The sequence below is a fragment of the Cajanus cajan genome, chromosome 6 (assembly GCF_000230855.2).
Source record: "Cajanus cajan strain Asha chromosome 6, NIPB_CcT2T_4, whole genome shotgun sequence".
Classification (NCBI taxonomy): Eukaryota; Viridiplantae; Streptophyta; class Magnoliopsida; order Fabales; family Fabaceae; genus Cajanus; species Cajanus cajan.
Window position 1 is genome coordinate 10,109,697 of NC_138522.1, and position 72,089 is coordinate 10,181,785.

The window sequence follows — 72,089 nt, forward strand, 5'->3', positions numbered from 1 at the left end:
TTCATTTTAAACATCTAGCCCTTAACAAAACACGAAAGTTTTATGAGTTTATCCTGGTTGATACAGATTCTGTAGCAATCAAGCATTATAAGGATCCCAAAGATCCTTCTAATGTAACTCATACAACCTTCCAAATTTTAAAGGTTTTAACCCCAAGCCAGTTTGGCCAAAACCCGAGTACTACTTGGAAATTTTCAATGCTTTTTGACCCTATTGGGTATAATTACTGGGATTATATTGATGCCTGGAATAAAATATTCTGGTATGAAAATAAGACCAACCGTCATTCGTGTATATTTCAAACGAAATGTCCAATATAAGTTCCCCAGTTGGTTTCTCCAATGGTGGGACTTCTTTGGTCCAATTGAAGAAATCCTCCCAACCCCAGCAGACGAAGGATTTAAGATCTTTAAATCCATGTATGACAATCAAAATACATGGATCCTAGCAGATCTTCAATTATTTTCAAGCTTTTCACTATCATGGATACATTCATGGCAATACAAGTTTGGAAAAGCACAACATCCATTGCAACCTCCTCCATTGTAAAAAAACTCTTATGTCAAATGGTGGACTAAATTTGATGCAAGTAGGGAAAACCCACAAGAAGTAAAAAATTGGTTTGCCTCCAACACAAAGTTGCTAAAACCAGCTGACCCAGAAACATCATTGTTCCTCAATCTGAAAGTAAAAATTACAGCGTCACTGGTTGCTGCAGAAACAAAAGAAAGTTTTTCCAAAAATCTTGAAGAAATTTTAGCTCTACTCAAGAATGAAGGCGAAACTTCAAAATCCTCTTTACCTAGTTCATCAGAGTCTACAACTTCTCTAGATGAATTCTATCAAAATGAAGATGACTGCTTTGGTATAAACCTAGTAGAAATCTGACAATCTTCAATTTGTTTAAAGTATTAATCATGATATATTTATTTAATGGTGGACATATTCACATTACATATTGTGAAAACCCTGCACCGCATATCATCGTGGCTATTTACCGATATCATTTCAACCCGGCATTGTATGTAGATATCTACCTGGTCTAAAGTGATCAACAGTTCCAGTCAAGATACCGGCACTGTAGCAAATCATGGCCTGAATGAACAGTTCCAGTCAAGATACCGGCACTGTAGTTAATAGTTCAAGTCAAGTTACTTGTACTGTTGAAACAGTAAATTTTTAGTCTTTAAAAGGAGGCCTCGTCCATGTTGTGAGGTACCCTTTCATTTTGATAACATCTTAGAGAGAGAGTTCAGATAGAGAAGCTCTGAGATATTTCATTGTAAGCTTTTCTGTTTATAAAATCTTTCTTTCTTCATTTGATTTCTTTACTTTCTTGCATCATTTAAGGAGTTTGTGAAAACCTGGGATTTGTAAGTCTGATTTGTCAGGTGTGCCCTCGATACCCAGTATTGTGCAGGAATAGAATTGATTACTTCAAACAAAAGATCTTGTTCTTTTGTTAAAACATTTATGGTTGGGGCATCACTACTATCAGATGATGAAACTTCATCATCCTGCTGAATATTATGAATATCTTCATCAGAATAGTCATCCGTGGATTCTTCTTCAGAAGTTGCAACTAGAAGACTGCTAATTTGTTCTTCTAATTCTGGTTCTAAATTGAGATTGCTAATTCTTCTTTTGAGTCTACAGTATTTACTGATATGACCAGGTTTTTTGCAATTGTAACAGACTATGGATTTCTTCTTCCCTGGTGGGGGTTTTGATTATGTTTTAGGTTCCCTAGTGGATGCTTGATTTCTTCTTTTAGGATTCCTAAACCGTCGTTGTTGTTTGTAGTGGGTAGGTTGCACATGCCTAACAAATTTTTTGGGTTTTTGTTTAAAGCACCCTGGTAAACCAAACTGTTCACAAAAAGTGCCTAATTCTTTCCTATTTTGGGTTCTTTCTTTTGCTAGTTGCCTCTGAAGCTTATCATTTTGACAAATTTCCAAGGCTATTTTTTGTACAAAAGAAATTAATTGGCCATAACTCAGATGGTCATAGGGAATAATGTTATCAGGTGTTAAAGACCTAATCTTATCCCTAACCTTGTCTCTTAAAGATCTTGGAAGACCGGCTAAAAATTTATCTTTCTAGAATGGTTGTTGACTATCTTCTCTGGTAAAAACCCTAGTGACGAATGTATCCTTATACCACTTGAAATCTCCTAGGGTTTTACACTTGAGATTGGACAATAGTTCAGCAGATCTATCTTTCCATAAAGATGGATCTCCTATAAAATGTTGGGCTATGGTAAAAATTAAGATATTGACAGCATCTGGAATGATCTCACCATTATTGAAGATTGGTTCACCATTGTCATCAATTTTAATAGCTGAAAAGATCCCTAATTTTTGTGCTTCAGTGAGATAATGATCCCACCAACCTTTAAGTTGCCTTATAAATCCTGATACTATAATGTTTGCTATAGCTTCCTCAGAATTCTCATGGGTTGTTTGATAGGCAGTACAAACCATGGTCATATGTTGTAACACATGCATGATATTGTATTCAGATTTACCATCAATATTCCATTCATAAACATTGTTGGCATTAAAACTACTATTATTGAGGTCCTTATCTTCTATGGCCAAATCTAAGGTTGTAGAGGGATAAGGTTTTGTTAGACCTTTCCATTGGTTTCTAGAGGTGGTCATAATAGGATTAATCTGAATGGATTGAGGGTTACTAGAATCAGAATCATGATCTGATCCTTGGTTTAAAACACCTATAGTTCTTGCTGGCATCCTTATTTTAGGTCTAGAAGAGGCTTCTTCAGTACCTTGGGGAGACTCAGGAATGGTAGTTGCTTTAAGTAAATTATTAATTTTACTTAATAATTCACTAGCATCAGAATCCATATTAGCTTTTGCCTTGGCTTTGTGCAAATTTTGTTTAGCCTTTTGACTAAGCTTAAAAGGCTGAAATAGAGGTTTTTCTAAATGTTGTGAACTTGGGGCTTGGTTAGCCAGTGATTGGCTTGATTCAGATTTATGGGCAGCTAATTTGTCACCTAAAACCTGAAGATACTTGTTTGTATAGTTAACTTGCTCCATAAGACTTTTAATGTCTTTAGGAGTCAAATTTTCATCCACATCCTTGGTTTTGAATGGTGCAGCAAGCACAGGGTTATTTTTGTCATCCCTAATTTGAGGAAGTTGATATTGGGTTTCGGGAGGAAGTTCAGATTGGACCTTTTCTCCGTCTTTGAGATGCCAAACAACATTTGTGGAATACTATCCAATAAGGTCATCTCTAAAAGGATAATCTATATTTTTCTTAATGGTATAAGCATGAAACCAATCAAGAAATGGTATATTAAGTTTGACATGGTTCAAGAAATTATAATAAATTTCCTGAATCTGTATTCTTTTTGAACCTTGGTAATTTTTCAAAAACCAAGATCTTTGGGGTTGATTTTCCTCCGAGGAAAAATCTTTACGGAGGGCCTCCTTATCAATTTGGAATTCAGATTGTATCATAATGATCATTGAGGGAAGAATAGGTTGGAGATTGGATAGACTTTTGGTCATCCTCCTCATTGGTTTGGTAAACAGCTCTTGGAATGGTTGAATTTGTTTCTATTCCTCGAAGATTTGTATTAGGAATAATTATTCAAGGAATAGTCTTTGTACTAGATTGTGATGATACAGAAAAGGATCTTCTAGCAGAAGTGTATTCTGATCTAGTAGCTTCTTTTCTTGAGGAGAAAGAATTTCTCCTATCGAAAATAATCTCTACCTTGCCAGCCTCAGACTGCCTAATTTCTTGGAATTCAGGGGCTTGTCTAGGTAGGGTTGGTGTGGCTCTTTCAAGTTGCCAAGCTGTAGGAAGTTCTACTTCATCCCATTTTATGAGTTTGGGAACAGCAACATTGGCTTTTGTCATGTCTGTGACAAACAAGGTGGTTTCCCTATCGTTTTTTTTAAGAAGAACCCTTGAATTACAAGTGTTCATGACTTTGTATTGGATCTTATAAAGGAGGGCTGCAGGGATAGAACCTTCTTTCATGTTTAACCCATGCAGTCTAATGTTTAAAAACAATGAGTCTAAGACATTTCTATCTAAAAGACTCACAGTTTTATTTGGAAAATAATTGAAATAAACAGGACCATGTCCTAAACTTGTTTCGATGATTCCTATAAGGGAGTCATGGAAATCATTGTGCCTTGTATCTATAAGACACATAAGAATTGAAGCATTAAGACCTTCCATGGTTAAGGGCTTAACAGCAACTTGGACACACCCTATATGGAGGTACTTGTACTTCCTAGAATGTTCTGTAATAGATTGTTTGGTAAGAAGATGGAACTCCTCACTAGCTTGGCGGTCTAATGGTATATTATTTTCAGCAGTCTTGATAATGTAATTAGAACTGCGAACATGTTTTTCGTCAGGAATATATAACTCATCCTGGGGTATTTTGGGAATTTCCTCCATGGTTTGATTTTGCTCAGTGAGCATATTTTTTGAAGGAGAAGAGGAGGAAGAGGATGCCTTGACAGTAAGACAACGAGAAAGGGAGCGGAGGAAATTACTCATGGTGTACTAGTATCTAGTATCATTACCCTCATTTGGTTCCATAAGATCCCATAAATTAATATTAAATTAATACCTGTCCAATGAATCTGGGTTTAAAAAACTCTTCTTTTTTTTATAAATTAATTACAAAAAGGAATCCTTATGAACTAGCTTTAGAACTTGAAGACAACATCGTCAAATTAGTCTTACGGTCACTCACGGGTCTTATTGCTACAGTTGTTTCAAAATATTAAAGCATAGATTCATAGTTTTCTAGAAAAATTACTGTACAACTAAAAAGATCATTCTAAAAATGTAAATGAACGAGGTATACTAGATGCATAGTAACAGATATTAACTTAATATTAATAAATATTATCCTATTTCCCCATCAGGCTCTGATACCAGATGTCCCGAAGATGGATCAATGAGGGTTAAGGGGAAAGAAGAAATATGCAACAATGAACCAGATTTCCACGGCGGTAGTCCGCACAATACTGGGTATCAAGGGCACACCTGACGAATCAGGCTTACAAATCCCAGGTTTTCACAAACTCCTTAAATGATGCAAGAAAGTAAAGAAATCAAATGAAGAAAGAGATTTTATAAACAGAAAAGCTTACAAAGAAATATCTCAGAGCTTCTCTAACTGAACTCTCTCTCTAAGATGTGCTCCAAATGAAAGGGTACCTCACAACATGGACGAGGCCTCCTTTTAAAGACTAAAAATTTACTGTTTCAACAGTACAAGTAACTTGACTTGAACTATTAACTACAGTGCCGGTATCTTGACTGGAACTGTTCATTCAGGCCATGATTTGCTACAGTGTGGTATCTTGACTGGAACTGTTGATCACTTCAGACCGGGTAGATATCTACATACAATGCCGGGTTGAAATGATATCGGTAAATAGCCACAATGATATGCGGTGCAGGGTTTTCACAATATGTAATGTGAATATGTCCACCATTAAATAAATATATCATGATTAATACTTTAAACAAATTGAAGATTGTCAGATTTATGCTAGGTTTATACCAAAGCAGTCATCTTCATTTTGATAGAATTCATCTAGAGAAGTTGTAGACTCTGATGAACTGGGTAAAGAGGATTTTGAAGTTTCGCCTTCATTCTTGAGTAGAGCTAAAATTTCTTCAAGATTTTTGGCAAAACTTTCTTTTGTTTTTGCAGTAACCAGTGACGTTGTAATTTTTGCTTTCTGATTGAGGAACAATGATGTTTCTGGGTCAGCTGGTTTTAGCAACTTTGTGTTGGAGGCAAACCAATTTTTTACTTCTTGTGGGTTTGCCCTACTTGCATCAAATTGAGTCCACCATTTGACATAAGAGTTTCTTTGCAATGGAGGAAGTTGCAATGGATGTTGTGCTTTTCCAAACTTGTACTACCATGAATGTATCCATGATAGTGAAAAGCTTGAAAAGAATTGAAGATCTACTAGGATCCATGTATTTTGATTGTCATACATGGATTTGAAGATCTTAAATCCTTCGTCTGCTGGGGTTGGGAAGATTTCTTAATTGGACCAAAGAAGTCCCACCATTGGAGAAACCAACTGGGGAACTTATATTGGACATTTCATTTGAAATATATTAGCCACGAATGGCGGTTAGTCTTATTTTGATACCAGAATGTTTTATTTCAGGCATCAATATAATCCCAGTAATTATACCCAATAGGGTCAAAAAGCATTGAAAATTTCTGAGTAGTACTCGAGTTTTGGCCAAACTGGCTTGGGGTTAAAACCTTTAAAATTTGGAAGGTTGTATGAGTTACATTAGAAGGATCTTTGGGATCCTTATAATGCTTGATTGCTACAGAATCTGTATCAACCAGGATAAACTCATAAAACTTTCGTGTTTTGTTAAGGGCTAGAGGTTTAAAATGAAAGCCCTCAGGAAAAATCTTTTGTGGAATTTTATTTGGGTTTTTATCCCAAAATTCAGATTCTATTTGAGTAATCACCCAAAATTTATTCTTGGGAATGTAATGTGATTGGGTTTTTTGAGATCTGGATTGGGTTGCAATTTGATTTTGAGAGGTGGATTGGATCTATTTTTCTAGTGTTTTTCCAATAAGGAGATCCAAAGCCTTTGATTCTTTTTCATCTTCTTCTTTTGACATGATGAAGGTTATAATAACACCAGTATAACTTTTACTAAGTATTACACCACTTAATAACTTTATATTAAATGAGAATTTTGTAAATCCAACCGTTAAATTGAAAATTCTTTACTCTTAAATGATATGTACAAAATTTTATATTAATCCAAGATGATTTGATACTTTATTCTTATAAAACAAAATTAACGTAATATATACATTTCAAAATGAGTTAATCATCCCTACATTGCTAGTGTAAAATTTTTTACACTGACAACTAATCATATCTTTTAATAGTGACATGTCAGTTGCTTATTTAATGAAATAATAATAACATAAGCAACTTTAAAAGATATGATTGGTTGCCAGTGTAAAAAACTTTACACTGGCAGTGTAAGGATGATTAACTCTTTCAAAATATACTAAAATATGAACATTTTGATTACCTTCACGTTGTTATTCAAATTTAACAAAATTTGATATAAACATATAAAGTGATATGAACTTTTAATCTAATGGTTGAATTTACAAAATTCACATTTAATATAAAGTTAATATGCGATGTGCAATACTTAGTAAAAGTTACACCGGTATTAGTATAACCCTCCTCTCTCTCTCTCTCTCTATATATATATATAGAGAGAGAGAGAGCGAGAGAGAAAAAAATAGAGAGAGAGAGAGAGTGGAGAAATCAAATAACTTAGAAAATAACTCTTGGTAAAGTTATTCTGCTTAATAACTCATGGTGTGTGTCAAATTATATCGATCTATATGTTAAATTAAAAATTATTAAATTTTACTAATAATTAATACAGAAAAAGTTAATTAGCTTTGGAATAAATTATTTGCTAATTAACAATATAATTGAAACATAAATTATTTTAAATTATTAAACTAAAATCTTATTGACAAATTACTATATAATCATAATATTTTTGTATAACTAATATCTGGTTTTAAATTTGATGTGAAAATATTATGATATAATTAAATAAGATTTTAAGTTAGTATTATATTAATGGTTGATAATTAGAAAATAAAACAAGGATAAATATATTTTTTGAATTTTATATCTTTGATTTAAGATAAATAAATATATTAAATAAAATGTTAAAATTTAATTTAAAAGTATGTAATAAATAAATATTTATAATTTTATAAATTATATTATCATTATAAATTATAAAAATAAACAATTTAAATTATAATTTTAAATAAAAAGAAGTAGATTGTTAATTATAAAAGTAAGTATATATAAATAAAGATTAATTAAATATATTATTATTATTATTTGTAATACAATTATTATATTATTATATTTTTATAGTAATCTAACGGTTGAATTTATAAAATTCACATTTAATATAAAGTTATTAAGCGATGTGTAATATTTAATGAAAAAATGATTTTAGGCCTTGATTTTATAATCGCAAAAAATAGGTCTATAACAATAACAAAAGATTACTTGATTATTTCTAATCAAGCACAAATGTCACCGATCTTAGATGAACTTTCATCAGAGTTGCGAACTGAGCGTGGTGATACCCCTCAAAAAACTACTGAATGTCTTTGTGAAATTTCAGGAAGTTGTAAAATAAAAGAAGCCGAACAAATGATAGCTGATAACTACAAAAACTCTGAATTTTCTGAAGAAATTGATAATTCTTATGAGTTGGCTTTAATAAATCTAGATATTGATTGTTATAACTGCATTAGAATTAATAAGGTTATAACATTTGATAACATACAACAAATCATTGACAGGTTAAACAAATCCAGTATAATAGGAGAAGATCCTACAAAGTATTGGGAAAAAGACCCTGTTATTTGCAATCTTGATATAATAAACCCTGATCTTATCATCAAAACAAAAGATATTCCTTACGGGAATTTCGAACAAGATGAATGTAGGTCTCATATAAAAGCCTTATTAGATCTGAAAGTTATTGTACCCAGTACAAGCCCTCATAGGAGTCCAGCTTTTATAGTAAACAAACACTCCGAACAAAAAAGAGGTAAGACTAGAATGGTATACAACTATAAACGTCTAAATGATAATACTCATATAGATGGTTATACTATACCCTCAAAAGAAGTCTTGATAAATAGAATTCAGAAAGAAAAATGGTTTTCTAAGTTCGACTTGAAATCAGGATTTCATCAAGTTAAGATGCATCCTGACTCTATAAAATGGACTGCATTTTCTTGTTCTGAGGGACTTTTCGAATGGAAAGTCATGCCTTTCGGACTAAAAAATGCACCACAAATTTTCCAAAGAAAAATGGATAATATTTTTGGAGAATATAAAAATTTTACTTGTACATATATAGATGATGTACTAGTATTTTCCAAAACAAAAGAAGAACATTTTCTTCACTTGAAACAAGTATTACACCTTTTTGAAAAATTTGGTTTAATTATTTCAAAATCTAAAATGGAAATATGTAAGACTCATATCTCCTTTTTAGGAACGGAAATTGGGAATGGTAAAATAAAACTCCAACCCCACATCTCACAAAAAATTCTTGCTTTTCCCGATAAAATGGAAGATGCGAAAACTCTCCGAGCATTTTTGGGATTACTTAACTATGCAAGAAATTTTATAAAAGATCTAGGAAAATTTACTGCCCCTTTATATAATAAAACAAGTTTAACCGGACAAAGGAATTTTAATTATGAAGATATAAAGTTGGTTAAGCGGATAAAAGAAATGGTAAAAACCCTCCCTTCTTTATCCTTACCTCTCGATTCAGACTACCTAGTAGTTGAATGTGATGGTTGCGAAATGGGATGGGGTGGTATTCTCAAAAAAGAAAAAGAACAAATTTGAAAATATTTCTGAAGAACAAATATGTAGATATGCTTCTGGGAAATATCATACAAAACCACAAATATATTCTACCTCAACAGATTACGAGGTGAATGCTGTCATCAATAGTTTAAAATCTTTTGAACTATTTTTGATAAATAAAAAAGAAATTACCATTAGAACTGACTGTGAAGCAATTGTGGCTTATGGTAATTCACAAATAAATTTTGATAAAAAACCTCATAAAAGATGGCTTTTATTCCAAGAGTTTATCTATCATAATGGGGTAAAAATAAATTTTGAACACATCAAAGGAATAAAAAACATTGTTGCTGACATTCTTTCCCGTTTTGCAGGAATGGTAGACAATGAAACCATCTAAGGTTTCATACCCTGGCGTGCGACAAAAAATGAAGTTTGGTAACCAAGAGTTGCCAATACTAACAAATGAATTTCTCTACCCTGGTAGGGAAAATACAAATGAAAAATTCAATTGTATAATTGATAACATTTGGAATATCCCCAGATGTACTGAAACAAATGAACAACTAATTTGTTCAATTAAAAAAGGCATCATTTGTGCCCTGTATAAATTTTGTATAACAGACAACCAAGGAGTTCCACTCCTAAACAAAGCCTCTCCGTCAGGAAAAGGATATACATTTTTTGTCTTGTTATCTGGCCCCTACAAGGGTGACTATACAAATTTTACCGACTTGTGCACTGCCAAGGAAGGTTTACAAAATCCTCATTACAAAGGCTTTTACTCTCGCGAAGAGGCAGAAAAGGCTTTGGAACTAGACACCACTGATTTGACAAAAATAAAAAAGGCTCTGAATCCAGAACCTGAAATAAATGTCATTCATACAAGTTTGCGAAAACCTCAGCTAAATTCGTTTAAGGAGGCTGTGAGACAAAACCCGAATTCTCCTCAGGAATTGAACCTGAAGAAGTTTTTGGTTTTACAAAAAAAATTTAAAAGCACACAGAGATCCTCACTCTGTTACAAGTTTATATGTAGCCGTTAAGAGTTACTTCAACCAAAGGTTCGCCTGTATAGAAGAATCTCCCATATGCAAGGAAATCAAAAATGGAAGATGTCCTTGTAAAATCAAGTTTTTGTTCAGAAAGGCAAAACTTGATCTAGAAAACTTCAGGCCCGTCATCTTCGAAGACTTGCCTATAAACATTAAAACATTACTGGACTATGGATGTTTGGATTCTGTTCTCATCCATCCCACCGAAAAGTTCGATGGTTTCGACCCTTCAATCAACGAAGCCATTAACTCAATACAAGAAATCTTCATGTGCCACTTTACTGTGAAGATTGTTACTTGTCCAAGTAATTTTTCAACAAATCAGTATCCAACTCATGTAATGAAGCTGCTTACTGAAGGACACAAAGAATATCCAGGAGTTTTATACCATGATGGGTATGAATCGTTGGATGTTCAAGGCAATTCTCATTATCAGTATTGCTTATACAGAGCTCAAATAATGGGATACAATTGGTTCTTCTCAACCACTAATGAAGAAGAATTCAACCTGATTAAAGAGTCTCACAACACAAAGTTGTTCCTCCCTGGAGAAAACGGAAAGTTCTTTATCCCTTTCCCAATAGAAAACAACAACAAACTTGTGCAATTTTTCCAAAGGGAAAAAAGACACAAAGAAATCTATGAAGATGGTGGATGTTTTGGGCAACAAACAGCCACGGACACACAGTCTATGGCCGGATCTTCTGAAATGCAAGATGTCGGAGAAGACGAAGAAATTCTAGTCTCTAAATGAGAACTACGATAAAGTTGGACAGAAAAACATTGGAATACAGCTGTCCCAGCAAAGAACAAAACCTTATCTTCAGAGAATCTACTTTAGATAAGGTCTATCTGTAATTTATGCTTTCTGTCTATTCAAATACCCTGTGACACAGTAAATGTATGGAAAACCAGACCATACTTGACTGAAGGGATACTTGAGTCTTTTTTCTTCTTTTGTCTTTTAGTAAAATGTTTTGTCTATATAAGGACTCTCTCCATCAGAGAAAAACAGAGACGACTAAGAAAACCCAAGAGAAAACCTCTGATAAGTGTGTAGAGAGAATGTGCAAGTTTTCATCAATAAAGCTTTGTAAGTATTTGTCTTTAAGATGGTAGGCTAAAACCATCATTGGTAGTTCTTAGAATGCCTTAGTTATTTTTTTTAACATATGCGAATATGATTTAGAACTCTGAACTCTTTTGTGAAAACCTAGGATTTGTAAGCCTGAGAAATAAGGTGTGCCCTTGATATCTGTTTGAAAGAATAAGAACATTTTTCTTTAAGGAATTTGTCTGGAGGGTAAGCTGAGGCCATTGTAAGACCCTTGGTGTGGGCTGTTGGTAAGTCCTCAAATTCTAGGATAGATTCTCTAAATCCTAGACAACTATACAATCTAAATTGGCTCAGTTCAGACAGAACTAGTCTTTATAGATACCGTCGTTTAGATGACTTTCATTTACCCGACGACCAACATGAGATTATTAGATTAATCTTTGAACCAGTTGGTAGACAGCTTCTAAGTACCCAGAGGAGATATGTTCACTTAGGACTTATCACTATAGGGATTAGAACCCTAACCAGATCCTTTGTAGGAGCCAAAGCTTTCCTTGTCCTTTTTGACTGAAGGTTTAGGGATAACAATTCCCAGGCCATAATAGGGATAGTTGAAGTTGACCTCAACCAACCTTTTTCCCTTATATACATAGCTCCTAACTTTACAATGAATCTTGCAGATTTTATTCAAAATATAAATCTGGAAGTACAAACAAGAGGTTTTGGAGAAAATTTTGAAGGAAATAATCTCCACTTAGATATAACCTTTATAGGAAGAATAAGCGATCATATATCTCCCAGATATAAGATCAATACAAATCCATTAATTACCTCTCTAGGATCAAATGGAATACAATTTCTTCCACCACAAATATTTGAATCTAGAAGAAACCAAGGAATTGAATGGAAAACCCATCTTAATTCCGGATCCACTAGAACTATTATTACAGCACCACAAACAGCCATCATGACAAACCGAAGAAACAGCCTTTCTATTAGGTTTGTAGATTATGATGACATAGTTGAACATAATCCCGAAGAAGAAGAAGAACCCCCTAGAAATTCTTTCATGAATTTATGGACAGGATATTCTTATATTCCGGATTACACCCAAAACAAAGAAGAGAGTTCCTTAGGGAAAAGCCGACTCTCAGAAAAACTGCTCCTTGTAGTAGAAAAATGGGAAAAACAAAAGGAAGTTGTTTCCCAAAGGTATAAAAATGAAATCTCTGATTCTGAAGATGAGGAAGATGATTTTATTTTTAGACAAAGACTTTTCTCACAACTTAGTGAAGAATGTGAAGAAGAACAAATTATCCTCAAAGAAATCGAGGAAGATTCTGATATAGAGAACTGGTTGGAAAATGATAAAAATTTCAAAAATAAATTAGTTTTTGAAAAAGAAGAAACTAATTCTGTAGTTTCTGAACCAGTTTCCGAAATCCAATCTTACAAAGGTTTAATGGGAGATAGTTACAATGGTAGTAGTGTTACAAACCAAATCCACCATTTTGACTACAGTACCAAAGACTACAATCTAGGATTTATCCCTAGAGAACAAATAGTTACTCCTACAGATTTCTCCATAGGAGATAACATAAAATCAAAAGGGAAAAGATTGCCTATAGAACCCAATTTTATTATGCCATCTCTTCTCTTAAACATAGGAAGTGTTGACCCCCGACTCTTACCTAATTACATAGAACAGTGGACTTCAGCTGTTATAAGAGATTATAGGATTCATCATGAAAATCATGTTTCCAATAGTCAAGATATGATTGCCCGAGTAGAAACTTATCTTGGAGATATAGCTAAAGCTTGTTGGGAATCATTCAAACAAACTTTTCCTGACCAGTTCAAACCAATTTGATCGACCCAGGACCAAACATTTACAATTTTTGTAGTGTTATACAAAGAATCTTTACAGCCCAGTCTGTAAACGATGGTAACACAATTAGACAAAGAATTTATCTAGGAAGTCTCGAAAGACTTTCCATAAGTTACTTTGGAAAAATAAAAGAATTTACCCAAGATTATCTAATGTATGCTTCCATAGCTGGAGGTTTTACAAATAAAAATTTAGGAGAAAAACTATTCCTAAAACTTCCTGGTAAATTAGGTCAAAAAATTAGAGATAGCTGGAAAGATGATCAGGTAGATCCTGTCATGAATAACCTAGCTGTCAGGATACAACACATCATGAAAGTGATGGAAGATACCTGCACAAATATTGCCATTAACAAACAGATAAAAATGGCAGACACTGATATCTGCAAACAGATATACACCCCCCAACAATACCACAAAGAGGCCAGAAGAAAGAAACCTCAACAAAGGTATTCCCCTACCCCTAGAACAACCAACTCTAGGAAGAAACAACAAACTCGTAGGTACTCTATTAGAGCATCTAGTGCTAGAAAACCTACCTTGAATAAAGACAGACATGTTAGAAAGATAAAAAACAACAAAACATATACTAAGCAACTAGAGTGTTTTGCTTGTCACCAGGCTGGTCATTATTCCCGTGACTGCCCTAACAAAGCTAATCTCTTCACTAGAGATGCTGAACTAATAAAAAGTTGCAGGATGAACCTCATCCCCATAGACGAAACAGTTTCTACAGATTCTGAAATATACTCAGTAGTTAGCTGGTCTGACTATACTTCAAAAGAAGATGAGAACAATAAAGATTACAAAATTATAAATGATTTTACAAAAAATGAGTATAATCATTTATATCCTTCCATAAATGAAAAATACAACAAATATGGCGAAATTCTTGATGATCTAGGATATAGTTTGATGAATATCAATGAAGAACAAAATATTTGTAACCATGAAATACAATTTTTTGCAGGTCCAAAAGACATTGAGTGTTACCATTGCAAAAGATTTTTTCATAAAACTTTAAGGGCACACTGCCCTCTGTGTTACAAAAATCTTTGTAAAACTTGTTTAGAAGTTTTTCATAAAATAAAATTTCCTGAGAATGATAATAAGGAAACAAACAATTTAGACAACAAATTGATCAATAATCGCTTATCTGTTTTAGAAACTAGACTAAACCAGATCGAAAAAATAGTTGATTTTCTTTATGAAAATTATGAAAACCAAAAAAAAATTTCTCATTATGAAGAAGGCCAATCTAGTGGCTTGATGGCTTTACAAAACAAAGATTGTATACCAATCATTTGTAATAAAAACCCTAACACTAGTCTTCATATTTTACTAAAAATCAATTTTCCAAAAATTGATAAACAAGACAAAACTGAAATGGTTATCCAAGCCCTTGTTGATACAGGAGCATCTTTTACATGTTTATGCGAAAGTATTGTTCCAAAACAAAATGTTTTTCAAAGTGAAAAAACTACAAAGACAAGAACAATGTCTGGAGATATCATCATCAATAATAAAGAAACAAAGAATTTCACAATTCAGCTTTCTACAAATTGTGATATTTTTGGTTCAAAAATATTTATGGCAAAAGCAGACGTTATTAATCTTCACCCTGCTAATGAAAAAATAATTTTAGGGTTTAGGGTTTAGGGTTTAGCAAAAACAGGTACCAGTAAAAGTTTAGTTGAAAAGAAGCCCAAGGGCTCTTTTTTTTTTATAAAGGATAAAAGCTAGAAATAACTGGTACGGAAATAAAAACTGAATGTATATAAAATTTTATATGAATATGGGGAAAAGGATGTTCACATAAATAAATCCAAACATGCCCATTCCTATAATACAATATCATAAAATTGCAATACCCCAGTAAAGGTGGCAGAGCCTCCTAGTTAGGGATTTTTAAACAAGCCAAACAAGCTTTAAATAAAACTCAGAGCAGATAGAGCGGAAGACAATAAGAGATATATGATAGTTCTCAGAAATGCATAATAAGTTATAATTTTTAACATAATATAAAATATGATGAACAACCAGAACTCATTTATGTGTGAATTTGAGATTATGAAAGTTTTGAGAGAAAAAGAATTATTTTAATAATAATTTTCTGGATCTTCTGGGAACTTTGAGGACTTACCAACAGCCCACACCAAGGGTCTTACAATGGCCTCAGCTTACCCTCCAGACAAATTCCTTAAAGAAAATTTTTCTTATTCTTTCAAACAGATATCAAGGGCACACCTGATTTCTCAGGCTTACAAATCCCAGGTTTTCACAAAAGAGTTCAGAGTTCTAAATCATATTCGCATATGTTAAAAAAAATAACTAAGGCATTCTAAGAACTACCAATGATGGTTTTAGGGTTTAGGGTTCTTCTTCTTCTTCGGGATTATGTTCAACTATGTCATCATAATCTACAAACCTAATAGAAAGACTGTTTCTTCGGTTTGTCATGATGGCTGTTTGTGGTGCTGTAATAATAGTTCTAGTGGATCCGGAATTAAGATGGGTTTGACATTCAATTCCTTGGTTTCTTCTAGATTCAAAGATTTGTGGTGGAAGAAATTGTATTCCATTTGATCCTAGAGAGGTAATTAATGGATTTGTATTGATCCTATAACTGGGAGATATATGATCGCTTATTCTTCCTATAAAGGTTATATCTAAGTGGAGATTATTTCCTTCAAAATTTTCTCCAAAACCTCTTGTTTGTACTTCCAGATTTATATTTTGAATAAAATCTGCAAGATTCATTGTAAAGTTAGGAGCTATGTATATAAGGGAAACAGGTTGGTTGAGGTCAACTTCAACTATCCCTATTATGGCCTGGGAATTGTTATCCCTAAACCTTCGGTCAAAAAGGACAAGGAAAGCTTTGGCTCCTACAAAGGATCTGGTTAGGGTTCTAATCCCTATAGTGATAAGTCCTAAGTGAACATATCTCCTCTAGGTACTTAGAAGCTGTCTACCAACTGGTTCAAAGATTAATCTAATAATCTCATGTTGGTCGTCGGGTAAATGAAAGTCATCTAAACGACGGTATCTATAAAGACTAGTTCTGTCTGAACTGAGCCAATTTAGATTGTATAGTTGTCTAGGATTTAGAGAATCTATCCTAGAATTTGTCCCAATATCTATATTGGATTGTATGTCAACTATCTCTTCTAGCTGGCGTGTGTTTGAATTTGTTCTTCTAAGAAATCTATCTAAGATTCCAGGTTGTCTATTTATTGATTCTCCTATGGGAGTATGTCCTGTAAGGGTTTGTGAGGTTCCTGTAAAAGGAAGGGTTTGTGTTTAAGTTCTGTTTGTCATTTTCTAGGCTTGGCTAGAATATATTTGTTAGAACTGGTAATGGTAGAAGTATTAGTTCCAAGACTGAGCTTAGAAAGTTGTTTAGAGATTTTTTCTAAATCTCCGTTTATTGGATGAGTTTTTGTTTTTAGGATTTCAAAAACCTGATCTATCTTGTCCTCCAAAAGTCTTATCCTAGAAAGGATAATATTTTGGGTTTTGTTAACGCTATCTAGATTCTCTATAAGAGTCTCTAGATCTCTCTTAGTGGCTAGAACGTAACCGCTCTGATACCAGCAAAAACTGGTACCAGTAAAAGTTTAGTTGAAAAGAAGCCCAAGGGCTTTTTTTTTATTTTTTATAAAGGATAAAAGCTATAAATAACTGGTACGGAAATAGAAACTGAATGTATATAAAATTTTATATGAATATGGGAAAAAGGATGTTCACATAAATAAATCCAAACATGCCCATTCCTATAATACAATATCATAAAATTGCAATACCCCGGTAAAGGTGGCAGAGCCTCCTAGTTAGGGATTTTTAAACAAGCCAAACAAGCCTTAAATAAAACTCAGAGCAGATAGAGCGGAAGACAATAAGAGATATATGATAGTTCTCAGAAATGCATAATAAGTTATAATGTTTAACATAATATAAAATATGATGAACAACCAGAACTCATTTATGTGTGAATTTGAGATTATGAAAGTTTTGAGAGAAAAAGAATTATCTTAATAATAATTTTCTGGATCTTCTGGGAACTTTGAGGACTTACCAACAGCCCACACCAAGGGTCTTATAATGGCCTCAGCTTACCCTCTAGACAAATTCCTTAAAAAAAAATTTCTTATTCTTTCAAACAGATATCAAGGGCACACCTGATTTCTCAGGCTTACAAATCCCAGGTTTTCACAAAAGAGTTCAGAGTTCTAAATCACATTCGCATATGTTAAAAAAAATAACTAAGGCATTCTAAGAACTACCAATGATGGTTTTAGCCTACCATCTTAAAGACAAATACTTACAAAGCTTTATTGATGAAAGAGGAAATTACAAACTGGAAAGGAAACTTGCAAATTCTCTCTACACACTTATCAGAGGTTTTCTCTTGGGTTTTCTTAGTCGTCTCTGTTTTTCTCTGATGGAGAGAGTCCTTATATAGATAAAACATATTACTAAAAGACAAAAGAAGAAAAAAGACTCAAGTACCCCTTTAGTCAAGTATGGTCAGGTTTTCCATACATTTACTGTGTCACAGGGTATTTGAATAGACAAAAAGCATAAATTACAGATAGACCTTATCTAAAGTAGATTCTCTGAAGATAAGGTTTTGTTCTTTGCTGAGACAACTGTATTCCAATGTTTTTCTGTCCAACTTTATCGTAGTTCTCATTTAGAGACTAGAATTTCTTCGTCTTCTCCGACATCTTGCATTTCAGAAGATCCGGCCATAGATTGTGTGTCCGTAGGTGTTTGTTGCCCAAAAAATCCACCATCTTCATAGATTTCTTTGTGTATTTTTCCCTTTGGAAAAATTTCACAAGTTTGTTGTTGTTTTCTGTTGGGAAAGGGATAAAGAACTTTCTGTTTTCTCCAGGGAGGAACAACTTTGTGTTGTGAGACTCTTTAATCAGGTTGAATTCTTCTTCATTAGTGGTTGAGAAGAACCAATTGTATCCCATTATTTGAGCTCTGTATAAGCAATACTGATAATGAGAATTGCCTTGAACGTCCCACGATTCATAGCCATCATGGTATAAAACTCCTGGATATTCTTTGTGTCCTTCAGTAAGCAGCTTCATTACATGAGTTGGATACTGATTTGTTGAAAAATTACTTGGACAAGTAACAATCTTCACAGTAAAGTGGCACATGAAGATTTCTTGTATTGAGTTAATGGCTTCATTGATTGAAGGGTCGAAACCATCGAACTTTTCGGTGGGATGGATGAGAACAGAATCCAAACATCCATAGTCCAGTAATGTTTTAATGTTTATAGGCAAGTCTTCGAAGAAGACGGGCCTGAAGTTTTCTAGATCAAGTTTTGCCTTTCTGAACAAAAACTTGATTTTACAAGGACATCTTCCATTTTTGATTTCCTTGCATATGGGAGATTCTTCTATACAGGCGAACCTTTGGTTGAAGCAACTCTTAACGGCTACATATAAACCTGTAACAGAGTGAGGATCTCTGTGTGCTTTTAATAAAAAATTTTGTAAAACCAAAAACTTCTTCAGGTTCAATTCCTGAGGAGAATTGGGGTTTTGTCTCACAGCCTCCTTAAACGAATTTGGCTGAGGTTTTCGCAAACTTGCATGAATGACATTTATTTCAAGTTCTGGATTTAGAGCCTTTTTTATTTTTGTCAAATCAGTGATGTCTAGTTCCAAAGCCTTTTCTGCCTCTTCTCGAGAGTAAAAGCCTTTGTAACGAGGATTTTGTAAACCTTCCTTGGCAGTGCACAAGTCGGTAAAATTTGTATAGACACCCTTGTAGGGGCCAGATAACAAGACAAAAAATGTATATCCTTTTCCTGACGAGGAGGCTTTGTTTAGGAGTGGAACTCCTTGGTTGTCTGTTATACAAAATTTATACAGGGCACAAATGATGCCTTTTTTAATTGAACAAATTAGTTGTTCATTTGTTTCAGTACATCTGGGGATATTCCAAATGTTATCAATTATACAATTGAATTTTTCATTTGTATTTTCCCTACCAGAGTAGAGAAATTCATTTGTTAGTATTGGCAACTCTTACCAAACTTCATTTTTTGTCGCACGCCAGGGTATGTGTAGACCCCTAAAATTGTCCGGGTCGGAAATAAAACTCGAAGACCCTCAAAGATCGAAGGAAAGTCAGCCAGAAGGACTCCTAGAAGACCATAGGATGGCTATCTGTAGGTTTAGAGGTCTTAGAGTAGCTTAAAATAAGGAAGTGGAGGGAATGAAGCCCAATACGGCCGTACTAAACTTAATACGGCCGTATTGAAGCTTCAACACGGCCGCAGTGAACTCAATACGGCGTATTAAAGTTTCTGAAACTTCAATACGGCCGTACTGAAATCAATACGGCCGTATTGAAGCTTCAATACAGCCGCAGTGAACTCAATACGGGCGCATTGAAATTTCTGAATTTCAATACGGCCGTATTGAACTCAATACGGCCGTATTGAAGTTCAAAAATTTCAATACGGCCGTATTGATTCCATAGCCCGTATTGCGCCTATTCCCTATAAATATGGCGTCATTTTGACGTTATTCCACACTTTTACACACAGTTTTAACCCTCTTCTTGAGTATTCTGGGTTTTTTTGAGCAGTGCTCTGCCTAGAAATCACTCGGAGAGTTGATCCGACGAAGTTTTTGAGTTCTGAGCATTTTGCTTGAGTCTCGAACTAAGTCGAAGGGAAATCCATCGGATTTCCAAGTCAAAAATTATTTTTTAGGAAGGAGTGAGCGGGCTTGTAGAGCGAGGGAACGCCAAAAAGCTTCCCAGTTTTACTCGAAATATATAAAAGCACGCTTCAAGAGGTTTCTTTTCTAAAAATCCCTTCTTTTACTGCTTTCTGTGTGCATATTAAACTGTCATCATGTAGATAGTTAATTTATAATTGCTTAGAATAAATAGGGGTAATTTAGTAATTTTGTACTATTATTTTTAGAAATAATCTGTCATAGGGAACCTGAAAGGGGCGTTGTGGGGTGCTAACACCTTCCCCACACGTAACCGACTCCCTTACCCAACTCTGGTTGTAATGGCCGAAGTTGATTTATAAAATCAATTGCCTTATCCCTTTTTCCAATGTTTTGAGTAAAACATTGGTGGCGACTCCACGAACCCTTTTACTACGAAAACCACTAATCCATGGAGGGTCCCGCTTGGGATTAACATGGATTGGTGAGACATTTAATAAATAAATTGGATAAGATCGACAAGGTCTCAGTTTGAGAACAAGTCGTTCTAATAATCCAATACATTTTCAAAACTAAAATAATAGCGAGCTCGACCGTCTTCGCGACCGCGAAAGCCCGTTTCGGGCCGGTGGCGACAGATGGCGACTCCACTGGGGAAGCTTCGAGAGTCAGTCCCATTTAGTGACAGTTTATTTTTAACAAATAATAGTTAAAATTACTTTATTACCCCTCACTTGTATGATAACATGTTTATCTATTTGGCTTTAATAACTGTTGTATTTTTAAATTTACGCAATTGTTTGAAATACAAACTGTACACAAACCTTTGCACACAACAGTTCCCTCTATACCCGGGGGCATGAGTGATTAACCATAGGGAGTGGATGTTAGTACGGCCGGTTGTCGAATGGGTCTTTAGGTGCCCGTAGACCGTTGTCGGAAAACATCACTCAAGGTGATAACCATGAACTTGAGTCCGACGGTGCGTTGGAGCTTTCCATCGACCTACGATGAGAGGAATTGGGTCCCTATAATGGGGGCACCTTGGGGGCCTTGGACTGGTGAGAACAGTTAGAACCACCTTGAATATGCACTTTTCTGCAGGATACCCCTACCTCGTGATTCGCTCGTGACTGTTCGTGGATGAGTGAATTGTTTGTGCATTGATTATGTGAAATTGTTTGAGCATACATTGCATTTCTTTAAACATACAACATTCCTATTCCTTTTTAAAATAAGAATAAATAGGAATAAGAATCTTCCATTGCATGGTGTTAACATCTACCTTCATCACATTCATATAGGTAGTTTCCCTTTTCACCCAAAAAATACAAAATATATAAAATAAAAAATACCCAAAAAAAAGAAAAAAGGGTCATTTATCCAAACCAAGCAATATCATGCATCATCTTAGGGACATCCTAAAAACATGATAAATGCTTAGTTGAATAAACACAATGCATGCATATTCAACGTCATCATCTCATATCATGCATTCTTATCAAAGATTATGGAGGGATCTAGGTTTGCATTTCATACATCCCTCCTAGTAATTCATTAATAAACGTAAATAAAAAGAAAGGATTAAATCGATGCGTATGTTCAAGATGGATCGCACGCCATTTGTTATTAAGTGTAAGCCAACAACCGCGCCAAGCGAACACACGTCAACTCCGTTGTTGGTAATCAAGACAAACAAAGGGGAAGGTCCAATGCCGTTAAGGATCATCGCTCCAAGGCCTTTTCCCTACGAATTAAATAAGGCTGTGCCATGGATATACGACATCCATTCTTCTGCCGACAGCGATATTTCCAACATCGCTGGACTTGGGGGCATGACTAGGAGTGGCAGGATCTACACTCCCGAAGATCTTCATGATAAAGCCCCCAAGAATAAAGAAAAAGAAGAAAAGAAAACCGAGGAAAAAGAATCCGAGGAGGAGACAGACGAGCTGTTAAAGTTTATCCGACAGAGCGAGTACTCCATCATGGATCAACTTCATAGGACGCCAGCAAAGATTACGCTGTTGTCGTTGATCCTAAGCTCCGAACCGCATCGGCAAGCTCTGTCGAAAGTCTTGAACGAGGCATATGTGTCGCACACTATCTCCCAAGACAAGTTTGAGGGGATTGTTAGTCACATCACGGCTAGTGATCACCTCACCTTCACCGATGAAGAAATCCCCGCTGGGGGACCGAATCATAACAAGCCCTTGCACATCTCTGTAAAGTGCAAGGAGTATCACATCGCTAAAGTCTTGGTAGATAATGGATCTTCCTTGAATGTGATGCCAAAAAGAACGCTCAAGCAATTGGCAATCAAGGGAGTCCAAATGCGCCCGAGCAACATGATCGTTCGAGCCTTCGATGGTTCTAAAAGAGAAGTGGTGGGAGAGATCAATCTTCCAATCCAAATTGGACCCACTATCTTTAATGTCGAATTCCAAGTGATGGACATTACTCCCGCATACAGCTGTCTCCTCGGCCGACCTTGGATTCATGATGCGAAAGCTGTACCCTCTACGCTCCACCAGAAAGTCAAGTTCATAGTGGGTGACAAACTGGTGACTGTACAAGCTGAAGATGACATACTCATCAGCAAGCCATCCAACATACCTTATGTGGATGCAGCAGAGGAAGCTTTGGAAACCGCCTTCCAAGCATTGGAAATTGCCAATGTTGAGACGTTTCCCCGAGAAATGAAGAAGGTAGCCCATATGCTCACTAAGAACGGATACTTGCCAGGACAAGGATTAGGCAAGGACTCCCAAGGAATCCCGGAGCTACCCATTATCAAGGATAATCCGGGGAAACAAGGGTTAGGATACAACCCCGTTAAAGATCAAAGAACGAAGAGGAATCAAGATCCTTCTCGACGTTCTTTAAGCCAGATCTTTAGGAAGGCCGGTTCACAAATATCAAGGCCGGCTGTCGTCATCAAGTGTTCTCCTCCTTCCGATAAGGATGTGTAAACCTGATGACTATTAGAGATTACTCCTCGGGGACAGCCCGACCCCCGAGCCTCGATAGGGCACATGTTTCCATTATGATTATAATAAAATCATTCTTCATTATTTCTTTATTGCTTCTTTTCTTGCTCGCAATAAAAATCTAAACCACGTTATTTAACCCTGTTTGAATAAACATGAATGAGGTTAAAATCATCTTGATAATAATAAACCCGCATCATTTTTATGTGGAAATGTGCATAACGACTTGGAGCACCTTTTCTTGGCCTCAATAAGTGCCGTCATGGATAAAAGAAATCCATTCAGGACAAAAATCCTAAAAAACAAAAAGCTCGGCAGGAAACCCAAAAAGGGGGCTGCACAAAAATAAGAGCAAAAGACCCGCTAGGAATCCCACAAAAGGGTGACCTAGGCAAAAATTAGGGTTACAAAATAATGAACAAAAACAAAAGCCCGCTAAGACATCACAAATGGGTGTTTTAGGCAAAAGTTAGGGCCGTCAAAAAAGAAAAACAAAATAAATCCATGATGGTACCATCAATTGAATTCAATAAGGGGCTCAAGAAAAGCTATCCAAGTTGTCAAAACACAATCATTAATAACAAAGATGTGCTTAACCTCATAAGTGTTTAATCGAACAAGCCTAAACACATAAGCCTACCATGGCCAGCCATTCTTACAAAAACCATTTTTCAAAAATAAAATAATCCCTTCTAAAACACAAACCTTTGAAAATATATCCTTTCCTTCTTTTCTCTCTTGTCCCAAACGATTTTTGAATAATCTTGTGGAAACATGGAGATATAGTGGTCAATAGGAGGGTTGACACATCTTCTAAAGAAAGGGAAGAATCATTTGGTTGATGACACCAAAATCAAATATGCATCATTCCTCGGTAACAGAAATCGGCAGAGCACAGTCCGTCTGGAGGAATGGCAAAATCCAAACACAAAAACGCATCGGTTAATTCTTTTGAAAAAAGAATCAAATAGAATTAGGTGCATCATACTGCATACATGCATACAGATGATAGGTGTACTGGAAGATCACTTATTCTCTGTTTATTGAAAAAACAAAAAAAATAAAAATATATAAACTTCAGAAAAAACAATGCGCCCGTACCATGTTCAGTACACCCGTACTAAAATTGGGGTTATGAACAAATTTTTAACTCAAACATGGGCGTACTGAAATGGATGCGGCCGTATTGGCCATAAAGAAATTTTCAAAGACCTCGTCATGAGGCAACTACATAAATTAGAAAAAATAGGAAAAATTGCTTGTGTATGACAGCAGCAAACAAAATGCAAAGATTCAGAAAATCAACAGCGTCATACAGAATAACTAAGCCTGGAGAGGCTTGCCGAAAGAATACTCTCAGAATAACTGAGCCTGGAGAGGCTTGCCGAAATAATACTCTCAGAATAACTGAGCCTGGAGAGGCTCGCCGAAATAATACTCTTTCAGAATAATTGAGCCTGGAGAGGCTCGCCGAAATAATACTCTCTCAGAATAACTGAGACATTTCTGTACAGCAAAAGCCAAAAACATAAAAAAGGCAAAATACAGAAAAAGCCAAATCAGAAGAAAAGGCAAAATACAGAAAAAGCCGAAAATGAAAAAAGGCAAGGATATAGAAAATCCAACAAACAGATTGCACAGAATAACTGAGCCTGGAGAGGCTTGCCGAAATAATACTCCCGCAGAATAACCGAGCCTGGAGAGGCTTGCCGAAACAATACTCATCAGTTTGTACAAAATAACTGAGCCTGGAGAGGCTTGCCGAAACAATACTCCTCAGTAAACAGAATAATTGAGCCTGGAGAGGCTCGCAGAAATAATACTCCCCAGAGAAACCTCAACTCACGCTCTTGGACTCAAAATCCCCAGCAAGAGCTATCAAGCAAGATCGTCAAAATCCCTAATGGAAACACGATCGCCCAAGAAGAATATCCAAGTCAAAGGACTTTAAAACTTCCTCAGTGAAGATAGCTCTTCAACTCAGGCGTTGAGTGAGGCTAAGCCTGCAGAGGCTTCCTAAAAAATACTCTGGGATACATAAGATCCCCAAATCCCCAGTCGCCTACTCAAGAGGCATCCCTGCAAAAGGAGAAAAATCAAAAAATATCAATAAATATTCCCCAAGAGGAATCCGGCACTCAGCCGAACACTGAACATCAAGATAATTCGCCTACTTAGAGGCACTTCTTCAAAAAGAGAAAATCCAAAAAAGATCAATAATCATTCCCCAAGCGGAATTCGGCATTCAGCCAATCATCAAACATCAAGATAATTCGCCTACTCAGAGGCACTCTTTCAAAAAAAGAGAAAAAATCGAAAAGATCAATAATCATTCCCCAAGCGGAATCTGGCTCTTCAGCCTATCATTGAACATCAAGATGATCTGCCTAACAGAAGAGGCCAATCACAACCAATGACAAAATCCCCTAACGGATAACAGCCTACACAGAGGCAACAAAATCCAAAAATCAAAAAGAGTTACCCGAATAAAGATAACCGGGATACTCCACCAACGTCGAAAGGACGTCAGCCAAACATAAGGCATCGCTCAATTCAAGAAGAGCATCTGTGTCTACACCCCAAGGAGTTAGAAATTCCCCATGGGTACCAACTACGCAATGGAAAGTTGGGGCACAAGAACCTATGAATGACTGCACATCCCCTAGACGGATCCCTGCGTTATCCAGCCCTCAGCGGCACAAAATCAGAAAAACCGTCGAAGCAGCATCGTGGACTGTGGAGACAAAAATCATCTCAAATCCCTGGAGAGGGCAAACTCACATTGCCAATGTCGTCAAGAACACGGAGGCAGACCCTGGAGAGGGCAAACTCACCCTGGAGAGGGCAAGACTCACGCACAAGTCTGGAGAGGCGACGACTAATACTCACCCCGGAGAGGGCAAACTCACCCTGGAGAGGGCAAGACTCACGCACAAGTCTGGAGAGGCGACGACTAATACTCACCCCGGAGAGGGCAAACTCACCCTGGAGAGGGCAAGACTCACGCACAAGTCTGGAGAGGCGACGACTAATACTCACCCCGGAGAGGGCAAACTCACCCTGGAGAGGGCAAGACTCACGCACGAGCCTGGAGAGGCGACGACTAATACTCACCCTGGAGAGGGCAAACTCACCCTGGAGAGGGCAAGGCTCACGCTACCAAAGTGACTAGAAGCGCGGAGGTATGCACCAACCTGGAGAGGCTACTCAACAATTTTCCCACCTGAAGACACTACAAGTCGGAAGGATGGCTTATTCCCCGGACAATTGGGTCAACTCCTTTACTTGTCAATCGGTACACCAAAAGGCCGTTTGACTAAGTAAAGGGGGGGCAGCTGTAGACCCCTAAAATTGTCCGGGTCGGAAATAAAACTCGAAGACCCTCAAAGATCGAAGGAAAGTCAGCCAGAAGGACTCCTAGAAGACCATAGGATGGCTATCTGTAGGTTTAGAGGTCTTAGAGTAGCTTAAAATAAGGAAGTGGAGGGAATGAAGCCCAATACGGCCGTACTAAACTTAATACGGCCGTATTGAAGCTTCAACACGGCCGCAGTGAACTCAATACGGCGTATTAAAGTTTCTGAAACTTCAATACGGCCGTACTGAAATCAATACGGCCGTATTGAAGCTTCAATACAGCCGCAGTGAACTCAATACGGGCGCATTGAAATTTCTGAATTTCAATACGGCCGTATTGAAGTTCAAAAATTTCAATACGGCCGTATTGATTCCATAGCCCGTATTGCGCCTATTCCCTATAAATATGGCGTCATTTTGACGTCATTCCACACTTTTACACACAGTTTTAACCCTCTTCTTGAGTATTCTGGGTTTTTTTGAGCAGTGCTCTGCCTAGAAATCACTCGGAGAGTTGATCCGACGAAGTTTTTGAGTTCTGAGCATTTTGCTTGAGTCTCGAACTAAGTCGAAGGGAAATCCATCGGATTTCCAAGTCAAAAATTATTTTTTAGGAAGGAGTGAGCGGGCTTGTAGAGCGAGGGAACGCCAAAAAGCTTCCCAGTTTTACTCGAAATATATAAAAACACGCTTCAAGAGGTTTCTTTTCTAAAAATCCCTTCTTTTACTGCTTTCTGTGTGCATATTAAACTGTCATCATGTAGATAGTTAATTTATAATTGCTTAGAATAAATAGGGGTAATTTAGTAATTTTGTACTATTATTTTTAGAAATAATCTGTCATAGGGAACCTGAAAGGGGCGTTGTGGGGTGCTAACACCTTCCCCACACGTAACCGACTCCCTTACCCAACTCTGGTTGTAATGGCCGAAGTTGATTTATAAAATCAATTGCCTTATCCCTTTTTCCAATGTTTTGAGTAAAACATTGGTGGCGACTCCACGAACCCTTTTACTACGAAAACCACTAATCCATGGAGGGTCCCGCTTGGGATTAACATGGATTGGTGAGACATTTAATAAATAAATTGGATAAGATCGACAAGGTCTCAGTTTGAGAACAAGTCGTTCTAATAATCCAATACATTTTCAAAACTAAAATAATAGCGAGCTCGACCGTCTTCGCGACCGCCGAGGCCCGTTTCGGGCCGGTGGCGACAGTATGAAACCTTAGATGGTTTCATTGTCTACCATTCCTGCAAAATGAGAAAGAATGTCAGCAGCAATGTTTTTTATTCCTTTGATGTGTTCAAAATTTATTTTTACCCCATTATGATAGATAAACTCTTGGAATAAAAGCCATCTTTTATGAGGTTTTTTATCAGAATTTATTTGTGAATTACCATAAGCCACAATTGCTTCACGGTCAGTTCTAATGGTAATTTCTTTTTTATTTATCAAAAATAGTTCAAAATATTTTAGACTATTGATGACAGCATTCACCTCGTAATCTGTTGAGGTAGAATATATTTGTGGTTTTGTATGATATTTCCCAGAAGCATATCTACATATTTGTTCTTCAGAAATATTTTCAAATTTGTTCTTTTTCTTTTTTGAGAATACCACCCCATCCCATTTCGCAACCATCACATTCAACTACTAGGTAGTCTGAATCGAGAGGTAAGGATAAAGAAGGGAGGGTTTTTACCATTTCTTTTATCCGCTTAACCAACTTTATATCTTCATAATTAAAATTCCTTTGTCCGGTTAAACTTGTTTTATTATATATAGGGGCAGTAAATTTTCCTAGATCTTTTATAAAATTTCTTGCATAGTTAAGTAATCCCAAAAATGCTCGGAGAGTTTTCACATCTTCCATTTTATCGGGAAAAGCAAGAATTTTTTGTGAGATGTGGGGTTGGAGTTTTATTTTACCATTCCCAATTTCTGTTCCTAAAAAGGAGATATGAGTCTTACATATTTCCATTTTAGATTTTGAAATAATTAAACCAAATTTTTCAAAAAGGTGTAATACTTGTTTCAAGTGAAGAAAATGTTCTTCTTTTGTTTTGGAAAATACTAGTACATCATCTATATATGTACAAGTAAAATTTTTATATTCTCCAAAAATATTATCCATTTTTCTTTGGAAAATTTGTGGTGCATTTTTTAGTCCGAAAGGCATGACTTTCCATTTGAAAAGTCCCTCAGAACAAGAATGCAGTCCATTTTATAGAGTCAGGATGCATCTTAACTTGATGAAATCCTGATTTCAAGTCGAACTTAGAAAACCATTTTTCTTTCTGAATTCTATTTATCAAGACTTCTTTTGAGGGTATAGTATAACCATCTATATGAGTATTATCATTTAGACGTTTATAGTTGTATACCATTCTAGTCTTACCTCTTTTTTGTTCGGAGTGTTTGTTTACTATAAAAGCTGGACTCCTATGAGGGCTTGTACTGGGTACAATAACTTTCAGATCTAATAAGGCTTTTATATGAGACCTACATTCATCTTGTTCGAAATTCCCGTAAGGAATATCTTTTGTTTTGATGATAAGATCAGGGTTTATTATATCAAGATTGCAAATAACAGGGTCTTTTTCCCAATACTTTGTAGGATCTTCTCCTATTATACTGGATTTGTTTAACCTGTCAATGATTTGTTGTATGTTATCAAATGTTATAACCTTATTAATTCTAATGCAGTTATAACAATCAATATCTAGATTTATTAAAGCCAACTCATAAGAATTATTAATTTCTTCAGAAAATTCAGAGTTTTTGTAGTTATCAGCTATCATTTGTTTGGCTTCTTTTATTTTACAACTTCCTGAAATTTCACAAAGACATTCAGTAGTTTTTTGAGGGGTATCACCACGCTCAGTTCGCAACTCTGATGAAAGTTCATCTAAGATCGGTGACATTTGTGCTTGATTAGAAATAATCAAGTAATCTTTTGTTATTGTTATAGACCTATTTTTTGCGATTATAAAATCAAGGCCTAAAATCATTTTTTCATTAGCAGGGCGAAGATTAATAACGTCTGCTTTTGTCATAAATATTTTTGAACCAAAAATATCACAATTTGTAGAAAGCTGAAATGTGAAATTCTTTGTTTCTTTATTATTGATGATGATATCTCCAGACATTGTTCTTGTCTTTGTAGTTTTTTTCACTTTGAAAAATATTTTGTTTTGGAACAATACTTTCGCATAAACATGTAAAAGATGCTCCTGTATCAACAAGGGCTTGGATAACCATTTCAGTTTTGTCTTGTTTATCAATTTTTGGAAAATTGATTTTTAGTAAAATATGAAGACTAGTGTTAGGGTTTTTATTACAAATGATTGGTATACAATCTTTGTTTTGTAAAGCCATCAAGCCACAAGTTTGGCCTTCTTCATAATGAGAAATTTTGTTTTGGTTTTCATAATTTTCATAAAGAAAATCAACTATTTTTTCGATCTGGTTTAGTCTAGTTTCTAAAACAGATAAGCGATTATTGATCAATTTGTTGTCTAAATTGTTTGTTTCCTTATTATCATTCTCAGGAAATTTTATTTTATGAAAAACTTCTAAACAAGTTTTACAAAGATTTTTGTAACACAGAGGGCAGTGTGCCCTTAAAGTTTTATGAAAAAATCTTTTGCAATGGTAACACTCAATGTGTTCTGGACCTGCAAAAAATTGTATTTCATGGTTACAAATATTTTGTTCTTCATTGATATTCATCAGACTATATCCTAGATCATCAAGAATTTCGCCATATTTGTTGTATTTTTCATTTATGGAAGGATATAAATGATTATACTCATTTTTTGTAAAATCATTTATAATTGTGTAATCTTTATTGTTCTCATCTTCTTCTGAAGTATAGTCAGACCAGCTAACTACTGAGTATATTTCAGAATCTGTAGAAATTGTTTCATCTACGGGTATGAGGTTCATCCTGCAACTTTTTATTAGTTCAACATCTCTAGTGAAGAGATTAGCTTTGTTAGGACAGTCACGGGAATAATGACCAGCCTGGTGACAAGCAAAACACTCTAGTTGCTTAGTATATGTTTTGTTGTTTTTTATCTTTCTAACATGTCTGTCTTTATTCAAGGTAGGTTTTCTAGCACTAGATGCTCTAATAGAGTACCTACGAGTTTGTTGTTTCTTCCTAGAGTTGGTTGTTCTAGGGGTAGGGGAATACCTTTGTTGAGGTTTCCTTCTTCTGGCCTCTTTGTGGTATTGTTGGGGTGTGTATATCTGTTTGCAGATATCAGTGTCTGCCATTTTTATCTGTTTGTTAATGGCAATATTTGTGCAGGTATCTTCCATCACTTTCATGATGTGTTGTATCCTGACAGCTAGGTTATTCATGACAGGATCTACCTGATCATCTTTCCAGCTATCTCTAATTTTTTGACCTAATTTACCAGGAAGTTTTAGGAATAGTTTTTCTCCTAAATTTTTATCTGTAAAACCTCCAGCTATGGAAGCATACATTAGATAATCTTGGGTAAATTCTTTTATTTTTCCAAAGTAACTTATGGAAAGTCTTTCGAGATTTCCTAGATAAATTCTTTGTCTAATTGTGTTACCATCGTTTACAGACTGGGCTGTAAAGATTCTTTGTATAACACTACAAAAATTGTAAATGTTTGGTCCTGGGTCGATCAAATTGGTTTTGACCTGGTCAGGAAAAGTTTGTTTGAATGATTCCCAACAAGCTCTAGCTATATCTCCAAGATAAGTTTCTGCTCGGGCAATCATATCTTGACTATTGGAAACATGATTTTCATGATGAATCCTATAATCTCTTATAACAGCTGAAGTCCACTATTCCATGTAATTAGGTAAGAGTTGGGGGTCAACACTTCCTATGTTTAAGAGAAGAGATGGCATAATAAAATTGGGTTCTATAGGCAATCTTTTCCCTTTTGATTTTATGTTATCTCCTATGGAGAAATCTGTAGGAGTAACTATTTGTTCTCTAGGGATAAATCCTAGATTGTAGTCTTCGGTGCTGTAGTCAAAATGGTGGATTTGGTTTGTAACACTACTACCATTGTAACTATCTCCCATTAAACCTTTGTAAGATTGGATTTCGGAAACTGGTTCAGAAACTACAGAATTAGTTTCTTCTTTTTCAAAAACTAATTTATTTTTGAAATTTTTATCATTTTCCAACCAGTTCTCTAGACCAGAATCTTCCTCGATTTCTTTGAGGATAATTTGTTCTTCTTCACATTCTTCACTAAGTTGTGAGAAAAGTCTTTGTCTAAAAATAAAATCATCTTCCTCATCTTCAGAATCAGAGATTTCATTTTTATAACTTTGGGAAACAACTTACTTTTGTTTTTCCCATTTTTCTACTGCAAGGAGCAGTTTTTTTGAGAGTCGACTTTTCCCTAAGGAACTCTCTTCTTTGTTTTGGGTGTAATCCGGAATATAAGAATATCCTGTCCATAAATTCATGAAAGAATTTCTAGGGGGTTCTTCTTCTTCTTCGGGATTATGTTCAACTATGTCATCATAATCTGCAAACCTAATAGAAAGGCTGTTTCTTCGGTTTGTCATGATGGCTGTTTGTGGTGCTGTAATAGCAGTTCTAGTGGATCCGGAATTAAGATGGGTTTGACATTCAATTCCTTGGTTTCTTCTAGATTCAAAGATTTGTGGTGGAAGAAATTGTATTCCATTTGATCCTAGAGAGGTAATTAATGGATTTGTATTGATCCTATATCTGGGAGATATATGATCGCTTATTCTTCCTATAAAGGTTATATCTAAGTGGAGATTATTTCCTTCAAAATTTTCTCCAAAACCTCTTGTTTGTACTTCCAGATTTATATTTTGAATAAAATCTGCAAGATTCATTGTAAAGTTAGGAGCTATGTATATAAGGGAAACAGGTTGGTTGAGGTCAACTTCAACTATCCCTATTATGGCCTGGGAATTGTTATCCCTAAACCTTCGGTCAAAAAGGACAAGGAAAGCTTTGGCTCCTACAAAGGATCTGGTTAGGGTTCTAATCCCTATAGTGATAAGTCCTAAGTGAACATATCTCCTCTGGGTACTTAGAAGCTGTCTACCAACTGGTTCAAAGATTAATCTAATAATCTCATGTTGGTCGTCGGGTAAATGAAAGTCATCTAAACGACGGTATCTATAAAGACTAGTTCTGTCTGAACTGAGCCAATTTAGATTGTATAGTTGTCTAGGATTTAGAGAATCTATCCTAGAATTTGTCCCAATATCTATATTGGATTGTATGTCAACTATCTCTTCTAGCTGGCGTGTGTTTGAATTTGTTCTTCTAAGAAATCTATCTAAGATTCTAGGTTGTCTATTTATTGATTCTCCTATGGGAGTATGTCCTGTAAGGGTTTGTGAGGTTCCTGTAAAAGGAAGGGTTTGTGTTTGAGTTCTGTTTGTCATTTTCTAGGCTTGGCTAGAATATATTTGTTAGAACTGGTAATGGTAGAAGTATTAGTTCCAAGACTGAGCTTAGAAAGTTGTTTAGAGATTTTTTCTAAATCTCCGTTTATTGGATGAGTTTTTGTTTTCAGGATTTCAAAAACCTGATCTATCTTGTCCTCCAAAAGTCTTATCCTCGAAAGGATAATATTTTGGGTTTTGTTAACGCTATCTAGATTCTCTATAAGAGTCTCTAGATCTCTTTTAGTGGCCAGAACGTAACCGCTCTGATACCATTATTATATATTATTATACTTTTATAGTAATCTAACAGTTGAATTTACAAAATTCACATTTAATAAAAAGTTATTAAGCGATGTGTAATACTTAATAAAAGTTACACCGGTGTTAGCATAACCCTCCTCTCTCTCTCTCTGAGAGAGAGGGAGATAGAGAGAGAAAGAGAGAGTGGAGGAATCAAATAATTTAAAAAATAACTCTTGGTAAAGTTATCCCGCTCAATAACTCATGACGTGTGTGAATTTCATCGATCCAATTGTTAAATTAAAAGTTATTAAATTTTACTAATAATTAATATAGAAAAAAAATAATTAGCTTTGAAATAAATTATTTGCTAATTAACAATATAATTGAAACATTAATTATTTTAAATTATTTAACTAAAATCTTATTGACAATTTACTATATGATCTTAAATTTTTTGTATAACTAATATCTGATTTTAAATTTGATGCGAAAATATTATGATATAATTAGATAAGATTTTAAGTTAGTATTTTATTAATGGTTGATAATTAGAAAATAAAACAAGGATAAATACATTTTTTAAATTTTATATCTTTGATTTAAGATAAATAAATATATTAAATTATTTAATAATTTATTTAAAATGTTAAAATTTAATTTATAAGTATGTAATAAATAAATATTTATAATTTTATAAATTATATTATCATTATAAATTATTAAAAATATAATTTAAATTATAATTTTAAATAGAAATAAGTATATTGTTAATTATAAAAGTAAGTACATATAAATAAAGATTAATTAAATATATTATTATTATTATTCGTAATATAATTGTTTCATATTATTATATTTTTATCGTAATCTAATGGTTGAATTTACAAAATTCACATTTAATATAAAGTTATTGAGTAATGTGTAATACTTAGTAAAAGTTACACCAGTATTGGTATAATCCTCCTCTCTCTTTGTGAGAGAGAGATAGAGAGAGAGAGAGAAAGAGAGTGAAGGAATCAAATAATTTACGAAATAACTCTTGGTAAAGTAATTCCACTCAATAACTCATGGTGTGTGTTGAATTTCATTGATCCAATTATTAAATTAAAAGTTCTTAAATTTTACTAATAATTAATATAGAAAAAAATAATTAGCTTTAACATTAATTATTTCCTAATTAACAATATAATTGAACCATTAATTATTTTAAATTATTTAACTAAAATCTTACTGGGAATTTACTATATCATCATAATATTCTTGTATAACTAATATCTGGTTTTAAATTTGATGTGAAAATATTATGATATAATTAGATAAGATTTTAAGTTAGTATTTTATTAATGGTTGATAATTAGAAAATAAAACAAGGATAAATACATTTTTTAAATTTTATATCATTGATTTAAGATAAATAAATATATTAAATTATTTAATAATTTATTTAAAATGTTAAAATTTAATTTATAAGTATGTGATAAATAAATACTTATAATTTTATAAATTATATTATCATTATGAATTATAAAAATAAATCATCTAAATTATAATTTTAAATAGAAATAAGTATATTGTTAATTATAAAAGTAAGTATATATAAATAAAGATTAATTAAATATATTATTATTATTATTATTATTATTTGTAATATAAAATTATTATATATTATTATTATAGTACAAGTATGAGATTGTATAGTTGAGGATTAATTAAATGAATTAATTTATACAAGTTATACTAACAACATGCATATACATTTTGATAACTTATCTCATCAGAACTTCACAGTTAAGCGTGCTTGACTTGGAGTAATATAGGGATGGGTGACCTTCTGGGAAGTTTTCTAGAAATTGTGAAATTAAAGATAAAACACGATAAAAAAGTGAAATATTGTGAAATACACCCCTCTTGAGAGGCCAACATCCCTCTCAACTTGTGGTGTTAATAAGAGGCACAAATTTCATCACAAATTTGTTATAGATTTAATCCCTCACAAATTTGTGACGGATTTAATACGTCACAAATTTGTAAAAAATTTAATACAAAAGAGTCTCTTACTAAGTTCGTCACAATTTGTGACGAAATTTTATTAATTTATGAACATTTAATATTAGAAATTAGTGACGGAATTTGTGATGCCTTAATTCCGTCACTGATTGTGATAGACTGAAATTATCCGTCACTAAATATTTTGTGACACCAATTTTTGTGACGGAATCAGTTTAGTCACAAATTCCGTCACTAATTTGTTTTGTGACGAATTTTATAATATTTAGTGACGGATTTTGTTCCCTCTCTAATTTTAATTTTTCTAGTAGTGTTGTATTCTTAATTCAAGTAGCAGCAAAACCTAATTATAGGTTAGGATTTAATAGTCGTATCTTATTGTTACTTAAACCTTAGGATGAAACAATTTTTCGATTCAATAATAGCAATATTAGAAAGAAATTTTCATGATGACCCTGCATTTTTTAATTGTTATCCAAATTTTTCAGTGAACATAAGAAATGAAAAAACCAATAATGCGTTAAAATTATACATTAAAACTCCAGATGAGATATTAGATGAAGAATCATGATGGAGGACCATCCTTGGAGTTTTATGTGGGACTCATCACTAGGTCCATGGCTAGGAGATTGGAAGAAGATAGGGAAGCTAATACCCTTAGAGACATGCTTCTTATGACTATTAATCATTCTCCTAAGCCTTGTTAGCATTAAATTTATTATTCCTATTTTATCCTTGTCTTTAATTTCCTATTTTACCCTTGTATTTTGGGTACCTTAGACATAGGATTTATTTTGTATTTCCTATTTTACCCTTGTATTTTGGGGTGTCTTAGTCATAGGATTTATTTTTACTTGTATTTCCTATTTTATCCTTGAATTATGGGGTGCCTTAGATTATAGGATTTTAATTTATAGTTAGGGTATTTTATTAAGGTTGGAAACTAGGCCTAGACATGTTTTTTGGTGGCATTGGATTTATTCTTGGACTTGGCAAGGCTTAGGCCCCAAGTGGAGGGCACCTAGGTTGCATAGTCTTATCATGAACCTAGATGTAGCTTAACCAAACCCAAAGATTCCATCATTGGTCACCAAGTAGCATCTAGGGTTAATTTAGGTTTCATTTGAAGTGCATTTGGCTTGTATTACTTGGCCATGCACTCTCAAATGTAACCCTAAATGCATCCTCCCTTCTATAAATACCCTAGGCTAGCCTCCTTGTAAATACTTTGAAATTTATAATATTGAGTGAGCCTTGTGCCTTAATACTTTCCTTATCTTGGCTAATATTTGGTCAAACCCTACCTATCTTCACCTTGAGAGAAACCTTGGAAGTGGCCTTCATCATCCATGGAGTGAGCCAAACCCTATAGTGTCTTCTCAAGCCTTTCATCAAACACCTTTTATCCAACCACCATTTTCATCATTTCCTCCATCAAAGACGTCAATCTTAAAGAATTTAATCCAAGGAGTCAAGGCTTCCTTCACATTGGTCATCATCTCTCTACCAATGCTAGTAAGGATGCCATCAAATCATGACCAATACAGATAATTTTTAGAATTTATTATAAGGTAACCAAAATTGATTTTAATTATAAAGCTTTAAGGTCCTCACCTAAAAATGAAACTATTTTAGTTAAAGCTAATCTTAAAAAATCTAAAAAAATTTTGTTAAATTTAAGGATAATAGTGTCCAGTGCAAAAATGGAAACGAAAAAAATGGTTACTAAAATTTATTCCTTTTATAATAGGTATAGATTATTATTATTAGTTTAAATTCATTCAAAATTAAAATATAATCAAGAATGAAACTGATTAAATAAAGAAAGACTAATAAAATTTTGTTAATTTTAATTAATAGATTTCAACTAAATATTTATATTATTAAAAAATCATAAAGCATAGATATAATATTTAAGTAGTTATAGTAAAAGTCTACATAATTATTATATATATCAATTTGTGATTAAATGCTGTTATAAAAAACAATTATACAAATTTTACATAAGTTGGAAATCCAGCATCTACTAATGAGATAGATCATAATAAAGTATAAACTTAAATGTATTTTTACTCTGTAAAGTATAGCAGTTGTAATTCCATAATCCACTTTTTTATAAACACTCTAATTTTAGTAAGTGATGAAGTGAAAACACTATTACCAGGAATGCATTTTGACACCAAGGCAATTACCTCTTGGTTTGGGAAAGATTGGAGCAATTGGGTGTATCTGACTTCTCTTCCTTGGATTTAGTGACAGAGCGGAGCGCGTACTTCTGAAGCCTGGGTCTGGCGGTGTTCCCTGATGCATAACAGAACACAACCCACTTAAATTGTTAATGTGATATACTATATACTATGAAAAAATATATAAATATATAGAAAGTTGGATATGACTATGAGAATGTATACCTGCGGAAGCAGCAGAGGAGGGTTTTTCCATGACGGGTTCTTCCATATCTGACTCTGAATTGCGTGGATCACAAAGAAGTTGAGATGAAATGTGTGTGAGTGATTATGATGTCATGTCGTTTGGATTTATAATATAAGGTTGTGTTGTCTGGTTCTGCTTGGGGCGGGAAAAACTCAAATTTTGGCTGACGTGGAAAATGGAGGCTCTATTGATAAACGGCTATGACAGTGGAGAAAAGTATGATTTTGTTTAAAATGATACTAAAGGGGGGGTTTGTGGGGCTGGATGGACCCATGTTTGCTACTTGCTAGCAACAACATGAGAGCCTCCCTCGGTTTTTCCAAATTCAAATTTCAAAATTATGCTAACGTTTGTTTATGTCAAGAGAGACGTTGTTGTTTCGTCAAAAACTGCTTTGCTGTTGCTAGGAACTTCGAAACTGGGTTATCCCCGTCGAGTCAGGGACGGAGCCAGGATTTCAATACTGGGGGTGCCATATAGGGGGTGCCATATAGTAATATACATATGAGTTTATATTAAAAATATGAGTTTATATTAAAAATAGGGGTGCCATATAGTAATATATATGTATATAAAAAAAAATTAAAATTGTTGGGGGGGCCGTGGCACCCGTAGGTCCCCCCTTGGCTCCGTCCTTGCCGTCGACCAATCAAACACCGATACTTGTTCGCCCCAAATCTCACTATTTACCAATCTTTTCAAATTTCACTCTCAAATCACGTATGCTTTTAGAGGAAATCTTCACCTCTTTTATCGATTCTAATGATTAGTTAGCAAATATTTTTACCAAATCTCCAATAACGTTAAAGAAATCTTACATTTGTTTCAAGATGGATATTTATATGTTCCTTATATAGATTTTCATTTCAAATTTGATCCATATTTTTATATTAGATTTATTTTTGATTTTCATTGTCTATCATTATTATTTCATTTTTTTTTTTTTATTATTCTTATGAAGTTACTGTACCTGTCTGAAGGGCACACTAGTAATCTTCTCGTATTTGGTGGGCCGAACGAGAGTTCCGATCGAATATTCCGGTGAGAGGGGAGGTACCTGCAAAAGGCACTCCGACGCTCAAGTCAGGACAAAGCACAAGTATCGATAGTAATTAATGAACAGTGACGTTACCTTGTGACATGAGCTATTTATACTGACTTTTATGGGCCCGGATTCCCATGGGCCCTGCACAAGATTACCATATTAGGTAATACGCCTCTAATCGGCTTATTAGTGTGATTAACTCTTAACCCTTGATTAAGGATAATTCTTGTCCCTTGATTAATGATAGTTCACATTCACTAGGTATCCAATGGCCGATCAGCCGTCGGCAATCTGGTTCGGCCCTTTGGGTGCCGATTGGGTGTCGGCAACCTGGTTCGGCCTTTCAGGTGCCGATCGGGTATCGGTCAAATGGTGGCCGAAAGGCCTTGCCAGTACACTTGCCCCCCAGCCTTGGGGAAGGTGTACCTTCTTCAAGGGTATAGCAGTTACGATGTAGGAGAAGTTGAAAGGTTGGGGTCATTTCTGCCGTTGGATCGTGTAGATTCATTGGTTTAGGGTTTTAAAGATTTGAATTTTCCCGCCATTTTCCATGGCTATATATAGCATTGCGTGGTAGGGCCTCTCACGCGTATCGCTTTCAGCCGAATAGCATCATTTGGGCAAATCTGATACAACAGCACACGCCGAGTGATCATTTCAATCTCAACTTCCTGGTAAGTTTTATTGGATGGCTACTGCTTCCGAGAGCTCTTCGGCGAGTGGGGTTCGGTCATCATCGTCCGAGGGGTCGTTGTCTAGGGAGACGTCGTCGCCGAACGGGGATAGGTCTAGCGAGGATGTGAGTACTTCCGAAGAGGCCTCAACCAGTGGTAGCGAGGAGGCGCCGATCCGCGTGAAACGTGTTTCCAATCGGCAAAAGTATGGGACTTCCGAGGTACCTGGGTACGAGTGGGTCAATGGAGAAGTTACTTCCTACTATTCTCGTTATCAAGATACCACGATGATAACCAATTTATTGGGGTACACCAAGTGTTTGTATTTCGATGCTGGCGAGAATCCGTATCCGATTGGTGTTCGTGCTTGCCGAAACAACGCATTTCCCGATCCAGATACGGTGTGCTTGGACAAGCAAGCCGATAGTATGGCCTCGTTTTATATTTATGATTGCCTTCTGCGAGATCTTAAGGTAAAACTACCATTCGATGAGTTCACGATGGGAGTGCTTAAGGTTTTGAACGTTGTGCCGACACAACTGCATCCGAACAGCTGGGCCCAACTTCAAGGTTTCAAGCATCTGTGCCTATGTGTTAACATTAGGCCGTCACCCCTACTTTTTCTTTCTTTCTATTCCTCCCGCCCTTCGGGTTTGGCCAAATGGGTGTCTCTTAGCCGAGTGGGCTCTCGGCAGCTATTAGATAGCTTTACGTCCTCGTATAAGAATTTTAAAGCGAGATTTTTTCGAGTGACCATTCGTCCGAACGGGAGGCGTTTCTTCTTTGGAGCCGACGACAAGAATTTTTTTCCGTTGTTCTGGACCCGTGCCCCTCGGCCGTATGATGTAGTGCCGAATGAGATGCTCACAGCCGAAGAGCAAAGGGATTTGCAATTTTTACTTCAACTTCCTAGGCGCTTGCCGACTAAGTCTTTAATAAACGTGGTCGAATCTTCCTGATGGGAGAACGATTTGATAGGTATGTAACATTCTTGTTTCGGCCTTTAAGTTAATTCCTATTGATGTTTACTTGGTTATTGGTGCAGGAATCATGGTGACGAGTGGTGCCGATGAGTTCAACATCCGCAATCTTTTGGCTGGTCGAATTCAACAAGCTAAAGCCTCGGGGGTTGTGGGCAGTTCGGCGCCTGCCCAAACGCCTCGTCCAGCACAAGATGATCGAAGTCCGCCTACGCCGGAACGAAAACGCCGAAAGGTGAAGAAGGGGAAAGAGGTTATTCGGGAGGGGCCGAAACGAAAAAGTAATGAGGAGAGGCTGGAAAAAACCAAGAGATCCAAGAATTCGGTGTCCTCCCCGGGTGGGACAATTATTTGTGTGCCCCCCATGCTGATGTCGAGGGCCTTTCTGAGTGAAGAAGTCACTGCCGAATCAGTGGTTCGGTCAAAACAGTCTCGGATCATGGTCGCGAGTTCCTAGGCCAGTTGGATACCGTGGCGAAATGGAAATATTTTTGCGAGGTGCAGTCTCGGTCGTTGGCACTCGCGCACCACCTTGCTATGGAGCCAATCGGCGAGTTGGTTCAACTGAGGCAAAGGGTTGAGGACGCCGATAAGGCCACAACCGAGGCCATGGCGGCATCCGAGGAAGCATTAGCGAAAAGTCGTCAACTTGCGGCTGAACTTGATGTGCAACGTGTAGGGCCCGCTAGTCCACCCGTTCCTCTACCATAGTATGATATTGTCCGCTTTGGGCCCAAGCCCGCACGGTTTTGTTTTTGGGCTCCTTCCCAAAAGGCCTCATACTATGTGGAATGGTGGACACTTATAAACTAGCCAATGTTCCTTCATTTTACCGATGTGGGACTTGGGATGAATCCCAACAAACCTCCCCTCAGACCAAGGACCACATGTCTCGTGATCTCCTCCCCTCAAGCGATAATCCGTCACCATCTTGTACCGCCGTTAACTCTACGGGACACGCCGCCTGAACACCACAATATCAGGAAGACTTTCGACACAAGGCACCAAGTTCGAATCTCCATCGCGAGGCACAACACTGAGGGTCTTCCCGCATCAAACCCAGACGAACCGTTGGCTCTGATACCACTTGTAGGGCCTGCTAGTCCACCCGTTCCTCTACCATAGTATGATATTGTCCGCTTTGGGCCCAAGCCCGCACGGTTTTGTTTTTGGGCTCCTTCCCAAAAGGCCTCATACTATGTGGAATGGTGGACACTTATAAACTAGCCAATGTTCCTTCATTTTACCGATGTGGGACTTGGGATGAATCCCAACACAACGGCGCAACAATGATACTCTTCGGTTGGACATGCAAAAAGCCACGAACGATGAAAAGCGCCGACTGGAGGAAGCTAAGGCGGAACTGGAGCGAGTAAAAGAGCAAGCCAAGGAGCGTATCGTTGCTCAGCATGAAGCTGGGTTTCGCCATGCTCTTCGGCAAGCACAATACTTCGGTCGTTTTAGGGAGGGATTTGAGTTTGACATGTCGAAAGATTTCTATCAAGGGTCTTTCATGTCTTTCCAAGATATTGTTGGTCCCTACGGTTAGAATCTAGAAGGGGGGGTTGAATAGATTCTATGTTAGTTTTCCTTTTCTTGTTTGCTTTCTAAATCTTTACCAAACAAATCTTGATTTAAAACAAACCTTTAAACATAAAAAGTAATTCAGAGTTATATATGCACAGCTTATCCAACAAGATTTGAATAACACAATTAATACAAGATATGTAAAGATTGAATTTATCAATTACCAAGAATCTTTAAAGTTCAGTTTCTGCAGATAATGTTTTTCTTCATACAACATTAATCAAGAAACTTATACAGAATGTAAAGAGTGTAAGAGTTAAGAAAATCATGCACCAAGATATATACTGGTTCAGCCATCCAAAGGCCTACATCCAGTTTCAGATTTAGATACACCTCTAAATCCAGTCAAATCCACTATTGATATTCTTTACATGCACCCTGCACAAGCAATATCCAATCAATGAATTTAACAAGCAAATCTTGACACCCACAAGATTAACAAACCATTTCTTGACTCCACAAGAAACATATAACCCAAGAATATTGATCCCACAATATCCTACTTGAGAAAAACCTATCTCAAGATTTCTCTTTACACAACTCTTCCAGAGATTCTCTAATCTCAAGAGTTAAAACCATTCAAACAATAACAAAAGATCAGAAACGAGTACACCTGTTCGTGTAGATATGATCTTCAACAACGTAAACCAGTTTAGAATGAATTTTCTATATGAACTTCATCTTCTTGAATTGATCTTGCACACTTCTTTTTCCAAAAGTTGATTTTCAGCAGATATGTTCTTTCTTTCTTTTTTCAGAAAATCTTTTTCTCTTTTGCAGTAATGTGTATTCTAAAAAAAAGTCTCTCTTGTTCGTGTAAGTATTTCTCTTTTTTCCGTGTGTGAAAATTCTCTTTTAAAAGCTTCAGTTTTAATCTTATTTAAAGACAATTTTCATGTGCAAGGAAACAGTTATTTCAGTTATATTCATAACGGAGATAATCTATTACCTGTGATGGTAATCTATTACCACGAGTTAGAATAACTGAACTAATTATTTCAGCTCCTGTTTTAATCTATTACCTAACATGGTAACCGATTAACACGATGCCAAAATAACACAAAACTCACATTTGGAACAGAGGTAATCGATTACTTTAAAGAGATAATCGATTAACACGATCCTTTTTCCTCTTGAAATCATCAGAATCAGTTTGGTAATCTATTACCACACATGGTAATCGATTATTCCAGTATCAATCAGTTTTTCAACATGAGTCAGGTAATCTATTACCAGTTCAGGTAATCTATTCCTTAACTCAGAAAATTTCTGATGTTTTCAAGTTTTCATTTAAAGTCTCAAACACTCAGTAAATTAATACTTCATGTTCTCAACAATGAATGAAATAAGAAAAATGAGTATTATGATATTTTCACCTTCATGTTAATTACTAATTTTTAACACATAACAAACAAACACATACAAGCCTAATCTTTTAAACAATCAATACATTATCCTTTTGACATAGGCTTAAAATAAAAAGCAACATGAGCAAAAACATCAAAACTAAAACTTCTAGGGAACATCTTCCAGATGTAGATTCTTCAATCTTCAACAGATATGCCCGAGGGGGCCATCCCTGACAATGACGCGCCGAATGATGACCGCGAGGATGAAGAGACCCTTGATGCTTCGGATGATGAGGCTGAAACCCAACAGGAAGAGCCGAACCAAGATCAAGAGGGAGAGCCCGAGGTGCAAGATGACGCGGGCAACAACGCCGAAGAGTGATTATGTTGTATGGCAGGCCGATAGAGCCTTTTTAATTTGATTTTAATGTAGGTTGATTGTAGTGTTGGCCGATAGAGCCTTTTAACGTTTGTTAATGACAAGTACTCGTTTTTTGAAGAAACTCAGAATTGGATTGTGTAACTTGCCCTTTTATTTTGATTGTTTTTTGAGTCAAAACCGAATGGGGTCATTTGGACTTGACGCTTTTTGAGTCAATTCCGAATGGGGTCATTCGGACTTGATGCTTTTTGAGTCAAAACCGAATGGGGTCATTCGAAAATGATGCTGTGTCAAAACCGAATGGGGTAATTCGGACTTGATGCTTTTTGAGTCAAAACCGAATGGGGTCATTCGGACTTGATGCTTTTTGAGTCAATTCCGAATGGGGTCATTCAGACTTGATGCTTTTTGAGTCAAAACCGAATGGGGTCATTCGGAAATGATGCTGTGTCAAAACCGAATGGGGTCATTCGGACTTGATGCTTTTTGAGTCAATTCCGAATGGGGTCATTCGGACTTGATGCTTTTTGAGTCAAAACCGAATGGGGTCATTCGGAAATGATGCTTTTTGAGTCAAAACCGAATGGGGTCATTCGGACTTGATGCTTTTTGAGTCAATTCCGAATAGGGTCATTCGGACTTGATGCTTTTTGAGTCAAAACCGAATGGGGTCATTCGGAAATGATGCTTTTTGAGTCAAAACCGAATGGGGTCATTCGGACTTGATGCTTTTTGAGTCAATTCCGAATGGGGTCATTCGGACTTGATGCTTTTTGAGTCAAAACCGAATGGGGTCATTCGAACTTGATGCTTTTTGAGATTTTGAAGGTACATCCTTAGCCGAGTTGGTTACTCGGGAGGGAAACCTTTGTTGAGACTTGGAAGGTACATCCTTAGCCGAGTTGGTTACTCGGGAGGGAAACCTTTGTTGAGACTTGAAGGTACATCCTTAGCCGAGTTGGTTACTCGGGAGGGAAACCTTTGTTGGGACTTGAAGGTACATCCTTAGCCGAGTTGGTTACTCGGGAGGGAAACCTTTGTTGAGACTTGAAGATACATCCTTAGCCGAGTTGGTTACTCGGGAGGGAAACCTTGAGACTTGAAGGTACATCCTTAGCCGAGTTGGTTCCTCGGGAGGGAAACCTTTTTAAATTTTGGAACAAGTAGAAGAGTAAGAATAACCACGACATGAATTGCCTTTCATTGATATGTGCCTCGTTAAAAACCTTGTCGGCCAAAACCTCTTTTCACTTTTTTACAAGAGGAGAAAAGACCGATCAAGGAAAAGAGTGCACTCTGTATACATGGATCACTATCTTTACACAGAAAATTGCTAACTAAAATAAGCCTTCAAATGAGTTGAGTTCCACGTTCTTGGGATGATCTTTCCCGAAAGCTCCTCAAGCTTGTAGGCACCATTATCTAGAGTGTGACGGATTCTGAATGGGCCGTCCCAGTTAGCTGCCAATTTTCCTTCGCGGGGGTTGCGCCTTGCCGATCCTTGTACACACCATACTAGGTCACCCTCCTTGAAACATCGCTTCGAAAGGGTGGAGTTGAAGCGTCGGGTCATTCTTTGCTTGCATGCTTTCGCCATTATACGCGCCTTGTCTCGGATCTCGTCTATGACATCAACTTCAACCCGAAGAGATGCATCGTTGCCTGCTTCGTCAAAATGTAAACGGCGGAAGGAAGGTTCCCCTACTTCCACCGGAATCATGGCCTCAGTACCGTATGTCAATCGGAACGGTGTTTCCTTTGTTGTGGATTGAGGTGTACATCTATAAGCCCACAAAACTTCTACTAGTTCTTCGGCCCAGGCGCCCTTGGAATCTCTCAAGCGCTTTTTCAACTCTGTTAAGATGACTTTATTTGCCGCCTCGGCTTGTCCGTTCGATTGAGGATGTTCAACCGATGTGAATCGGTGCCGTATGCCTAAGTCTTGAATGAACTTGTTCAACTTTTGATCTGTGAATTGGAGACCATTGTCGGTTACAATGGCATATGGTATACCGAAGCGCGTGACAATGTTCTTCCACAAAACTTCTGCACCTTGCCAGCTGTGATCGTTGCTAACGGTTCGGCCTCGATCCACTTTGTAAAGTAGTCTATGGCAACCAACAAAAATTTTCATTGGCCCTTGGCTATAGGGAACGGTCCGAGCAAGTCCATCCCCCATAGAGCAAACGGCCAAGGTGAGCTGATGCTATGCAACTGTTCTGCCGAGGCATGGATTAGGTTGCCATGTTTTTGACATTGAATGCATCGCTTAACAAATTGTGCGCAATCACTCTTGAGAGTTGGCCAATAATAACCTGCCCTTAATACTTTTACCGCAAGAGTTCGTCCGCCCGAATGTGACCCACAGATGCCTTGGTGAATTTCTCTCATCACATAATCGGCCTGCGCCGAGTCTAGGAATTTCAGCAATGGGGTTGAGAAACCCCTTCTATACAATTCGCCCTCGATGACAGAGTATCTAGCAGCTTGGGCTCGTAAATTTTTGGCAGACGAGGGCTCGGCCGGTTCTTTGCCATGAAGAATGAATTCAAGAAGTTCCGTTATCCACGTTGCGTTGGATGCCGTCGAACTTGATTCTTCCACTGCCAAGTTTTCAGCTGTGGCTATGCTCGGGGTAGGTAACTCAAAATGTAGAGTGGTTCTGAGCTGGCCTGGTTTCCGAGCACTGCTTGCCAATCGGGCTAGTTGGTCGGCTCGTTCATTGTTTTCTCTCGGTGTGTGTCGTACTTGAACTTCCTCGAAGTTGGAGCACATGTTATGGAAGAGGTGATAGTAACGTAGCAAATTTGGATCTTTCACCTGGAAATGATTATTAACTTGTTCCGATACGATCTGGGAGTCTGTCCAACAAATTAATCTTCGGACCCCAATGTCACCTGCCAGTCTTAGGCCCGCTACGAGTTCCTCGTACTCGGCCTGGTTGTTAGAGGCTCGAAATCCGAAATGCATGGATTGTTCAAGGACTACCCCCATCGGCCCTTCGAGTATTATTCCTGCCCCGCTGCCTGTATTGTTTGAAGAGTCGTCCACATGCATTGTTCATTGGTCGCTCTGAAAGTGACCGTTGGGTTGTAGCTCATTGACGAATTCAGCCCAGTGTTGCGACTTAATCGGCCCGCGCGGTTCGAATGATATGTCGAATTCTGAGAGCTCAATGGACCATGCCATCATTCGTCCCGCCAGTTCGGGTTTCCGCAGGACTTTAGCAATAGGAAAATCCGTCCGAACTACAATCCTGTGCCCCTGGAAGTATTGCCGAAGTCTTCGAGCTGTATGAACAAGTCCGAGTGCTACTTTTTCCAGCAACTGATATCTAGTTTCCGATTCTTGCAGCATGCGACTAATGAAATAGATAGGTACTTGTGTGTCCCTCTCTTGGACCAAGACCGAACTGATGGCCTCATTTGAAACGCACATGTATATTATGATGGCCGATAAGGGATCGGGTTTTGAGAGGATTGGAGGCGTTCCGAGACGCAACTTTAATGTTTGAAAAGCCGTTTCACACTCTTCGGCCCATGCAAATTTGTTAGTTTTTCTCAACAACCCCAATATTGGTTTGGCCACCTCTGTGAGGCATGGAAGAAACCTTGATAATGCAGTGAGACGACCAGCCAGCCGTTGTACTTCTTTAACATTATGGGGACTTCTCATGTCGATTATTGCTCGGCATTTGTCAGGGTTGGCTTCAATACCCCTAGTCGAAAGCATGAAGCCGAGAAACTTGCCGCTTGCTACCCCGAAGACACACTTTTCTGGATTGAGCCACATGTCGTGCCGTCGAACCTGGTGGAAAATCTCAATTAAGTCTGAGATATGATTATGAAGGTCATTTGACTTAACAACCATATCGTCCACATAAACCTCCATATTCTTGCCGATTTGATTTTGAAATACTTTATTCATGAGTCGCTGATATGTGGCGCTGGAATTCTTGAGTCCGAAGGGCATTACCCGATAACAATAGTTAGCCGAATCAGTAATGAAAGCAGTCTTCTCCTCATCTTGTGGATGCATTTGAATCTGATTATATCCTGAATAGGCATCAAGAAATGTCAACATGTTGTGCCCCGAGGCACCATCAACTAGTCGATCGATATTGGGCAATGGGTAGGCATCCTTTGGGCAGGCTTTGTTCAAATTTGTGTAATCCGTGCACATTCGCCATTTCCCACTCGTCTTCTTGACCATAACTACATTTGCAAGCCATGTTGTATATTGTATTTCCCGGATGAACTCCGCTTCAAGTAGTTTGGCCACTTCTGTTTCGACCGCCTGTTTCCTTTCGGTACCCATCTTCCTCTTCCGTTGTGCTATCGGTCTAGCCTCCCGACAAACAGACAATTTGTGACACATAACCTTTGGATCTATACCTGGCATATCCGAGGGTACCCAAGCAAAAAGATCTTTGTTTTTCTGAATGACCTTGCTCAATGCATGGCGATCTGCCTCAGGCAATCCCGCCCCCAAGTATGTAACTTGCAGAGTTCCCTGGTCGACCTGGATTGCAACCTTCTCCTCGACTGCTTCCATCCGTTCATCTTCATTCATTCTTGGATCTAAATCCCATGTCTGGGATTTGTCTGATACTGGAGGGTTTACCACATGAACTCTCCTTGACTTTGATTGCTTTTCTTCCACAGGGGTTACTCGCAAACTGGCAAAGTAACACTCTCGGGCGGCCTTCTGATCAGCATGTACTGTAAGAATTTTGCCTTTGTCGGATGGAAACTTCATTGCTAGGTGTGGCGTTGAGACAATAGCTCCCAACATATTCAACGATGGCCGACCCAGAAGAATATTGTAAGAAGTGTTAGCATGTACTACTATGTACTTCACCTGGATTTCCCTGTATTCCTGCTCGTCAACACAGAAACGAGTAAAAACCTTAATGTACCCCCTAGTGCTGACTCTTTCTCCCGAGAAACCAACTAGAGGGTCATCATATGGAACGAGCTCCTTTTTCGAGATGCCCAACTGCTTGAAGGTGTTCCAGTACAGAATGTCGGCCGAACTACCCTGATCCACCAACGTTTTCTTCACTATGCAGTTGTGGATTTCAACACTAATTACCATTGGATCATCTTGCACGGGGTCAATTCCTTGAAAATCAGCATCAGTGAATGTTATAGCTGGTAACCTCCGAACGGGTTGTCTGTCGACCGAATTGACCGAACGAACGGCGCGCAAATGCCTCTTTTGTGCCGAAGAAGTTGAGCCTCCACCAGCAAACCCCGCGGCGATGGTGTTGATGACTCGCCTATGGGAAGTTGTAGGCTCATCTTTCCTTTCGCGTGACCGGCTTCGGTCGTGGCGAGGTCTATCAGTTCGGTCTTGTCGAGGTCGGTCGTGTCTAGGTTGATACTGGCACGATCGATGCGAATCGGGCCGATCAACAAAATTATGAAGCTGGCCCTGCTTGATTAAATCCTTGATTCTGTCTCGGAGGGCCGTGCACTCCTCGGTAGAGTGCCCCCTATTGCGGTGATACCGACAAGATTTGCTAGTATCGGCGCGCGATGGCGTGGCAGCTCTTTTTGGGACGGCCAACACCTCTGATGCCAGAGCTTGTTCAAGCACCGCAGCTCGGCTTGCATTGAGGGGAGTATAGTGAGTGTATTTTGGACCCCGCGTTGGTCGGTCACGAAGAGTTATCTCCTTGTTTCGCCCCCGATAGGATGGTTCTACTGGCTTGTCAGACTTTCCCGATGGTTCAGCTCGGGCTTGATTTCGGAACTCAGCCAACTCCTCCACCTGCATATATTTATCGGCTCGTCTTCGAAGTTCATTCATATCTGAAGGGGGTTTTTTGCACAGGCTATTGACGAATGGCCCGGGCTTCAAAGCTGTGGTCAGATGATGGAGTGCCACTGCGGGGTTAAGATCCCGAATTTCTAAAGCGGTCTTGTTAAAACGATCCATGAAAAAGTCCGAAGAGTCTCCTTCTTATCCTGCCGAAGACTAACCAACGACAGAGATGTCAAACTGTGAGGCTGACTCGTTGCAAATTGAACCGTGAACTGAGAAGATAGGGTGTTGAACGAGTCAATAGAGTTGGGGGGGATCCGAGTGAACCAGCTCAAAGCTCGGCCTATTAACGATGTGGGAAAAATCTGGCACAGAGCAGCATCGTCTGTTGTGCTTAATGTTACCTGCGTAAGAAAAACATCAAGATGTTCGTCAGGATCCGAAGTACCATCATATTTATCAATCGGCAGCGATTTCCAGTTATCCATTAAAGGCAACTGCATGATAGAGGGTGTAAAAGGATGTCGGTGTGATCCCACTGTTGCTACATCGGTGGGACGTCCAACTGTAGGCAGGGCCGATTAAAATTTTTGTGGTGCCGCAGCCGAGGCATGGATAGCCGAGGTATGGATATCATGGGATTGGTAAGATCCGTGTGTTTGAGTGTTAGTAGGCTGGGTAGGTTTCCATGAGGAGTCTTGACTCTTTAACGCCTCATTTTCCACTCTCAAAGCCGAAAGTTCCTTTGCATCCTTTTCTCGCTGCTGTTTCATTACAGCCATCTCCTGCTTGAGCAAGCGCATGGTCTCGATGAGATCAGTTTCGTCCTCAACTTGAACGTGCTCTTCCTCGGTTTGGTGATTTTCCGTGTTCATTCTCCTTGTCTTCGTCATAGTCTTGTTAAGTCTTCAAGTCTTTCTCGGTTCGGCCCCACGGTGGGCGCCAAAATGTACCTGTCTGAAGGGCACACTAGTAATCTTCTCGTATTTGGTGGGCCGAACGAGAGTTCCGATCGAATATTCCGGTGAGAGGGGAGGTACCTGCAAAAGGCACTCCGACGCTCAAGTCAGGACAAAGCACAAGTATCGATAGTAATTAATGAACAGTGACGTTACCTTGTGACATGAGCTATTTATACTGACTTTTATGGGCCCGGATTCCCATGGGCCCTGCACAAGATTACCATATTAGGTAATACGCCTCTAATTGGCTTATTAGTGTAATTAACTCTTAACCCTTGATTAAGGATAATTCTTGTCCCTTGATTAATGATAGTTCACATTCACTAGGTATCCAATGGCCGATCAGCCGTCGGCAATCTGGTTCGGCCCTTTGGGTGCCGATTGGGTGTCGGCAACCTGGTTCGGCCTTTCAGGTGCCGATCGGGTATCGGTCAAATGGTGGCCGAAAGGCCTTGCCAGTACAGTTACCATTTTATTATATTTAATACCTATTTATATAATCTCTATAATTAAAGGATCTCATTGTTATAGTAATTTATTTCTAATTATTATAAATAAAATGTTAAAGAATGACTCTTCTTAAGTATTCAAATCATTAAGCCTTATATTCAACTCAATTTTTGTAAGTTTGTATGATAAATATAATATATATTATGTTATATATTTTTATTAACACTGATGCCTAATGCTTTTTAAATTTTTTTTTAGTAAAATACTTTCCTAGATTTCTTCAGGAAACAAAAATACAAATGATAATTCTTAAACAAGATGGAAATTGAATCTAAATAAATGTTGATTATTTAACACCTTAGTGATCATTGAATCAATATATTTTATGAATTAAATAATTTATATGGTATATTTTTAATTTAAAGTTATATATGGAATTATATTAATTTATGTAGTTTAATTTGTCTATGATTTAATTGTTAGATTAATATTATATTAACTAACTTCTTTAAGACATGAAATGAATGTTATTATAATGTATAAGTATGAAATATATATGACATAAATATTTTTTTTAATTTTTTTGATAAAAATTGGGTCATACGATATTGTAACGTAGAGAGGAGATTTTTGAGTTTAGTTGATTCTAGAGAGAAGAGTATATAAGGATTTCTTTGATAAGGGAACTTTATAAGTTCATTCTCAAAGAAACTAGAGAGAAGTTTTAGAGAGAAGGACTCTGGGTCCGTGAGGTCTTTCTGATCAAGCAAGTACTTCACACTCTTGTAATCACCAAAGACGTTAAACCCTACACTATAAAAATAGTGCATCCATACCTTTAAGGCAAAAACAACTGCTGCCAACTCTAAGTCATGAGTAGGGTAATTCCTCTCATGATTCTTCAATTGCCTTAAGCATATGCAACTACTCTCCTATTCTACATCAATACACACCCCAACCCTTGGTGAGAAACATTACAACACACCTCAAATGGCTCATTAGGATTAGGCAACACCAACATAGGAGAAGTAGTCAATCTTTCTCTTCAACTCTTCCACTTGACACTTTAATTCAACCAACTCTGTTAGGACCATCCTATAAGGAGCAACCAACACTAGCCTTACACCAGGGACCAGATCAATGCTAAACTCAATCTCCCTAGTAGGAGGTAACCCAGACACCTTATCCAAAAACACCTTCGGGAATTCCCTCACAACTTCTACCCATTGATCACCTTTTTAGTTTCCACACTCACAGCAACAAACAAGATAAAACACTTTGCTCCATCCCTCAACAAAACTTTAGCTTCGTCAGCTGAACCCAACAACTCATCCTATATCTAAGGAAATACCAACTTTCTATCACATCATCTCCAACGGACAACTATCATACAACTCAACAAATCATCAACACAACACAGAATACTACACAACGAAAGCCTAATGAGATCACCCCCACATAGTGCCCACTAGGTTCGAACTGCTCTGATACCATAAAAGTGTAACGACCCGCCATGGTTGTCACACTACGAAACTACACTACACACTACTGGAATATATACTAAAATAGTATAATAAAAATAATTACAACACAAGTTGCTAATCAAGCAACCAACAACAACCAGCTATATACAACAAAATATGCTACTATAAGGTAGCCTACAAAATAAAATCCAACTCCAGGCACCTCCTGTGGCCTCTAGCAGCTATCTCCCAGCCCATCCCTGCCCTACTCCCATACATTGTATGATCATCGTAGTCCAAACCACATGGAAACATGCAAGGGTAAGCTAGAGACAATAAATAACTCATAATAATTAAAAATGAAATACACCAACTATATAATCATCTTCACATCCAACATAGAAGACAACAACACATATACTATACATCTTAACATCATTTCAACTTGATTCAACATATCAACACTATATCAGCACTTCAACGCAACTACTGTACAAACCATTGGAATAGTTACCATATTCATTATAACAACAACCAACACATGTATTACACACCTCTCAACAACACATATTTAAAAGCAACTTACAACACAGGTAATCTAGCAACGCTAGCATCATCATCAACTTGTATACAAATAAGCAACTCACAACATAACAACACTATCATCATCCTCAACAGGGTCAACACAACAACACAACAACATGGGTGAGCAGTTTAAGTGGCTAGGTCCTACCGAACCGACAACAAAGAACCTTTTTGGGCTTGCTAGGTAAATAACAAATTTGGATGCCAATCCACAACACGGTAACAATTTCTCAGACTTTGCCACTTAAACAAGGAAGTATAGTACTATCTTAGGATAGAACAACTGGGTTTATGCCTACCACAACATTAGCTAGCTTAACTAAGCCATCTATGGGATTAGCCTACTGACTATCCTCCAAATACTACAACCCTCCGATACTTGGTTAGGAACTAAGTTCCCGACTTCGTACTTTACTCAAATTGGCTGCTTTGTAATCAGTATAGCTCGACTTGGCCCCTATACTATGGTTGCTTTGTACACGTGTGCCTCGACCTTGTCCATACATGGGACCAACTAAATCCTAGAGGAGAACAGCACAACGTCCACTCCAAGGGACAACTTCCCAAGGAAGGTTTTCAACAAATTGGGCTCTCTAAGCACCACAACTTTCTCAATCCACACAATGGGATGAACAACTTTGAAAACATCTCTTCTAATCCTAGTGATCAAATTTGGTTGCTTATAATTGGTATAGCTCGACCTGGCCCCTATACCATGGTCGCTTTGTACACGTGTGCCTCAACCTTGCCCACACATGGGACCAACTAAGTCCTAGAGGAGAACAACACAACGTCCACTCCAAGGGACAACTTCCCAAGGAGGGTTTTCAACAAATTGGGCTCTCTGAGCACCACAGATTTCTCAATCCACACAATGGGATGAGCAACTTTGAAAACATCCCCCCTAGTCCTAGTGATCAACAACTCATCATCACAGCTTAATCAGCTTACAACTCAACAACACAACTCAGCTCAACAACTTAAACAACATGATCAACTCAACAGCACAACTCAGCTCAACAACTTAAACAACATGATTAACTCAAAGCACAACACAACTCAACTCAACAACTTAAACAACATGATTAACTCAACAGCACATCACAGCTCAACTCAACAACTTAAACAACATGATTAACTCAACAGCTTAACGACTCAACTCATAATCTACAACTCAATCATCATAAAATAATATCTTTCAACACATAGTACAACATACAACTTTATAGCAACATACAACTTTCCTCTAACAACTTAGCAACACAGTCTACTAATAACTTTTATATAAATCTCAGCACATCTACACACTTCACATCATGCTTCTCACAACTCGCAATATTATCATCATGCACTTCACAACTTTCAACTAGATCATCTCATCATATATCACAACATATAAATGGTCCACACATAACATATAACAACTTTAAAAACACATCACATATTCAACACAATTCTATTTAGCACAACAACTCATTTAGCACCTATACGCAACTACACAGCTCCATAACTCAACTACAACATGTATCTCATTTACATCCCATCTTCATCACAAAAGCATCACCAAACAACATCATTAATCAATATTATCAACACACAACATTTTCATCATATAACACAACTCATACTACATGTTTACAACCCATCTTTCATGCCAACTTACCCACCCAAACAACACCAATCAACCTAAGCACCTAAAATAACTTTCAACTTAACCAAATCACTTCTTGTGAAGTGGCAACCTTCACATAAAATAGCGTATCAGGATTTATACTACTCCTACCATTCTTATCCTTATCTCATATGAAAGATAAAAAAATTTCCTACAACTCTCATGAAGACACCAAGTCCTAATTCCTTCATCTACCTTGTTAAAAATTCTAAACATCGCAACAACTATAACCAATGTTGGCAACTTGACCTCTATTCACTAAAACAACCATATTTGGAGTTCTAGATCTCCTTTTTGGGTGATTCTAGTGTCATTGGAAAGCTAACATCCAAGGCTACAACTTTCATGAAGACTTAAAGGCCAACATACTCATGCCCGGTGCATTAATATCACGCCCGGCGCAACCTCAAATAGAGACTCACAAAGAGTCTCCACGCCCGGCGCGACTAGCCTCGCGCTCGCACGTGATTTAACACTGGTGGCCCTCAGATGAATGCATGCCCGATGCAAAGAATTGCGCCCAACACATATTCAACCAGAAACCTCCAAAAACCTCGAAAATTCCTTCAAAACCTGAAAATCAGCAACTTCAACCACATGGAATCCATGAAATGCAACATATAGACTCCCTACAACTCAAAAACGAGTTCATATTCAACATGCAACCAATTAATGCACCAAAATTGTCAAAAAACCCATTTTTCCCAAAAACCCCAAAAATGAGGAAATCACCCAATTCAGCCACTTCTTCTCGAATTCCATACATCAATGGAGTTCCTAAACTCTCATGCAACCAAACAACATACATTCTAGCTTCCCTTACCTGAAGATTGGCTTCGAACATCCAAGAATTAGGGAAGAAGAAAACTTTCCTCCGAGTTTGACTCCCAAACTTCAATCCTTCAAAATCAAGCTTCTTAGCCTGAATTCCAAGAGAAGATAGAAGAAGTTAGTGATCTAGAGAAGAAGAAGAATCAACCAGAGAAATTTGAGAGAGAAAGGAGCTCACGGACCCAGAGTCCTTCTCTCTAAAACTTCTCTCTTGTTTCTTTGAGAATGAACTTATGAAGTTCCCTTCTCAGAGAAACTCTTATATACTCTTCTCTCTCTAGAATCAACTAAACTCAAAAATCTCCTCACTACGTTACAATACCCCCCAACAAATAGGAATTTTCGTCCCCGAAAATAGGCTTACCTCTCAACCTTTTCAACTTATAATCAACTGCAACTAGAAGAGTCCTCTCATAATTTAGGTTCTCCCTAACCTGAACTTCATCCATTTCTACAACATGACTTGGATCATGAATGTACTTTGACTGGGAAACATGAAACACATGCCCCTCCCCAGAAAACTCTAAAGGCCTCTACCTTCTATCAACTTATGATTTCTGCCTACTCTAGGCAAACCTCATTCTCTGTTAAATCAACTTCACCTCCTCAATAATTTGTAAAACTGACTCTAGCCCCGCAACTACCGACTCACCATCTTTGATACCAACACAGAGGAGTCCTACACTTCCTACCATGCAATGCTTCAAATTCCAATACTAGCATGAAAGCTATTATTGTGCGTAAACTCCACCAGTAGTAGGACTTCCTCCCAACTCTCTAAGTGGTCTAGCACACAAGCCCTCAGAAAATCCTCCAAGGATTGAATCGTCCTCTCTGATTGACCATCCGATGTGGATGATAAGTATAACCCAATCTCAACCTCGTACCTAAGGCTTGGTGTAGACTCTACCAAAAATCTAGAAGTGAACCTTGGATCCCTATCTGAAATAATACTAGAAAGCACCCAGTGCAACCGTACTATTTCCTTCACATACAGCTGTGTCAACTTCTCCAAGGACCACTTGATATTGACAGGCAAGAAATGTGCACACTTGGCTAATCTGTCAACCACAACTCAAATAACATCACTATTCTAGCTAACCTAGGCAACCCAACAATGAAATTCATAGTGATACTATCTAACTTCCACTACAAGATCTCCATCATCTACAACAAACCACCAGGCTTCTAGTGCTCAACCTTTGCATTCTGACAAGTCAGACAGGCCGCCACATATTCAACAATGTCTCTCTTCACTCAGAATCTTGGGGTAGGCAAATTTTGCCCTTAAACCTCAAATCCCATCTTCACCCATCTCAAAGCCAACTGCTTCCTCTACACCCAACAAACTAAGAACCTTCACCAATTCTGAATCTTGTAACCCATTAATTCTATTATTAATCTATTGACCTGATACTCTGACTAGTTTGATGACCGATTCGATTTTTAAAATATTGTCCTCACTAAGTGCTTTCACTATCTTCTCACTAATGCTTCACGAAGTTCTCGCAAGGTATTTGTCTTTGCTTTGTCATTACTCAATCATTACATATGATGATGATGATGATGACGACGAAGACGATGATGATGACGACGACGACAACGACGACGACGATGAGGATGACGACGATGACGACGAGGACGACGACGATGATGATGATGATGATGATGATGATGATGATGACGACGACGAGGACGATGATGATGATGATGATTATTATTATTATTATTATTATTATTATTATAGTCACAAAACATAATAGTTATGAAAAAGAGTAAGATTAATGATAGAGAACTTACAAAGACAAAAACTAAGGAGATTGGCATATCAAGTTTAAAAAAAAAATAACAAAGCGTTTTATTATCTTAAAAATCTCAATGCCCTTTACAAACATCAGTGAGTGTATAACCTAATAACTTGTACTTCCCCAAAGAAAGTTTAAAATGACAAAACTAAAAGAACACTATTCAGCAGGATAAAAATTAAAAATTAAAAACAATAATAGTTATGTTTTAAACAATAATAATTAAAATGTATCTTAATAATAGAATGACTCTAATATGGGAATGTATGTTAGGTAGTGGGATTGGCCCCCAATCCTATGTTTGTTGTATGTTCATGTATGAGGGGTTTCTCTCAATTATATCTGTTTCATCTATTGTTCTTCTTATATGTAATTAATTGTATGATTTGAGATAGGATTAGATTAGGATGTGACATCGGGGAGTAGATAAGATTATATTAGGATGTTGTTCTTATTAAATAATTTTGGAAATCTTAGCATTATTTCTTTGTAATTTTCCCTGATTATGTTATTTAAGTCATGGAATTGGCGCTCTCTATCTGAACACGCTTGATATTTTAATTATGAAAGATTATGTTCTTCAAATTTTGTTATCTATGTGTTATGGTATGCGGTGTAGAGGGTGTCACAGCAGGTATTAGGTTAATAATGTATGCTCGAGGCATAAAAATATTTTTTCCAAAAATATTACAATTTGTTGACAATTGTATTGTAAAATTTTTGGTTTCTGTATTATTATTATAACATCACTAGCCATGGTTCTGGTTTTTGTTTCCTTTTCGTCTTTAAACTGGTTTTGTTTAGGAATTATGCTTTCACATAAGCACGTAAAAGTAGCTATAGTATCAAAGCTTGGATGATAGTCGCAGTTTTTTCTTGTTTGATGATTTTGGGAAAAGTAATTTTTACCAAAACATGTAAGCTAGTATTGGGCTTTTTATTGCATATTTTTGGTATACAGTCTTTGTTTTGTAGTGCCATTAAACCACTAGGTCCTTCTTCATGGTTTATGAGTTTATTTTGAATTTTGAAATTCTCATAAAGAAAATCTACTATTTGTTCTATCTAGTTTATTCTAGTCTCTAAAACAGATAATCTATTATTAATCAATTTGTTTTTGTATCATTTGTTTGTTTTTATGATCTAGAAAAGATATCTTATCAATTATTTCTAAGCATGTTTTGCAAAAGTTCTTATAACATAAAGGACAATGTGCTCTTAATGTTTTATGAAAGAATCTTTTGCAATAAAAACATTCAATATGTTCTAGGCCAACAAAAAAATTGTATTTCATGATCACAGGATATTTGTTCATCACTCTTATTCATTAAACTATATCCTAAATCATCTAAAATTTCACCATATTTATTATACTTATCATTCATAGCAGGATATAAATGATTGTATTCATTATTAGTAAACTCATTTATGACTTTATAGTCTTCCATTACTTCTTCTTCTTTAGAAGTGTAATCAGACCAACTTACTACTAAACATATTTCAGAGTCGGTGGAGACTATTTCGTCTATAGGAATCAGATTCATCCTACAACTTTTAATCATATTCTGGTTCTTCCAAAATAGTTGTAGCAACACCACAAACAGCCATAATGACAAATAGGAGAAATAGTCTTTTAGTTAGGCTCACTGACTATGAAAATATACAAACTCCTGACCTAAGAGAGAAAGAAGAGGAACAAGAACCCTCTAGAAAATCCTTAATGAACTTATGGCATTGTTCGTATTTCAAATCTTATATTCCAAATTATGAACAAGAAGAAGAAAAGGAAAAAAGCTACTTAGACAAATGTCAACTTTCACCCAAACTTCTCTTAGCTGAAGAAAAATGGGGAAAACAAAACAACTTGAAAAACAACAAATTAAAACTGTTTCTCAATGTTATAAAAATGAAAACAAAAATTTTGAAGATGAAGAAGATGATTTGATTTTTAGACAAAAATTGTTTTCACAAATGAATATTGAAAGAGATGAAGTCTCTAATGATAAAAGTCAGGATCTAGAAGAAACCTTAGATATAGATGTTAATAAATGGCATAACAAAGAAGTAACTTTTAGAAATAAGTTATGCCTAGATAAATTAGAGACACAATTTGAAATTTTAGAACCACCATCTGAGTTATCAGAAACATAATTATCCATTCAATCTTACAAAGGTTTTACAAGAGATAACTATAGTGGTAGTGCCAGTATACCTGACCAAATCTAGCACATTGACTATAGTCCAAAAACATATGATCTAGGATTCATACCTAGAGATAAAGTTGTTACTCCTGTAGATTTTTTAATAGGAGAAAGCATAAAGTCTAAAGGGAAGAGACTACCAATTGAACCAAGTTTTAATATGCCTTCTCTTTTATTAAACATAGAAAGTGTTGATCCTCAACTCTTGCCTAATTATATAGAACAGTTAACTTCCACTATTATATGTGACTATAGAATACACAATGAAAGCCACGTTTCTAATAGTCAAGAAATGATAGCTAGAGTTGAAACTTATCTAGGAGATATAGCTAAAACTTGTTAGGAGTTATTCAAATAAACATTTGCTGACCAGGTTAAGATAAATTTAATTGATCCGGACCAAACATCTACAACTTTTTTAGTATTATACAATGTATTTTTATAGCCTAATCTGTAAACGATAGAAATACTATAAGATAAAGATTTTATCTTGGTAACTTAGAAAGACTTTCAACACGTTACTTTGGTAAGATAAAAGAATTTACACAAGATCATCTTATGTATGCTTCCATAGCCGGAGGATTCACATATAGATCTTTAGGAGAAAAATTGTTCCTTAAACTCCCTGGTATGTTAGGATAAAAAATAAAAGATAGTTGGAAAGATGGCTAGATTGACCTAGTTATGAACAATTTAGTTGTCAGGATACAATACATTATGAAAGTAATGGAAGACACCTGTACTAATATAGCCATAAATAAACAAATAAAAATGGTCAACATAGATATTTGCAAACAAATATACACCCCACAACAATATGATAAAGAGGTTTGAAAGAAAAGAAAGCCTCAGCAAAGATACTCATCACCACCAATAAATCATAACTCTAGGAGAAGACACCAAACTCATAGGTATTCTATTAGAGCCTCTAGTGCAAAGAAACCTACTTTGAATAAAGACAAACATGTGAGAAAAATCAAGAATAAAAAAAGTTACACAAAACAATTAGAATGCTTTGCCTGTCATCAAACTGGTCATTATTCTAGAGATTGCCCTGATAAACCAAACATTTTTACAAAAGAAGCTGAACTAATAAAAAGCTGTAAGATGAATTTAATTCCTATAGATGAAACACTATCCACTGACTTTGAAATATATTCAGTAATAAGTTTGTCTAATTATACTTTTGAAGAAGAAGAAAAGGTAATCAAAGATTATAAAATCATAAATGAATAGGCAAAATACTAATTTGGTCCCTTATAATGTTTTTAGGGGTCAATTTAATCCCATTTTATTTTTTGGATTTAATTTGGTCCCATTTTATTTTAAAATACTTTAATGTGGGACTTCCGTTGAAATTTCACTGACAATGTTAACTCAATGTCACGTGACTAGTAGTTTCATGCAACGTGGATGCCTCGTTATTAAAAACCAATACATGTGGTTGTCAAGTGGGTGCCTATATGAAATGACCGATGCCTACATCGGCAATGATCTCGGCTCATTGACATGGACTACGACACCTCCAAGCTCAACGAATTCCCCGCGATCACTCTCTACAGATAGCGAAAGGATTTGCTCAATCTCATTACCCAAAAAAATTATGAGTTTCAATTCATTTGATGAAGATGGATTTTGTCTCACGACCTCTTGAAAACTTTGGGGTTGGGTTTTTGTTTGGCTAGATTAGATAACACATATTATCTCTGATACCTATGGTGATTAGTCCCAAATGAACATATCTCTTATTGGTTCTCAAGAGCTGTCTACCAATTTGTTCAGAAATTAATCTTATAATTTCATGATGTCAATCTGGTACATGAAAATCATCCAGGTGGAAATATCTATATAAACTAGTCCTATCATAACTCAAACAATTTACATTTAAAACTTGAGAAGGTATTGGTTTTCCAAAATGGGCTTCTAATTTTGATTTTACCTTTTCAGAAAATAATTTTGGTAATCTTGCTATATATCTTTCTTTCCAAAATCCTTGAAATCCATCTTCTCTAAGGGTTATTTTTGACATAAAAACATCTTTATACCACCTGACATTGTTGGGGAATATAAATTTGCTAATTGACTTGCAACTCTATCTTTAAAAATATTGGGATCTCCTACAAAGTGTTGAAAAATATTGGGGAATATAAATTTTCATTTTTCATAGCTCTTAATTTAGTTTCTCTATCAGATGGAGTACAAAAGTTGTTCCATCATCCTTTCAATTTTTCTATAAATCCTTGGACAAGAGTCATGATTGTTGCCTTGTCCGTATTTCCTCTTCTTTTGTAGGCATTGGTTGCCATGGTCATTTGACAAATAAAGTCTAATATTCCTTGTTCACACATACCATTTATATTTTATCCACATATATTTCTACTAGAGTAACTATTTAGAACTAGATCTCCTCTTTCTTCGTAAAGAACATTAGTAGGAGAGGGTCTTGGATAATAGATTTTAAGTTTTGGATAATATTTTAGATTTTTGAGAGCAAGGTCTTCTATAACATTTAAGGAAGATTTTTTTAAGGTTAATTGTTCTAAAAAAATTTGATTTCTTCTATTTTTTTATCTGTGCTACTATATAGATTTATTGTTTCTATTTGAGTGTTAAGTTGGTAAATAGGTTTAACTAAGGGTTTAATAATAGCAGTAGAGGCACTATTGCTAGGATGATTTTGATTTTCTTCTGATTCTTCAAGTTCTTGGTTAATAGAATGATAAACAGGTTTAGCAATTTTGAATTAATATCTAATTTAGTTAGATCTATATTGATTGTTGATCCATCTACTGAATGTCTTGCATTACTACCTTTATAAATCATTTGAGGTTCTCTTATCCTTAGTGATCTTGACCCATTTATTCTTAATCTAATATTCGTTCCTTCTTGAATAATGTCCCTAACTTGGGTGTATATATTTTAGCTTCTTCTACTATATCTTCTAAATACCAATTTTCAAGAATTTTACTAATAATTTCTTCATGACTAAGACGTCTTGGAACTTGTATTGAATATTTTTTTAGATTGGCCTCAACTAAAATAGTCTTGTTTTTAGGTGAGGATCTTAAAGTCTTATAATTATAATCAATTTTGGTTATTTTATAATAAATCCTAAAAATTATCTGTATAGGTCCTGATTCTTCATCTAATATTTCATTTGGAATTTTAACATATAATTTCAAAGTGTTACTAGTTTTTTCATTTCTTATGTTCATTGAAAAGTTTGGATAACAATTAAAAAAGGCAGGGCCATCATGCAAATTACTTTCTAATATAACTATTATTGAATCGAAGAATTGTTTCATCCTAAGATCCCTAAGTAACATTAATATATAGGACTATTGACGCCTAGTCTATAATTGAGTTTTGTTACTACTTGAATTAATCCTAAATGTATAAAATTATATCCCTTTTTAATATGTTCATTTAAGATTGACTGTTCTAACAGGTTAATTATTTTATTAGTCTTTGTACCAGGGTAACTATATTATAATATGTGGACTTTGTCTTGACTATTGGACCATATACTATGTTGTTTATATACTTCACATTTTTAACTATGGGTATTAACCAATTATGGAGATAGTTCTCTATTTCTACTATCCTAAGTTATTGTTCTACCATATCTTGAGAGGTTGATGAAGAGGCATCTTGTTGACTATGATTCCTCATAACTATTTGCTTTTTTTTTGTTTTTTGTTTTAATCCTAAATTGCTTATAGAATCTAATAGTTTTGACACTTTAAACGCTTCTTTAACGGTAGTAAAAGCTTAGCCTTTATCTATAGCTGACCAACAAACTCACTACCACACCTAGGTTTTACTAGTGGGACCACGAACAAGAGTGTATAATCCTAACTTCTACTTCCTCTAAAAAAAAGTATTAAAATGACAAAATAAAAATAACATTATTCAGCATGATAAGAATTAAAAATTAAAAACAATAATAATTATCTTTTAAACAATAATAATTAAAATGTAGCCTAATAATAGAATGGCTCTGATACCATTCTTACAAAAATAGAATCATAACAAAAAAAAAACATAATACTTATTCAAAAGAGCCCTTTACAAGCATTTTATTATGATTATTATCATTATTTTTATTATCATTATTATTATTATTATTTTTATTATGATTATGATTGTTATTATTATTATGATTATTATTAATAACAATATTATTATTATTATTATTATTATTATTATGATTTATATAATAATGATGATGATAATGATGATGATGATGATGATGATGATGATGATGATGATGATGATGATGTTATAAATAATAATAATAAATATTATTATTATTATTATCATTATTATGATTGTTATTACCATTTTTACAATTATTATTTTTATTGTTATTATTATTATTATTATTATCAAAATTTTTCCACCATTTAACCTTGATAGTTCTGGTTAAAAGTAATAAATTGTTATTTGAATATGGTTGAAGATATATATAATCCCAACTCATAATTCATGTAATATTTGTGAGGCAATGAATGAGATAAACTTGTATCCTAATGAGAATGTGGTCTTTTTTTTTTTTAAAATAATCAAATATCTCAGAGACCACTATATGAAAGATTTCTCTGATAGGACCAAATTTGACAAACCACTGAAGAAACCATTTTAAAAATTTTAATGAAATTCCTCTGCGGAATCAAATGAACCAAGAATGAGTTTTGGGTTGAAGGTAAAGAAAATAAGGCCATGCATCTATATAATCATAATAAGAGTATTGTTGAGGTTATTATTATTATTATTATTATTATTATTATTATTATTATTATCATTATTATTTTTATTGTTATTATTATTATTGTTATTATTATTATCATTATTATTATTATTATTATTATTATTAACATTATTATTATTATTATTATTATCATTATTATTATTATTATTATGATTATTATCCTTATTATTATTATTATGATTATTATTATTATTATTATTATTATGATTATTATTATTATTATTATTATTATTATTATTATTATTATTATTATTATGATGATGATAATGATGATGATGATTATTATTATTATTATTCATAGAATTTATAGTAATTTTTTTCATTTTTTTGTAAAAAATATTCTTGCAGAATTTCTTGCGAAAAAATTCGCAGGAAACTTTCTTGTGAATTGTTTTTTGCAGGAAACTTTTCAGCGAATTTTTTTCGTAAGAATTTCGCAGGAAAATTTATTGCGAATTTTAAAATTTGCAAAAATATATTATCCACGAAAGTATTATCTGCAGATAAAATTTTGCAAAAAAATTTGTAAGAACAACGTTTCTTGCGAATTTTTCGTAATAAGAGAAATTCTATTAGTGTATTTTATATATCTTCATATAATAATAATAATTGTTATTATATGAAGATATATAGCAGACCACACCTTTCTATTTTACAAACAAGGGTAGTGGTAACCCCAAATTATTAAGGGCAAACAAGGAAAGTAAAAATAGTACACACATTATTAAAGTAGTTCTAAATTATTGGAGCATCTTGAATAATGGTTGTCCTTCAAGGCATCTTGAGTCTTGTCATAGGGTGCTTGTAGAATAATTATTTTCCTTTTAAAGCATCTTGAATAGTCTTTATTAGGATAATCTTATCTTCACTACAAGAAAAATGATAAATTGCGACGGACAAATTGCGACGGTTATCTAGAAACCGTCGTCGCTTTGATATTGCGACCCTTCATACGACGGTTTTTCAAAACCGTCGCAAAATTGTTCAACATTGCGACGGTTTACCGTAAACCGTCGCAAAATTTGTTTAACATTGCGACGGTTTATCATAAACTGTCGCAAAATTTGTTTAACATTGCGACGGTTTATGATAAACCGTCGCAAGTTTAACATTGCGACAGTTAATCATAACCGTCGCAAATTTAACATTGCGGCAGTTAGTCATAAACCGTCGCAAAATTTTCAGCATTTTTTTTATTAGAATTTAATTTTTTTTTAAGTATTATGTATATTATCTTAACGAACTTATATTTTATTAACAATTTTATATATACTTTCTTTAAAAATATAAAAATAAATATGTTAAAATTTATAAAAATCCAGTTTAATTTATTTATGATATAAATATGTTTTTAATATCTAATATATATTTTTAGATGATAATTTATTTTAAAATATATTTTATAATAAAAATTCTAAATGGAACATAAATCTTCTGATTTTTCTTAGTTTGATTTTTTTAATCAATATATATAATTTTACTATTTTGATTTTTTCAATCAACGTATACAATAAAGAAAAAACACAAAAGATAAACATGCATAGTAAAAATCTTATTTTATCAAAAAACTTTTTATTTTAATATATTACATTATATATGTGAATATTAAGACATATATATATATATACATATATATATATTATAATTAAACTTTTTTAAAAAATTAATTCATTATTAAGAAAAAAAAATTTATTACATGAGAATTAATTTCTTTCAAAAATTTGATAGATATAAAATAAATAAACATTTTTTCTGAATCTATATTTTTATTTTATTAGAATATAATTTTTATTTTTTAAAATATATTATTTTTTTAGATAAAAAATTATGTATATGTCAAATAGTAGTGGGGCAAGTGCCCACTATTCCAAATGTACATCCGTCCCTATATATATCTATATATATATATATATATATATAATATAGGGGGTTATAATTATACCAATGTAACTTTTATTAAGTATTATGTTGTTCAATAACTTTATATTAAATATGTATTTTGTAAATCCAACCGTTAAATTGAAAGTTCATATCACTTTATAAGTGTATATCAAATTTTGTTAAAATTGAACAACAACTGGAAGGTAATCAAATTGTTTATATTTTAGTGTATTTTAAAATGAATATATGACATCAATTTTGTTTTATAAAAATGAAGTATCAAACCATCTTGGATTAATATAAAGTTTTGTATATATAATCTTTGAGAGATATGAACTTTCAATCTAACAGTTAAATTTACCAAATTCACATTTAATATAAAGTTATTGAGCGGTGTAATACTTAGTAAAAGTCACATTTAATATATATATATATATATATATATATATATATATATATATATATATATATATATATATATGAGGGGGTTTATAATTACATAAGTGTAAATTTTACTAAGTGTTACACAACTCAATAACTTTATATTAAATGTGAATTTTGTAAATTTAACCGTTAAATTGAAAATCTTTTACTGTTAAATCATATATACAAAATGTTAAATTAATCGAAGATGATTTCTTATAAAAACAAAATTAAATCTGTCAGAAAATTTATATTTTTGATGAGAAAATTTTTGTAGGAAAAACTATATTATTGATGAAATATTTTAGAAAAATTTATATTTGTCGAAAATGTAAGAACTGGTTTTAAATTTGATATGAAAATATTATGATATAATTAGTTAAGATTTTAAGTTAGTATTTTATTAATGGTTGATAATTAAAAAATAAAACAAGGATAAATATATTTTTTGAATTTTATATGTTTGATTTAAGATAACTTACAAAATAACTCTTGGTAAAGTTATTCCGCTCAATAACTCATCGTGTGTGTTGAATTTCATTGATCCAATTAATTGTTAATTTAAAAATTATTAAATTTTACTAATAATTAATATAAAAAAATTAATTAGTTTTGGAATAAATTATTTTCTAATTAACAATATAATTAAAACATTAATTATTTTAAATTATTTAACTAAAATCTTATTGACAATTTACTATATGATCTTAATATTTTTGTATAACTAATACTTGGTTTTAAATTTGATATGAGAATATTATATATAATTAGATAAGATTTTAAGTTAGTATTTTATTAATAGTTGATAATTAGAAAATAAAACAAGGATAAATACATTTTTTTTTGAATTTTATATGTTTGATTTAAGGTAAATAAATATATTAAATTAATTAATAATTTATTTAAAATATTAAAATAATTTATAAGTATGTAATAAATAAATATTTATAATTTTATAAATTATATTATCATTATAAATTAAAAAATTTAAATAATTTAAATTATAATTTTAAATCGAAATAAGTAGATGTTAATTATAAAAGTAAGTACATATAAATAAAGAATAACTAAATATATTATTATTATTATTATTATTATTATTTGTAATATAAAATTATTATATATTATTATTATAATATAGATATGAGATTGTATATTTGAGGATGACTTAAATGAATTAATCTGTACAAGTTATACTGACAACATACATATACATTTCGGTAGCTTACTCATCAGAACTTCACAGTTAAGCGTGCTTGACCTGGAGTAGTACAAGGATGGGTGACCTTCTGGGAAGTTTCCCAGAAATTGCACAAGTAAGGATAAAACATGCTAAACAGTGAAATATCGTGAAATAAAATCCTTGAAAGGCCAAATATGAGGATTGTTACATTAATAAATTTATTAAAATAAAAAAAAATTATAATTTTTGACTGTTAAAAAAAGGATTGTAATATTAATTTAGAGGCAGTTGGTGCGACAGTTGATGAAAGGGTCGCAATGTTAATATAGAGGCATTTGGTGCGACAGTTGATGAAACGGTCGCAATTCCAATTTTGCGACGGTTTGTGCAACGGTTCTGATAACCGTCGCAAAATTGCCTGGTGACGGACGACTCTGCGACGGTTCCCAAACCGTCGCAATGTTGTCTTTGCGGCAGTTATAACCGTCGCAATGTAGGTCATATAACCGTCGCAAAATCGTCATTTTCTTGTAGTGCTTGCAATATCCTTTAAAGTATCTTGAATAGTAGCTTTTCAAAGCACGTTTTTCTTGTTGTTAATCAAACATACTGTAGGGGTTGGTAGAAACGGAGTCAAACTATCCAATTTCTTCCTTTTGAGTTGGATCTTGTAAGGCTTGAATCAATTTCAGTCTTTCTTTAAATTCTTCTTGAGATGTGGCAGAAGCTAGTTCAACCATAATTTTACTTTTTTCTGCTAAGAATTTTGCTTCATCTCCCAAAGCTTGATGCTCTTTTACTTCCACAGATAAGGAATTCGTCTTAACCCATTCATCAATTCTTTTGAGACTTATCAATGTGATGTCAAACTTTTTTCACCATTTAACCTTGACAGTTTTGGTTAAAAGTAATAGATTTTTATTTGAATATGGTGGACGATATATATAATCCCAACTCATAATCCATGTAATATTTTGTGAGGCAATGATTGAGATAAACTTGTATCATGAAAAGAATGTTGTCTTCTGTTTAAAATAATCAAATATCTCAGAGACTTTTGTAGGAAAGATTTCTCTGATAGGACAAAATTTGACAAACCACTGAAGAAACCATTTTAGAAATTTTAATGAAATTCCTCTATGTAACCAAATGAACCAAGAATGAGTTTTGGGTTAAAGGTAAATAAAATAAGTGCATGCATCTATATAATCAAAATAAGAGTATTGTTGAGGTTCAAAGGTCCTGGAGAAAGTATTGGTCTGATAAATGGGTTGATTCCATTCTTTTGGAGTAAGGATCTTGAGGATTTTTATTTTGGAGAACTGAATTTTATTTTGTTCATCTTTGGTATGGGTTAATTCTATGGAATCTGTATCAATTAGAACAAATTCATAGAAAATTATGGACTTGAAAGTAGGAAGGTAATGATAATTTTCTGGAAATATTTTGGTGGCTAAAGCAGTGGGAAATAATTTTCTCCATTCAGGTTCAATGGGTAAAATGTCTATGTTTTTGTCTTTAGTAATATACTCTTCTTCATATGATTTTGATCTAGAAGGTGTGGATATTGGAAGGCTAATATGAGATAAATTCTTTGAAGGTGCAGGTATTGAAGTTGGAGTAGGACTTTTATATCTGTCTATAAAGGATAATGGCAAAAATTTGTTTTGAGGGGTGGTTAATGGTTATGTTTTGATGGTAGTCAAAAAGGTTGGTCTTAAAGGAGTTTGAGAGGATCCTGGGGTTAATAGGTTAGTATGATTATTGATGGGATTTGTGATATGGGCCAAGGGCCTATTGATGGTATTGCTAGATGTTGATTTAGGGGTTCTTAGGAGAGAACTGTATTGATCTTTTGAACTTTTTCTCATTTTCCTACAAAACTCTCTTGTTAAGAAATCTGGCAGTGTGTTTTTCTCTCCCTTAATATGTTCTATCTCAAAATCAAAACAAGATAATAATGTTTACAATCTTGCAAAAATATGTTTTGAAACTAGATTTTTGACATCTTTTTGTAAAATAGAGGGAGCTGCTTTACAATCAATACGAATCAAACAATTTTTGTTGAATAAATCATCTTGAAACTTTTGAAGACATAATACAATAGATAGGATTTCTTTTTTGACCGTAGAGTATTTTTGTTGAGTAGGATGCCAAATACCTGAATGATATTTGACTACTTGTTGTTTTGAGTTATCAAACACAAATTTTTGTTTTAGAATCCCCCCATAACCTATTTCAGACGCATCTATTTCAACAATTAAAGAGGCTTCAGGGTTTGGTATTCCTAAACAAAGAAGCTTTTTAACTATTTGCTTGACTTGGATAACTGTATGGGTCATTTCATCATTCCAAGGTTTTGGATTCTTTCTAAGTCTGAAGTATAAAGGTGCACAGATAGTTCTAATATTGGGAATAAAATCGGATATATAGTTAACACATCCTAAAAACCTTTGTAATTGGGTTTTGTCTCTAATTTCATTAGGAAATTTATTAGCAAATTCTAATGATCTTTAAATAGAAGTAATGGTTCCTTGGTATATTTCAATACCTTAAAATCTAACTTTGGTTTGAAATATTTTAACCTTCTTAGGAGAGACTACTAAACCATTTTCTCTAATAACATTAATAAATTTATGCAAATGCTCTATATGCTGATCAATGGAGTTTGAAAATATTAATACATTATCAAGATATACTAAAGCAAATTTCATGTAAGGATAGAAAATATCATTCATAATGTTTTTAAATTTAGATGGTGCCTTTTTTAGTCCTTAGGGCATAACATTCCATTCGAAATGTCCAAAGGGAACTACAAAAGCAGTTTTATAACGATCTTGTTCTTTAATAGAAATTTGACAATATCTAGATTTCATATCGAATTTTGAAAATATTGATGCATGATGCAATCTTTTAACTAAATCTAGTTTATTAGGGAAGGGATACCTAATCCACTTTAATACTTTATTAAGGGGTTTGTAATTGATAACTAATCTGGGTGCTTCTCTTTCTTGCTCAGAGGCGTTCATGACATAAAAGCCTGAACAACTCCATGGTGATTTAGAAGGTCTAACTAATCCTTTATCTAAATACTCTTGAATCTCCTTTTTGCAATATTCTAAATATTTCATTTTCATTTGAATAGGTCTAGCTTTAGTAGGAATATCCTTTTCATTAAAACCTTCTATATAAGGTAAGGAAATTTGGTATTTCTTACGGTGCCAAAAAGTTGTTGGATTGAGATCACAAATCTCTTTTTCTATTTTGTCACCTATTTGCTTAACAAGATCTTGTACTCTTTTGCTTTGTAGCTATTCTTCTATTCTCTTATACTGAAGTTCTTTTGAAAGGAAATTAATATGCTTTTTCTTGTTCTCAATTATACTAGTAGAGCTTTTTTTAAAAGATTCAACTTTCTAGACTTTGGAGGGTTAATAAACTCAAAGCATAGGGTTTTTCCTAAAACTTCAGTTACTAATCCTTTTTCGGTACTTTTAAAAGGATATAATAAAGATAGGAAAGGTGTTCCTAAAATACAAGGGATGTTCATGTTTTTGATTAATACAAAGGAAGTCTCATAATAGATCTTGTTATTACAAATCTTTGCTGAGGAAAGTTTGTAATTGATTTTCATCCTAGAATTATTGGCACTAACTACCTTTTCTGAGCTTTTTTCATAAAACTTGAGGGAATAAGTCCCTCTTATAAACAATTAATATCGGCTCCTAAATCTATAAAGAGCAACGATATTAAACTCCTCGTTTTTAATGAATATTCTAATATTGCAATGCCATTTGTGAACAGTGAGAAGATTGAGATAATTAGTGTCTACTATAAGATTAGAAGTAGAGGCTTGATGGGTATCATCTAATGTTTGTTGAACTTTAAGTTTTTCTATTCCCTCTAATTCTAATAATCTATATTCTATAGAAATATGGTTTTGTTTCAACTCTTGTAATTCTGTCTTTAAGGATTTTATCTCCTCTTTCAAATCCTTAATAGTAATGGGGTTTGGCCTTCTAAATCTAGATTAGATCTCCTTTAGATCTATTTCTTGATTTTCTTCTTGTTCCTTTTCATCCTTCTTTAAAAACTTTTCTAATTGAGTAATAAACTCATCTCTAAGAGGTCCATGTTCTAATTTGGCAATAATATCAACTGATGTAGTAGTTTGTTCTGAGGTAGGCATATTGATTGTTTTGCATTTGGAACAAGTGCAAAGTTCAGGACCTAAACAACACTCATCTTCAGAGTCTTGATTATTATCAGAAGAAGAATCTTTCTCTAACTGATAAATAATCTCGGTATTGCTTTATTCATGAGAAGTAGAATCGCTTTCTTCTGATTCAGAATTGATTATAATGGCAATAAGAGCTTTCTTTAATGAGTCATCAATCTCTAACTCATTAATCTTGTTCTGTACTCGACATTTATTGGCATAGTGACCCATTCGG

The 72,089-nt window shown here is 35.0% G+C and overlaps 2 protein-coding genes across 3 annotated transcripts; both read right to left on the reverse strand.

Annotated features, from left to right (window-relative positions):
- Positions 1 to 5,116: 5,116 nt before the first annotated feature.
- LOC145958951 (uncharacterized) lies at positions 5,117 to 38,066 on the reverse strand. 2 transcript variants are annotated; one of them, XR_014434533.1, is made up of 3 exons: positions 37,601 to 37,971; positions 37,382 to 37,490; positions 5,117 to 5,402 (listed from the first exon to the last, which is right to left on the reverse strand). XR_014434533.1 is itself a non-coding variant. In XM_083076700.1 (2 exons), exon 2 carries the CDS (start codon positions 31,266 to 31,268, stop codon positions 29,631 to 29,633), a length of 1,638 nt encoding a protein of 545 aa, XP_082932826.1. In that variant the 5' UTR covers positions 31,269 to 37,490; positions 37,601 to 38,066; the 3' UTR covers positions 27,768 to 29,630. The 2 variants fall into 2 exon arrangements, 1 of the variants encoding a protein (XP_082932826.1); XM_083076700.1 differs by lacking the exon at positions 5,117 to 5,402 and having other exon boundaries at positions 27,768 to 37,490; positions 37,601 to 38,066.
- Positions 38,067 to 46,699: 8,633 nt separating this feature from the next.
- Positions 46,700 to 49,453, reverse strand: LOC109789330 (uncharacterized). The gene has a single exon (XM_083076048.1). The coding sequence runs from the start codon at positions 49,451 to 49,453 to the stop codon at positions 46,700 to 46,702; it is 2,754 nt and encodes a 917-aa protein (XP_082932174.1).
- Between the last annotated feature and the right edge of the window lie 22,636 nt (positions 49,454 to 72,089).

Excerpts from the sequence above, each read along its gene's own strand:
- LOC145958951 (XM_083076700.1), bottom strand. The coding sequence starts at position 31,268 with ATGATTGCCCGAGCAGAAACTTATCTTGGAGATATAGCTAGAGCTTGT.
- LOC109789330 (XM_083076048.1), bottom strand. The coding sequence starts at position 49,453 with ATGAATGAACTTCGAAGACGAGCCGATAAATATATGCAGGTGGAGGAG.